Here is a 70,773-nt window from a genome sequence, read left to right on the forward strand (position 1 = left end):
TACTAATAGGAATTGTAAATTCTTTTGTGTTGGATCTGGCATTTTGGCTACTGTTCGCTGTCTTTGGCCTTTCTATCACAAAGGGAAAAAAACTGAGCAAAAATATTGCCGCTGGCCATTTCTTTAGCTCTTATGAATTTCTTTTTTCTACTTGGGTTTTGGTTTTTTTTAACAGTCTTCTCGCATTTCATTTTAATTGAGTTAATTGCATATTATTACTTTCACTGGCTTGTCCCGTTCGTCATGTCGTCTTCATTGTCACCGTTATTTTGTTAACTATCTAATTTCCAGTTTTACTTTGCTTTTCCTCATTTCTTTGGCTCTTTTCTTTTTGGCCAGCTGTGTGCATTTGTTCTGTATTGTTTGCGACGCGCTTTTGTGCTTAAATTTGCCTTTTTTCATGAATTATTATTATAATTACACTATGAAATTACCGGTTCAGGGTATTTTCTGCAAATTTAAGACTCTACTTTTTCATAAAAAGAAAATGCTTTTAAAGCGCTTTACTTGGGATTTCAAATTGTACCCAAAGCCAAGAATTCAACTTTTCATACCCATTTTCCATGTTCTGCAAAGCGTGTGAAACACGTCTCAATTGAACTTTCACAAAGAACTTTTTAAAATGAGCTTAAGATCGATTTGACTGTTATAAATAAAAACATTCTGCATATGTTTTTCGCGCATTTTCCACACTTGCGGGTGGAATGTGAAAAGAAACCCATTCGAGCGTGCTTTGCATAAGCTGATCACCAATCAGTCAGTCAATCAATCAATCAATCTATCAGTCAGACAATTAGTCAATCTATCAGTCAGTTGGTCAATCTATCAGTTAGTCAGTCTATCAGTCAATCAATATATAGAGATTAACATTTTTGGTTTTCTTGTTGAACCTTTTGCTTAAGCTTTTCCCTTTGATTGACCCAACGAAATGACCTTTGGTGAGTTTTCCTTTTGCTTTGGCTGCGCCTCTTTCTTTCTTTCCTTCTTTCATTCATTTGTCTTTCGCTTTGCCGTTCATCTAATGTTGCCCACATGTGTTGTGCAACAGCTTTGTGGCGTTCTTCTCGTTCTTGCGACTGCTTGTGGCATTCACTTGCTCACTTGCCTCGTAATTAGAGGCCGTACGCGAAGAGGAAGTAAACGTGCCTAATGATAACCTTTAGCTTGTTGCCTGCTGCTCAGCCACAGGGCGCCCAAAGATAGAGAGAGAGAGAGAGAGAGAGCCTGAACCTAAAACCAAAAGGCAGCCCAAGTATCCCCCAACCCAGCCCACAGAACATTGCCTGCCATTCCCATTGGGAGGCAAGCGTACAATTTTCTTGATTGCCGGTTACCCAGCACTGCATCATCCATCTAACTAAGTACGCGCCACTGACCAGCAGACCAACAGAACAGCGGCCAACTATGCCGACAGCAGTTTGGGATGAGTACACTCACACTCACACTCATACCCCAACTCATGCCCACACTCATACTCATTCTCGTAGTCAAACTCATATTCGATTCAGCGCAGTTTGAACTGATTGCATTTTAATTTTTAAGGCTGTACGGTATTTGTGGTGCCCAAAAATATTGTAATACGCGAATCAAGTGATCCGGATATTTCGTTCCATTAAAATCGATTGATATCGATAAGCTCCTTTTATGTTTTGTATCGCAGCGCTTGTAAGTTCGATATTTACGCGCAAGCAACAGCCGATATCGATAACAAATTCTCTCAGATAACTCGATAACTTAATCAAATCGGTTAAGATCGAGTCCCTGAGAACTAAGGCTCCATTTTTTGTTTTGTGGTCGGTTGGTTTTCATTATAACGATAACTGCCGCATCGATAAATATCGATAAATAACTGCACTGCCAGGACTTTAAAGATAAATTAAAATGGAATTTGAATTAAATATTTAAGATCTCGCTCGAGAGCTGCCTTCGCCTCATTTAGACTACATTGTATGTTCTAGTCGTGCACTCTTGTTATTTTTAGCTGTTGCATTTGCATTGATTGAGCGCTTTTGGATTTCGACTAACGCCCACCAGTTGCTGCGATGTGGTGCAAGCAACACCAACGCAATAGCCAAACACTTAGAATTCGTGGCGCCACATGTGCGAGCTGCTGCAGCTGCCGTTTCCTGTTAGCCAGCGGCGACATTTAGCAGCTGATACCAGCTACCAGTGCCAAGTGGCAAGTGGCAAGTGGAAAGTGGCAAGTGGCAAGTGGCAAGTGGCAAACACAATTACAGCCAACAGCAATTGCAACAGAAATGTGGCAGCCACATTGTCGGCTGCAAGTCAAATTAGAAGTGCGCTGCGCTTAAGCCAAGGACGCCCCAAAAATAAACTCAATTTGGGGCTATAAATAAACTGAACTGGAATCGTGAGCCGCAGTTGCAACTGGCAGAAGGCAACTAGCAACAAGGGCAACTTGCAACAAATGACGTCAAATGCGCAACGCATGCGTTTTGCGTTCTGCATTTTATCTGGCCAGGCAGATCGCTCGACTGTGTCCATGTAATTGGCTGCCCGCAATTCAAACGCATTTAATTTCCAGCTGCAGCCGGAGCCAAAGTCGGAGCTGAAGCCGGAGCCGCCACTGTGCTACAAGGGGCGGGCGTCCGAAGCTGCGACTCTCATGCAGATTGGCAATTGTACAACACGAACTGGCAGCAAAAAACAGCACAAAAAAAATCGAGCAAAAACTGCACGCCGAATACTAAATGCTCTTCCGCGAAAAGCTTTATATCACATCTATATGATATAGTGCTCCATGTGATTTTTCAGGCGCATATCGGTGCTCATAATTGGCGGGCTTTCCAATTAAAAAACTCAACCGGATGCCTCCGATATAGTTCTATATGATATGAAAGTACGATGTTGCCATGAAGCCTAGTGAAACTAATAAATGCTGAGCTTGGACAAGATCCGAGCTGTTCATACAAAAACATAATTTAAGACAGATATTGCCTCTGGTTTCTATATGATATAGATATTCGATCCAGCCGATTCGGGCACTAGGCTAACTTCCAGGCTGCATCGGATTGAATGTTATGTAGCCAGATCTTGCCTCTGGCTTCTATATGATATAGATATTCGATCCAACCGATTCTGGCAAACTTCCACGCTGCCAGCTCCTAGACTGACAAAACTAGACATGGCTGACTACATCGCATTGAATGTTTATGCTGATCAGGCCTATATATAGCTGTCTTCTGCTATGCGTTACATATTTCATGACGAAATTATGAATACCCTTTAAAAGGGCAGAAAAGCGACGCCCAGCGATGCTGGTGGCGGCTGCTGTTGCTGCTGCTTCAGCAATTGCTGCTCCTGTTGCTGTTGTTGCTGTTGTTGTTGTTGTTGCTGTCGCTTTGGTTGAGAACACGCTACACATTCCGCTGACTGTGTTTGCCACCTATTTCATACATCGTGGCTACATTTGTTGTCGCTGCTGTTGTCGTTGTCAATGTTGCTCATGTTGCTCGTGTTGCCAGTTCTTGTTGCTGCTGCTGCTGCAGCAGCAATTGGACACGGCGGCAACACGATTGCTTGAATTGGATGCGCGCGCGTCTCGCGATTCGCGCTGGCAACCTGTGAGTTAATATTGTTTGTAATAGCCACGTTCCGAGCGCTGCAATCATACTCCAGCCCCAGCGCTGCCTCGATCCAAGCATTTGGCTTTTCTTTGGCTTTTCTTTAATTCCTGTAGGGGGGCCTTATAAATACGCTCGCATAAATAATTGCGCTATGCAGGCCCAGGCACATTTGCCTGGGACAATTCCGCGCAAACAAATTGAATTGAATATGTTAATATAATTGCATGGTGCAGGGCCGCAGCAGCACTCGGTTGGCCAGCTTTAGGTGGAGGGCGTTTAAAAATTCATAAATTTAAATGCCTAAATGCTGCTTGGATATCGCAATCGGTATCGCAATCGGCATCGGTATCGGTATCGGTATTGATATTGTACTCATACTCAAATATGGCAACGCTGACAAAGACTTCCGCATGGCATTCACCATTTCCATTCACTCGAATGCAAATGAATGCTCTTGTGAATACATAACGAGTCTTTTCAATTGAGTCGTGTGTGTCGCAAGAAGTCATGAATAGCAAGTGAATTGTCAGATAATCGATACTTAAATAACATTTACTATTGAATTAATTGAATACAAAACTGGCCATTCAATTTTTTGGTATCTTAGTTTCAGAAAAACAAAATCAAGTAATTATATGATGTAAGCTCCTATAATGCTCGAGTTATGTCTGAAATGCAAAGTCTTAAAATCGATAATTATTGATCAAAATTCATATAGATAGAAATTGATCGGGCGACTCAGACGGAGAGGCAACCGGATAGAAGGAGATCGGCTCAGTTCACCATGCTGATCAAAAATATATATATATATATAGTTTTCGGAATCGAAGAATATCTTTCTTCTGCGTGTTAGACACATCTGCAAGAAACCCATCGTCTTTTGAGGCATCTCAGCTAGATAAACGCATCGATGCAATAGGGCGAAACGTTAGATGAGCAAAGCCAACTCATGGCTGATAAATGAATAATGAATAGTGAGTGCATGATTGAATAAATTGAATGCAGATAATAGCCATATGTATTTGCAATCAATTGACAGCTCCGTTTGGCCACTTGATTGATTTGTGCTGAGTGTGAGTTTGAATGAATGGTGATAATAATTTAAGTGCACACTTGAATCATTCATGCACTCGACTGAATGAATTCATTCGCGCCATTAATATGAATGAGTTGGCAACTGGCCGCAAAGGCTTTCGCTTTTCAGCTGGCTCTGGAGTCGGAGGCTGGCTTTGGGCAGGTCAATGTGCGCCCCCGCATGTTCCCAATTTGGGGGGTCAGCCGCAAAAAAATGGAAAAATAAATGAAGAAGAAGAAAAGCAATTTGCAACACGCTCGACAGAAAAGCCACAAGAATGCCACAGCTCGATTCCGACTTGGGTCTAGGGGCATTAGAATTTCCAACCGCAAATCGTCAATAAGACGACGAAGCGCACAAGTGGAACGCCGCCTCTTCTCGCCTCTTCGAGCCATTGTAATTTCCGTCGGGGCAGCTCATTAAACTCTTAACAAATGCAGGCCAATGTGGGCTCTAGCGTAGTTGGCCAGAGTTCTTATTGGTTCGCTGATTCGCCCGGGGCTCAGTTAAGCGTGTAATGGAGCCGGATGTACAAGCCGCAGAACCGAATTCTATTGCATGCCAAACGCCACCTGGCGGTCAAGAAATGTAGCTGAAACCAGTGTTGAAAATAGTTTAAAGTGAATAATAGCTAAAACATAGCAGCTAAAATCCCAATATGTGGGAAACCAAAAAAAAACAGCCGCAATTGCAGGCAGTTATTTAGTTATTTAGCTAGAAAATAGCCAACACTGCAGCTATGATAACAATTTTTTGCTGAAGACTAAAGGCTGTTAAATTTAGCAAGAAACCCGCTAAAATAGCAGGCAAAGCTGACATAACCAAAATTATATATAGGAATAGCTAAATTGGCAGCACTGTTCAACAGACGCCACCTGGCGATCAAGACACGCAACCACAACTAAACGTTGCTTCTTCCTCCTCCTCCTTACTTTCAGATGCAAACCGCAGGAAATAGCAGCAGCAGCAGCCGGCGGAGCAGCAGCAATACACAAGGAACAGCCAGAACATCAAGAATCTCTGGCGGGCTCATGCTGATCACGCTGGGATTGGCCATGCTGATGATGCTGCCCGGGCAGGCAATGGCACGCATGGCCTTCGAGAAGCTGACAGACTATGATTTCGCGGGCACCACGTACTACAGCGTGAAGAACCTGTCGCTGTACGAGTGCCAGGGCTGGTGTCGCGAGGAGGCCGACTGCCAGGCGGCGGCATTTAGCTTCGTTGTGAATCCTCTGTCGCCGTCGCAGGAAACGCACTGCCAGCTGCAGAACGATTCGTCCGCGGCCAATCCGTCGGCGGCGCCACAGCGTTCGGCGAACATGTACTACATGGTGAAGCTGCAGCTGCGCAGCGAGAATGTCTGCCATCGTCCGTGGTCGTTTGAGCGTGTGCCCAACAAGATCATCCGCGGGCTAGACAATGCTCTCATCTATACCAGCACCAAGGAGGCGTGTCTGTCGGCCTGCCTGAACGAGAAGCGCTTCATTTGCCGCTCCGTCGAATATGATTACAATAACATGAAGTGTGTGCTCAGCGACTCGGATCGGCGCAGCTCCGGGCAATTTGTCCAGCTGGTGGATGCCCAGGGCACCGACTATTTTGAGAATCTGTGCCTGAAGCCGACGCAAGCGTGCAAGAATACGCGCTCCTTTGCCAACGCCAGGATGGGCGTCTCCGAGGAGAAGGTGGCCCAGTATGTGGGCCTGCACTACTATACGGACAAGGAGCTGCAGGTGACCTCCGAGTCGGCCTGCCGCCTGGCCTGTGAGATCGAGTCCGAATTCCTGTGCCGCTCCTTCCTCTACCTGGGCCAGCCGCAGGGCGCCCAATACAATTGCCGGCTGTATCATCTGGATCATAAGACGCTGCCCGATGGCCCGTCCACCTATCTGAATCACGAGCGTCCGCTGATCGATCATGGCGAGCCCATTGGCCAGTACTTTGAGAATCAGTGCGAGAAATCAGCCGCAGCCGCTGGCACCAACAACTCGCCGCCCGGCACGCTGGACAAGATCGATACACTGCCCGTCAGCCTGGACACCATCGAGGATCCCAACTTGACCAACATGACGCGCAACGATGTCAACTGCGACAAGACGGGCACCTGCTACGACGGTAAGTCCACCAATAGCTGGAGCGAATTTCGGTATTCAATCTCTCTCTCTCTCTGCGCCCTCTTAGTCTCCGTGCACTGCAAGGACACACGCATTGCCGTCCAGGTGCGCACCAACAAGCCCTTCAATGGACGCATCTACGCCTTGGGCCGCTCGGAGACCTGCAACATTGATGTGATCAATTCGGATGCCTTCCGCCTCGATCTGACCATGATCGGACAGGATTGCAACACGCAGAGCGTGGTAAGTACACAAATGCATTTGCCTCGTTGCGAACGGAAGCATTATCTCGCTTGCTCCGCAGACTGGCGTCTACTCGAACACGGTGGTGCTGCAGCACCACAGCGTCGTGATGACCAAGGCGGACAAGATCTACAAGGTGAAGTGCACATATGATATGAGCTCCAAGAACATCACGTTCGGCATGATGCCCATACGCGATCCCGATATGATACACATCAACTCATCGCCGGAGGCGCCACCACCAAGGATTCGCATCCTGGATACACGCCAACGCGAAGTGGAAACTGTGCGCATTGGCGATCGCCTCAACTTCCGCATTGAAATACCCGAAGACAGTGAGTGCAACACTTGGCTGAGCCTGAGAGTCACTGCTAACCTTCTCACTCTCTCCTGCTTGCAGCTCCTTACGGCATCTTTGCACGCAGCTGCGTTGCCATGGCCAAGGATGCACGCACCAGCTTCAAGATCATCGACGACGATGGTTGCCCCACAGATCCCACCATTTTCCCCGGCTTCACCGCCGACGGCAATGCGCTGCAGTCCACCTATGAGGCATTCCGCTTTACCGAGAGCTACGGCGTCATCTTCCAGTGCAATGTCAAATACTGTCTGGGCCCCTGTGAACCGGCCGTCTGCGAATGGAACATGGAGTCATTCGAATCTCTGGGCAGAAGGCGTCGTCGTTCCATCGAGAGGTGAGCGTCCTAATCTCTTAAGAAAAAGCAAGAATGTGTTCTTAATTCCTCCTTCTCTTTCTCTCTTTCTCTTGCTTAGCAATAACACCAAGAGCGAGGATCATATGAACATCTCGCAGGAGATATTGGTCTTGGACTTTGGCGATGAGAAGCGTGAATTCTTCAAGGCAGATCCAAGCACAGACTTTGCCAAAGGTAAGCAGCAGCTAACTAGCCATAAAAACAATTCCCCCTCGAACATAACCACAAATACTAAAACTCGTTTCGTCTCTTTCCACCCCACCCCTCCATTTGCAGACAAGACTGTCACCATTATCGAGCCATGCCCCACGAAGACGTCGGTGCTGGCGCTGGCCGTTACCTGTGCGCTCATGATCCTGCTCTATATCTCCACATTGTTCTGCTACTACATGAAGAAATGGATGCAGCCGCACAAAATCGTAGCATAAGTTTAGGCGCACACAACACTGAAAAAAAAAAACAATAACAAAATGAAAACAGAAAAGAAAAGAAAAGGAAAACAAAAACCATACACAACACAAATTTGTCACCACCACAGACACCCACGCATTCATCCCCATACACCCACACACACAGGCACACACACAACTACTCTCTCACACGCTATGTCTATTTCTCTCGCCCATGGCACGCTTGTCAGCGCTCAGCGCTCTCTCACGAGAGAGAAACCGTTAATGAGAGCAACAGCGCAATTAATCAGGAAACGGGCTTCAGCTTCGGCATGCAATAGAAAATATCAGAAGAAGAAGAGGAACATAAAGTAGAAAGAATCCCAACAGCACACACACACACACACGGACACACTCGCACATAGAGCAGCTGCCTGACAAGCGTATATTTTTTGTTTTTTTTTTTTTTTAATTAATTACTATATATACAATTTATTTATTTATATTTATTTAGATTTAGAGCGTGAGTTAATTCCAGCAATTGGTTTGGCGATGCGTTCGCCTGCCCTAAGCCTATTTTTTTATAAACAAAAAAAAAACACGTATTTTCTAAAGTTTAGTAGACAAAGCAGAAAGCGAATAAGCGAATTGCACATTAACATTTATGCGATTATTTAATTTACAAATTTAAAATGAAAGAAAAGGATGGAAAGCAAACGCATATTGAAAACTGCGAGCGCGTACTTTCTATAAAGTTACGAAAGAGACGCACAAACGAAAGGAAATCGCAAAAGAATATGAGAGAGAGAGAGAAAGATAAATAGATTGAATAGTGAGCTTTAAGCTCAATCGATCGATCTCTTTTGTAACTTGTATAGAGACTGCGGCCGCAGATGCACATAATCACATACACACACACACACACACACATGCTCATGCAAGCCCCGCTAATTTCCCTCACACACACACACACAATAACACGCGCACACACGCACATACTCACATTTATTTAATTTAAAACGAAAAACAAAATAAAAATATTTAAAAAAAAAAATAGAACACACGAAGAAAGTTAAAAAGGCAAACATGGCAATAAACAAAAGAAAGTAAGACAGTAAAACAAATAATAAGCGATCAGATATGAAGCGAATCTAATTTCATAGTGTGTACAATGAAATTGTGCTTAATTGTATTGCATTTATTTAATTTAAATCTATTTATGATAATAAAGAATGATAATACAAACGCAACGGAGTACTCAACTAAACTGAACAATACACCATATGCTGAGATCCGCATTTTGTTTTAGAGATTTAAACCCCTCTCTGGCGGTAAAGCTTTCACAAGTAACGGTATGCATTCAGTCTATATCCCAGCCAACCCAGTCTAAACAAGTAAGAGGCTCAAGTCGAGAGCTCCCGACTAGGGGATACCCTGAACCCTCTTCTTCCAACATCAAATGCAAATATTTATACTATTCTAGAAGCTACATGTCAAGTTTGGTGACTCTAGCTCTTATTATTTACCAAAATTGCCCAAAAAACATGATATCGGTATCGATTTGTATCGATTGCTTGGAAACGGAGTAAGTTATCGAACTAAGAGCATCTACATTTCATAAATTTCACGTCTCTAGCTCTTATAGGTTCTGAGATCCTTGCGTTCATACAAACGGACGGACGGACGGCCGGACGGACGGACAGACAGACGGACATGGCTAGATCGACTTGGCTATTGATGCTGATCAAGAATATATATACTTTATGGGGTCGGAGATGCTTCCTTCTGCCTGTTACATACATTTGGATTTTGCACAAATACAATACAATATACCCAATTTTAATGGGTTCAGGGTATAAAAATAAAATTCAAGGCAACATCTTTTTTAAATGGTGTTTAATATATTTTTTAAACCAATGGTTCGTATTAAGTAAACATTAGTAATATAAAAAAAATATAGAGAAATACTTGATGAAATTAAGATATTTTTTTTATCATTTGACTCTCTGTTAGAAGTTCGATAAATTATCGAAGCAGCGATAACGATTTCCCATTTAAGGCAACTCGTCATTATTTGAGTTCTACTTGCTGTTGCTGGTGCATATGTGTGTGTGTTTGTGTATTTTAAGTTAGCCTGGTTAATTAATTAGATGAAACTCATAGACGCTACACCAGTTGGTGAGGAACTAGCCCTTGAGGCTGGTCATGCCCGCACGCATCACCTCGTCGACTAGCAGCAAATTGCTGGCAATGATAGAGCAGGAGTTAAGGATCTGCTTCTTGACAATGTAATTGTCATAGACGCCCAGGTCGGCGGGTTTCATGGGTTCGCCTGTGGCCAGATCAAGACCAACCAGTTCCGGACTGAGCCTATCCTCGACCGTTAGCTTGACAATGGTGTCCTGGGCATCATAGCCGCTGTTAATGGCCAGCGTCTTGGGTATGACCAGCAGGGCATCAGCAAAGGCCTGGACGGCTAGCCGGGCCTTGCCCTTCACCGTCTCCTTATACTTGGTCAGTTGGTTGTGGGCGCGCACCTCGAAGGCGCCGGCGCCAGGCACCAGAGCCTTATCGCCAATGGTATTATTGATGGCGCGCAGGCCATCACGAATGGCGTCCTTGATCTGGGTAATTGTGTGCTTGTTGGGACCCTTGATCAGAATTGTCACCGACAACGGATTCTTGCAGTCCTCCACGAACGTGTATTTGTTCTCGCCGAGGACATGCTCGTAAACCGAGCCAGCATAGCCCAGATGTTCCTCCTGCAGATCATCGAACGAATTCATGGCAGTGCCGCCGCAGGCGAGGGCCAGACGCTCCATATTGCGGCGCTTGGCGCGACGCAGCGCCAGAATGCCCTCCTTGGCTAGTGCGTCCAAAGAGATGGGGTCGATGCCCTTCTGATTGATCAGCACAAAGGTCTTGTCGGTGCCATCGCAAACGGAACGCTTCAGCTCGATGACCTTCTTGACGCGTTGATCAATGAACTCGCGCTCGGCACGCACAAATGCCTCACGCTCCGTGGCCGTTTTGTAGAAGAAACCAGAGTTCACTTCAGCCTTCTCGTACTCCAGCGACACGTTGGCAGTAAGGATATAGGCCTTCTCCAGACGCTTGGGCATGTCGGGATGACGAGCGCCATGGTCCATGACCAAACCACGCACCAGTTGCGTGTCCGTATCGGTCTTGTGCTGCATCTCCATCAGCTCGACCATGTGCAGATCGACGGGCTGCTTCTTGTCGCCGGCAATGGTCAGCACAGCATCAACGCACACGCCCGCCAGGAGATCGGCCAACAGCGGATGCACCTTTGTCTTCAAGCTGGTGTTGGCAATTTCCATCAGATTCTTCTTGTTAATCTCGACAGGCACCTTCACCTGGTCGAGCACTTCCAGCGCCTTGTCGCGTGCCTTCTCAAAGCCTTCCGCCATAATGCGTGGATGCAAGCCCTCCGACAAATAGATGTCGGCTTGCTTCAGCAGCTCACCAATTAGCATCACCGTGGTGGTGGTGCCATCGCCAGTGGAATCATCCTGCGCAGTGCTGGCACGTGCGATCATCGAAGCAGTCGGATGCTGGATTTGCATGTCATGCAGCAGCACATTGCCATCCTTCGTGATTTTGATGTCGCCAGCGCCGGAGACTAGCCTGCAAATCAACAATGTTCATTAATTTTGAAATGTATAAAAAACAGTTATGCGTTCAACAATTCGTGACAAAGTTAAAATACCTTCCCTAGGACATTTTCAGGATACTTTTTGCACCGATGACATTATATTATGATTTATCGATGATTAGCAGTCAATTCAATGGGGAACGTTCGAGAATGCATGCAAGACGTATGACTCCATCTCTGTCTACACACGAACATATGTTTGCAAGTGTGTGTGTATGTGTGTGTGCGCGTGTGTTTGTGTGAGCGCGTGAGACATGGCAAACCCAAAGAGCGAAAGAAATAATATTGTGCGCCTTGATTTGCAGCAGCGCAGAAAGCAAAATGTCTCTGCACATTTAACAAGCAAATCGTTAAAGCGTCGGTTTAATTTAGCACATTCTTTTAAACAAATGCAAGTTGATTTTAAACCTTGCATTTGTAGGCTACATGCGCTATTGCTATCTCAGTCGCTCGATGACGCATGCCGCTATTCGACGGTTTTAACCTCAATTGGGCAGCGGCTGCGGCAGCGCAGCTGTCGCAAAACGTTTGTTAATAATAACGCTGCGATTGTGCTAACGCTCAAATCCTTATGCACGCGCAGGAGCCGTGCTTTAAACTCAGATTTAAGTTAAGGTACTCACATTTTAACTGTGCCTTTTGGTCCCAAATTGGTGCGCATCACATCCTGCAAGCCTTTGGCGGCGCTGATGTTAATGGCCAGAGCCTGTGCAGCACGCGCAAATTCAGCCTTTGGGTTCAACAAGCTGATGGAAGCCATTTCTGTATCTCAAGTACCAACGAATACAAATTTGTTATAAATTAAATGCAAGTGCAACACACACGCCGACCAGTAGTTCGAGAAGAATAACGGAGCTATCGATGTTGCTATCGCCCCTGGTGTTTGTTACTCGCAATCGATTATGCGTGCCGCTATCGATAGGCGCAGTGCATTTGTCTTGCCAACTGATAAGAAGATAGTATGGTGCTCACATAAGAGGCAAGCCGATTGCTACTCATTTGTTTGTTCATGGTACGTTTAAAGGTTAGGATTATACAGGCTAGATGAAATGCCAGAGGAATATATCTTAGGTCAGCGTTTACTTTTTTAATTTAAATATTACTTATTATATATCTAAAAAAATATATCGCAATATCGATATAGTTGATAGCGCTGCCCTCCACCCAATGAAACTAGCAAGTGGACAGTGCCAAATAAAAACATGTTTGCTTTTCTAGTTTTCCGAAAAGACTCTAATTACATTAAATATTAAAACTTGAAGATAGATGTTATGTATGGAAAATCAAAATGTGTTTCGCGTTATTTGATCTTGTGAAATAATTTGATTCTTTAGTTTATGATTTAATTTCATTGGCAATATACATGCTGCCAAATCATAAACAAGTTTTCAAAAGACAAATGTATATGAATTTAAATATTTGTTAAGCCATTTGGCTAGCATATCAATAAGGCTCCGATAACGATAACGATAAACAAACCAATACATAGCACGCATCACTAAACGAAACCAATTCGGCGACAATTTTTTTTTTGTTGAAAGGAATTACCATAAAAATCAAATCAGTGCAGTGCTCCCGCATAGCCAGCGTGAAACGGGACGCCAAACAGATTGAAAACAAACAGTTCAAGGTGGAATAAACAAAGTCGCGTGGGGCACAATGAGTGTGTTGGCATATCCACGTAAAAACGATGAGGAAATTTTTCGTCAATGCACAAAGGATTGTGGCGTTGTGACGGCCACCGAGGACTTTCAGTATTTCGCATTATGCTGCATTTTTTGCAGCGAGAAGTTTCTCTACTTCGATGCGTTCATTGGCCACATGCAAACTGTGCACATGGAGGATGCACAGCGCAGCATTGAGGGTCCCAGCTCTGGCAATAGCTTGCCTTTCACCATGGGCCAGCCCATGTCGCTGGGCATAGCCGATGGCGATGACGAGGAGGAGGCCCGTCACGGCTATGGCAACGGTGGCATGCACCAGTTTGATGAGATCGAAGACTTGACCGATGCAGACACTGCCCTGCTGGAGCCCCAAATGGTTATCAAACAGGAGCTGCAAGAGCTCGAAAGCAGCGACAATGAGGACGAGGACGATAATCTGGCGGTGCCCGATGACAATGACAACGATGATGTCGACGACGAAACCGAAGCTATACTGCCCGAAAGCGACATACCCACAGCCAGCGCCAGGCCACGCATGAAACTGACGCAGCCACCGCCGCCATATGCAGCCAGTCGTAGTGTCCACAGATTGGCTGTTAAAAACGAGCCGCTGGCTGCCGAGGCCGATGACTCCATGGATGAATATGCCGATGGCGAGCAAAGCTATATGGACGACAACTCTGGCGAGTATCCAGACTACAGCAGCAGCAGCTACAATGCACAGAGCAGCAATCCGCTCGGCGGTGAATCCGATTTCCTGAGCTATGATGAAATGGTCGAAGAATCGCTGATTGGCGTAAGTGCACCCAACTGTTAGCTGGTCTAGCTTAACTGAGCACCAACTAAATATACCTCATTATTTGCAGCGCGATCGGGAGCTAACCATGCACATCAAGGATCGCAAGATGATCCAATTCCTGATACACTCGTACAAGCGCAATCCATTCCTCTGGGATCACAGTCACGCCCAGTTCCGGGATCGCATTAAGCGTGCACGCTTCCTTGACTGGATTGTGCTCGAGTTCAAAAACCGTTTCAATATCTCTTTGGCCAAGGATGCCATCACACGCAAATGGGATAATCTGCGCACCGTCTACAAACGCGAGTGCAATCGCATGGCCCTCGAAAAGACAAACATCAGCACGCTGTGGTACTTCAAGGAGCTGCACTTTCTCAACGAGGTCTATAGCTACAATTCAAAGATGTCCGATGCCGTTGTCAAGGTAAGTCTGTCCTCGCGTATTTCATATGCAATTCAATGCCCAAAGGCAGTGCCTATATTCTCTACTGGGAACTGACATCGGATATATATGATAAGCATAAACAAAAGTCGACCCAAGCGACTCTAATCTGTATTTGTATTATTCTCAGCACAGTGAAGCCTCCGCTAATGTATAGCGCGAATCTCAGCTCTAGCTTTTAGATTCCCCTCCCTTGGCCGTAGACCCTCTTGGCCTTATGCTTCGTTCGTTTACCTGTCTTACCACATCCAAATTTGATTTATATCCTGCCTTTTCACATATTTCTAAAATTAACATTAACAAATTCAATTCAATTCAAATATCAAATTTAACTGCCGTACTCATGCCCTATCTATTAGTATATTAAAATAGCCTGCTAAGGTAAATTTTTATCATGTGAGTTATCAGATAACAAATTGTTAAAAAGCCTGTAAAAAAAGAGAAATGGAAAGTGCAATAGCTGCTTAACAAAAAAGCGCTCTCTCTATATTTATGTATAAATAAGTTCGTCCTGGCTGACAGACTGACTGATTGATCGATGTATGTGTGATTATGTATGTATTCCTTGGTAGAACCCAATCAAACAGGAATTTCGCAGATCGAGTCCCCGTAAAAGCAAATGTTTAGCGACTTTCTATGTGTGTGCATTTGGCTTGGATTACACAAAATATTTCGATAGCACAAAAAATTGATTTCAGTTCGAAAGTGTAATAAAGCCTGCTAGCTATTAAGGATAATTTAGTAAATGATGGCATATTCTTTCCCAGGAAACATCTTATAGACGTCGCTTTTCGGCCATTTGGAATGACACGTCCACCGCCAAGCTGTTGGTCATGGTGAAGCGGTATCAGTGCTTTTACAATCGTTTCGATCCCGACTATCGCAGCAAGGAGCGTCGCGGCGAGGGCCTGCAACAGATGGCGATGGAGCTGCAGCAGTTAATTGATGTGACCACCATACAGATATCGAAGCGAATCTCGCAGTTGCGTTTCGATTATTCGAAACAGAAGATGGAGCGCCTGAATGCGGAGCGCCTGGGTCGCAAATTTATACCCAACTACATATACTACGATCAGATGAGCTTCATGGACGATGATATACCGCCATTCAAATGCCAGCATTGCGGCGAGATTGTGCAAACGCTGCGCGAACTGGACCTGCACATGCTCAGCCATCAGCCGAGCCTGGGCGGCGGCTACTATTGCAACGTGTGCAACATACAGTTCAATAATGCGGACGAGTTTGAGAATCACAAACAATTGCATTTGGGCGCCGGCAATGAGGTCAAATACAATTGTGAACTGTGCACCGCTAGCTTTCGTGAAAAGTCCAACTATGATGAGCATTTGCGTCGCCACAACGATGAGCTCTTCCTGCCGACACTGGCCCTGAATCACAGCATACTCGACAGCGCCAGCGGCGATGCTGACGTTGCTGCTGGCGTTGACACATCAGCTGCTGCTGGCTCTGGCGCCGGCGATGAGGAGGATATGTTTCCACCAGACGGGCCCAAGCCTTTCGGCTGTGAGGTATGCCATCGGACATTCGCGACGCCGGGCCATCTGAATGCGCATCGGATTGTGCATCAGGATGAGCGGGAGCGCTGCTACAAGTGCGACTATCCGCAGTGCAGCAAATCGTTTGTGTCGCGACACAGCCTATTCGATCATCTGAAGCAACATTATAGCAACGAGGAGTTCAAGTGCGATATCTGTGGCAAGATCTTCAAGTCCACCAAGAATCTGCAGAACCACAAGCAAATCCACGATAAAGTCAAGCGCTACGTCTGCCAGATATGCGGCTCGGCATTCGCCCAGGCTGCTGGCCTCTACCTGCACAAGCGTCGTCACAATCGTCCCAATGGCACCACCGGCGCCGTTGGGGGACGCTCCAGCCGCACCACGCTGTGAGCGGTCCGTACGCTATCCCTGACTCTATCATTTGCCTGAATACACACACACACACACACACACACGCACACGCACACAATCACAAACACAGAGATACGCGAACAGTTCTAAATTATTGCAATGTCCTCCAATGCCAATGTGCGGCAGCTATTTTAAAAGCCTTTTAATGTATTTAAATAATTTTATTTGTATTATTATAGAATTCGTTTACTATTAATAATTTTATTATTTTGGATTATATATATATATATAATTTTTTTTTTTATGTTAACCAATTCACATTTGTACTTAAGTTTCAAAGTATTTACAAATTGTCCGTAACTAAGCCAAGAACTTTAATAGATCTAAGACACATAAACTTTATCTTATATATATATATATATATATATACATATATATTTGGACATCTGCCGTCTCGCTCGCACGGCAGCTGGAGTGCTCGTTTTGGTGGCAATGTCAACAAAGTGAATGCAAACAATATTTTTTTCTCATGCAAAATATATACAAACTATATTTATATATATATATATATGAAACGATATGATATGAACAATTCAAAAGACATGTCCCCCAAAATGCGCAACATGGTGACTAAACAGATCTTCGACGAGGCAACGAGGCAAACACATTCCACACTAGTTAAATGATTGATAAGTGTCAAAAAACGAAAAAAAAAAAAAAAACAAGTATTTCTTAAAGTATTCTATGTACAATTATGTATGCATACAATCTATATTTATTTAAAATGCGTGTGCGAGTCGCGAAAACAAAACAAACAAAATGGAAAGAAACGAAAAAATTGTAACTGGAGTTGCGCATGCGCAGGGCCATTTAATTGAAACAATAATAACAACAACAAAATCAACAACAACAACAAGAACAACAAAATCAACAAGAACAGCAACAATAACAATAACAGTTACTAAGCTCAGCACTATTGCATTAACATAATTATAATACATCCAACTAGTTTTAGTTAACAACATAAACGACTGAATCTGAAAAAATACATTTACATACACATAAATATATATACATAAATATATAAATGTAAAAACAAAACAAAAACAAACGAAATGAAAAAAAACAAAAAACAAAAAAACATGTGGTAAATCAAAACAATTTCATAAACTGCAATTGCGGTGCATGGCCGTAGCTTATTAAACTTGCACACTCTACATAATATTTCTATTATAAACATCCGATTGTTTACCATTCAAAACTTTTGTGTACTGATCTAAGTAACCAAATGGTCTTTGTATTTTGAATAGTCTGCAATCCTTAGATGCCTCCTGCTAGGTTTCTTCGGGCTTCCCCTTTCTGATCCTCACACACACACACACACATGCATACATTTGCATATTTCGTTTTGTATATAGTTTGAGATGTGCATTTATTGAACTGCTTGCCGCAGCTGCCTCGTTATCGCTCTTATCGATATCCAACTGCAATCGATTGCATTCGCTAACGAAGAACGATTAAACAGCAACAATAGAAACACACATACACACGCAAGCAAATGCATGCACATACATGCACACATACCTAATTGTGTACTTTTATAAGAAAACAAAACAAATTCAAACCTAAGCATAAGTTCATTTAGCACAATTGACAGCAACAGCAAAGTATATGTAAATGTATGCAGCAGCTACTAGTATAATTAAGTATTTGGATTACAATTTGCTTACTCATATGCTTTAAGAACTAACTAATCCTCACACACACACACACGCACAGAGAGAGAGAGAGAGAGAGAGATGCGTTTGCATGTGTGTGTGATCAGAAACACTTGCATACATCAATTGAAATTTTATTTTGTGTTTTCTTATGACAAAACTTGCGAAATAGTTAACAGCAGCTGTAAGATATTTGAAAACGAATTGATCCAAAATTCGTCTAAGAGGCCGTAACAAAGTGCGCTTCCTAAAACTATTAAAAAGAAAAACAGAAGAAAAAAAAAACGAAACAAATATATAAAAAAAAAAAAAACATTTAACAATACAAATACATAAATATATACACATATACCTACTAGCATATTTATGTATATTATTTTAAGCAAACACAAAAACAAAAAGCAAACGGCGCATACAGAGAGATTATCATTGGCGCCAACTTCAACCACATGTGTAAATTTCAATAAAAAATATAATTAAAATTTCATTTATTTTGGAATGTGTCAACGCATATCATCATACATACATCAACCTGCAGAGCCCATAAGCTCTCCTCATTCACGGCTCGAGTGGCATTCAATACGCCTCTCTGATAGTGCAAGTACTTTCGATTTTCAACCCATCCACAGATAACCACTGATAACTATAACTAACCCAGGAACTAGTCCCCAGTAGAGCTCACTTTTAAGCATTCTTTTTATCTATGTATGTATGAATGTGATAAGCATATCAAGTGCTAGCCATAATTCGATGCCAGACAGTATTCCCTGGGGATAGGGTTAAAAATCGAAATTCTAGGCAAGCGGCAATTAAACATTCTCGAATTAAGATTCTGGAATTCAGAAAGTTTCCATTATAATATCATATAGAGGGCCAAATAAACCATAAATGCATTATTTTTCATATAACTTATATGATTAATGAGAGGAATACATTCAAAACTTTTCGCTGTTTAAAATCTGCGTTCTTCTTACGTGCAATTATCATCAGTTAATAGATTAAACTATCTGTATGCTCAAGAATCTTAAGCACCGAAAGCTAAGCAAACAAGTTTCGGCCCGTTTTTTGGCAAACTGCGTAGTTTGCGTGCAGCGTCGATAAAGCAGTTCTGGCGTAGCCAAGCAGTCCTTGAGCAATTCTCTGGACTACGATTCGCACGAGCGCGTCAGATAATTTAGATCAAAATTCGCGTTAATAATTAGCACCAGCTGTCTCACAATTAGCGAATCCAAATCTTAGTGGACTTTGATTTTGTTTTTGCAACGTTTTAATTAGCGTCAAGCAGCACGATCATATAAACGCTCGGCGGGCCCCTTGACGCAGACGCACGATGACGCGCTGTATTTGCACCCAAGATTAGAGATGCGCGCGTGCCGGCTTTGCTAACGCAGCACGATCTACACGCACGAAAAACTGATACACAATTCCTATTCATAAAACTCTTAACTCTTTCGCTTATAATTTCACTTTATAAATAATAAAATTACTTAAACCTTTACGGTTTTTTTTTTCTGAATAAAGCTACAATAATAATGAATTGTGGGAATCGTTCGTGTTGTGTTGGTGCGTGCGTGTTATGCTAACTAAAGCAAGCACGCACTCATCTCTAGACTAGATATGAGAGCGAATACGTAGAATCGCATATAGTATATGCTACCACCGCCTGACTATAAACAGCAATTTGGCTGGCGCGTGCTCGTGTCTGTTTATCAATGTGTGCGTGCATGTGAGGGGGTATTTATAGCGATACCAACGAAATTTGAAATGCCTTTGGGCGATCGATCGCTGAACTCTTCACGATTGCAGTAAATGAAAGATATTTGTTCAATTTGAGTTACTCATAGCTGGTTTGACCGGCGATAACAAATTATATTTAGCCGTCGGCTCTCATATATGTACATAACAAAACAAAAAAAAAAGAAGGTAAAATTGTTGTTTAGGTAGGTTGTTTCTCCCCTCTCTCTCTCTCTCTCTTTTCTGTCTCCTTTTCGTTTGTTCCGAGTGTTGACACGACGACACTGCATCGCTGTCCTGGCTGGAACTGGAACTAGATTAGTTCACCGTGCTCGTTCACTTTGATGATGCGCACTCGCTCCTGTCGCTTCGATAGCACCTCATCGATATTCATGATGCTGCCATCAGTATTGGCGAACAGGCCCAGATTGTCCTTGATCAGATGATCGACGGCACAGCCATCGCACTGGAGTATGACCACGCCGCTGTAGAAGGCCTCCTCGCTGATGGTCTTCGTGTTGCGCGTGTTGCACAGCTTGCACAGGTAGACGATCTCCATGTGGCGCTGCATGCGACGGAACCGCTTCAGGGTTGTCGGCGACAATGAACCCTTTGGCTTAGCCCCAGCGGCATTGCCGGTTATCTCAAACGGTTTGGCCGTAAAGCGGCAGGCGTCGAGTATGGAGCGCGGTATCGAGAGCGCCGTTGATCGTTGGGCATCCTTCAGCGATTTGTCCGCATCGGCATCGGACAACGGCACTGGCGCTGGTTGTTGGGCTGCATTGAGGATCGCGTTCTGTCCATTCTGGCGTAGATAGTTGAGGGTACGCGATGTAAAAATATTGCGCAATGCATTCATTTTACATCGGCATATTCACGATTATAATGGATACGGATGACGATATGGAGTCGGGGGGGTTTATGCTACACCAAAATACTGCCGAACTGCACGTCTGTATGATCTGGTTGTTACTAAACTGTTTTTAGCATAAACAAACGGCGCAATTTGCTCCAGCGAGAGCGACCACGAAGGCAACACTATCAAAAGCCGACTTGCGAACCAAGTGATGGCACTATCGATAGTAACGATAATTAAGTAATGCATACAGTGGTGAAAATTGTGCAGAAGTTTGGGTAATGCTTCGTTTGTATTACTCTACAAATGTCAACTACAAATAAGTCGGGTGTGGTGTCTATTCTACTTAGTTTTTTCTCAAGACTCCATTTACGGCGGTGAAACTTAACTTCATAGCGTATTTTATTAACTATAAGCAAATGTTGCCGATAGCCCAGAGGCAGCACGATTGTTGAGTGTCGTGCAGCAACGATACTACTTTACGATGAATTTCTGATCGTTTTTAACTATCGCCAATGCTTTGAGATGAGCGAATAAGAGCTGCTAACTATCGATAATGCATCATTAAAAATATCGTATTTTCGATTTGGCGGAAGCTATTGTGTATTTAAAGTGTGAAACTAAAATACCAAAACTACTATTTGCATTTGTTATATATATTTTTCAATAATTAAATCTAAATGTAATTGGAAATTAAATTGAATGTTTTGTAATCAATGAAATCCATTTAATGTTGTTGTATAATAAATTTCAAAAATAAAATTATTCTTACGTTGATGCAATCGTATTTTATGGGTGTTAACAATACAACAACAACACAACTGCAATAATTAATGAAATTGTACTTTGGAGGTTAATTTATGGTTGCACAAAACTTACAAGTTGAATTTGTTTCGCTGGATATGGGTTTCAGGAGTCTCACTATTAAAAAATAACATTAATAATAATAATCGATACATATACTGTAATATCGAAATTGCATGTAAACGATGTGCGATAAAACAACAACTCTAGCTTTCAATTGATTACGATTTCGCATGCATTAAACGGCTGCGACGTAACAAATTGGACAAAAGACGCGCGATAGTTAAGGGCACAAAGTCAAGACAAAGTGCAAGTGGGCGAATGTCGCCGCCTACATATCGATATGTATGTATGATTTCGTGTCTTGTCAGTATGAACGTGTGTATGCGTGTGTGTGTGTGCTTGTGTGTGTTTGTGCAACGCTGTGTAGAAATTAACGTAGTGTGAAGAAGTTGCAGAAACGACGACGAAAACTGAAAACTGAAATCAAAGACGCAGCAGCGCTTTTTTCAGCAGCTGCAACAACAACGACCAAAAAGACAGCAGCGGATTTGTAAGTTTTGCATACGAGTCTGAAACAACCGCAACGGGAGCGAATTTCGATTCCTGTAAACAAAAACCAAATCAGCAGCAACAAAACAAAAGGCCTGGCATTGAACAGCAGCAACGGCAGCGGAAACGTCGTTGAATCATCATGCGGAACTTGTTTTTGTTGTAAGCTGTGGTCGCAGCATAATACAAACCAGCAACAACAGCAAAGTCCACGACAGCGACGCCGTTCGTATCGAGATTCCAGCAAAGTTCGCTTAGTTATTTTTATTATTACTTTGATTTTCACTCGACTTGTGCGCATTTGCAATCAGCTTTCGGCGATAGCAGCGACGACGTCGGCAATGTAAACAAAGATTTGCGCCAGCTGCCGCTCGCGACTTGACTCCGTGGCTGTGTCTACCGTCTACCCGTCCGTTTTATCTAATCACCAAACTTAAAGTATACCCTTTTTGGCGTTTCTTTGCAGTTGAAACAAACACACGACCGATTACAGCATAAGATATGGAGGAGAAGCGCATAGCGGACTACTTTGTGGTGGCCGGCATGCCCGAGCAGCCGCAGCTGCTGCAGGAGAACATATTCAATGACTCGGGCCGGCTGCGTGCGGCCAATACAATTGAGCCCATCACGGACATTGGCGTTTTCTTTCCGCTGCTGGGCGAGCAGCTGCCCGATGGCTATGAGCTGTTGGAGCACACACCAACAGGACTGCCGGCGAATCTTAATCATGGCTCGGTACGCACCACCGAATGTTACATATACTTCCGACGCGGCAAGGATCGGCCGCCGCTAGTGGATATCGGTAAGCAAATCCAGACCAGCCAAACAAATCTTCTGAGTACATTTGTTTGTTTTTGTCATTTAGGCGTGCTTTACGATGGCCATGAACGCATCATGTCGGATGCGGAAATTGTTGCCGAAACGCCCGGCGGTCGTGTGGCCAATGTGAATAATTCGTCGGCAAAAACCTTTCTCACATATCGACGCGCCCGTCCAGACATGCCCTGCAACGAACTGGTGGTCACAGAGCTGTGCGTGATTGTCCAGAGCAAAGGGGAACGGCCGCCGCATGCCTTCTGTCTCATTTACAAGACGCTGAACAAGGGCTATGTGGGCAGCGATGTATATTTGTGCTACAAGAAGTCCATGTACCGTCCCAAGCACATTAGCTATAAGCCAGAAATATTACTGCGCTATCCCACCGTAGATCACACGGACTTTCCCCTCAAATTATGCCCGAGCGTGCCGCTCTTCTGCCTGCCCATGGGCGCCAGCCTGGAGGCCTGGCCACATGTCAATGGCACCGAAAAACGCAAACCCATCAGCCCAGTATTCAGCACTTTTGTGCTGACTGTAAGCGATGGCACCTACAAGGTCTACGGCTCGGCTCTTACCTTTTACGAGGATTACGAGTAGGCAGCGCACAAATTGATAACTGATTCCTGGCTCAAATGTTTTTTTTTTTGCTATTCCAGTGCATCGCAGCTATCTGCGGAGCAATGCGAACTGCTTGGCTGGGATGAGGAGTTTGCGTCACAGCACTCGCTGCACATGATCAAGGCCATTTGCTTGCTGTCGCACCATCCCTTTGGCGACACCTTCGATAAATGGCTTAAATACTTACACGTAAGCGACGTGAAGATCAATTAACAGATGTCCGCTAACAAGTGTCTTGTCTCCCTTAGCGCATGGTCTTGTATGGCGTCAATATACCAATACCCGTGGAGCGTTACATTATCCAGCTGCTGGACGAGGTGCCGTTCCCGGCGCCTAGCATACATCTACAGATGTCCAGCGAGTCGAATGATCGTATTCTGCTCACACAGCCAGAGGATTCGCCATTGCCGCGCAGTGGCGCCGGTTTTCACATGTTGCTCCAGAATTTAGGCACCGACAATTGCCTGCACGTACTCCTCCTTGCGCTCACCGAACAAAAGATACTCATACACTCGCTCAGGTATGTGTGTATGCACTTTATCTACTGTTTGTAAATTGTTTCGTTTAACCACGCTCTCACTTGCAGACCTGCAACGCTGACTGCCGTTGCTGAGGCGATTGTCTCGCTGTTGTTTCCGTTCAAGTGGCAATGCCCCTATATACCGTTGTGCCCGCTGGGCTTGGCCGAGGTTTTGCATGCGCCTCTGCCCTATTTGATTGGCGTCGACTCGCGCTTCTTTGATCTGTACGAGCCGCCCACAGATGTAACCTGCATTGATCTGGACACCAATAACATCAGCGTACGCATGTCTCATACGCATCTCAGCTATCAATTACTCTATTCTTTTATTTCTCTCTCTCTCTCTCTCTTCTGCAGTTGTGCGACTCGCAGCGTCATTTGACGCCAAAGCTTCTGCCCAAGCGCGCCGCACGTCTACTGAGACAGACGCTCACCGAGTTGGAGAACGCCAAGCCCATTAGCTACGATTCCACTAATAGCTTGGATCGTGACATACGGAAGCGCAAGCGTGAGGCAAGCTACCCGTCATATTATTATATTATTATATTATATTTAGTTTATTTTTATTTTATTGTTTTTTGATTTAAGCTGGTGCTAGAGCAGCGCATTCAGGAGGCATTTCTGCTCTTCATGGCGTGCATTTTGCGCGGCTATCGTGACTACTTGGTGCCTATTTCAAAGGCGCCCTCCGTGGGCGCCACGGATCCAAGTGCCTTATTTCAGCTGAAAGCTTTTCTGCGCTCGCGCGATAAGGTAAGTGCAAAGAGTTGGGTATCATGCAGACGGGCTTGGCTAAGAAATTGCGTGTAGGCAGGCTCTGTACGGCGTTCAATATGACCTTATAGATTATTGCTGCTTTCGTTTTTATTTCATTCCTAGCAGCAATCTACAAAATTCCAATCTATTTTTATCTTAAATGAAATTTCACGTTCCTCGGCTGACGTCAGCCTCAAGAAGTTCCCCAATGAGGGAAACAACAAACTGTGCAGACCTCTTGCCACTTTATGGCGTCGCAGATGATTCCTTTAATGCGATATTCGAATACCCTTAAATGCTTGCCTCATACCGCAAACATTTACACAGATTATTAATAAAACATTTTGGTTACGTTGACGACAATTTAATACACTATAATACATCAAACTTTCTTAATAATTGATTTGCCTATGCTTATTTGCCAATTTGATGCTTCAAGGAGCTTTTTTAAGCAACAGATAATTAAGCATTGCTTATAGGCATGCTGTTTACCAATTAATTAGCCATTTGCGAATGCAAATGTAGCTTAGTACTAAGGTATTATATTTTTAGATAAATCGTTTAATTAAGCTAAATAAGAAATTATAATTTTCAAGTTCAAGGTCGATAATGCTTCCACTATTTGAAACTACTTTTGTCAAGCAAGGGCATTAAGTCATCGGCCACTATTCTTTCTTGTTTTTCTCCAGATCATTTTTGTGTCTCGCCTTTCAAAAATGTTAGCTTTTAATAAAAATGCATTCCTGTTTCAATTTTTTTTATTCGTTTTTCCAGTCCGTCTGTTTACTTAATGAAATCGTTTAATAATAAAAAAAAAAAAAACTGATTATATTCAAAATGATTCATGGTTTGTGATCTCATATTTTGAATTCCAACAATAATAAAATAAATATTGTAATATGATTAACACTTAAGGCGTTTAATAGTGGAAATTGATGAATAACAAAACCTCTTCATGCACAATTTTACTAAGCGAAAACACTAAACATTTTTATATTTATATACATTACGATTTTTAATGGATTTTATGAATAACATATTCCCCTCTATCTCCCTCTCACCCTCTCTCACTCTCTCTCTCTCTCTCTCTCTGTCTCTCTCTCTCTCTCTCTCTGTCTCTCTCTCTCTCTCTCTCTCTCTCTCTCTCTCTCTTTTGATCATTTGTACAGTCGCACCAGAAATTCTTTGAGCTGCTGATGAAAACCCAGATGTTCATTAGATTCATTGAGGAGCGCAGCTTCGTGTCCGATGGAGATCATGGCCTCAGCTTCTTTGACGAGTGCGCCGAGAAGGTGACCAGCTACGATGAGACGCCTGGACAGCTGCATTTGGTCGATTGGGATACGGGCCAGAGCAGCGAGCGCACCAAGTATATCTTTCCGCCGGACAACGTATCGCTAACATCAGGCGGCTCCGCCAGTTATGTTTACAAGAATTTTACGCTGCAGCCAGAGTTGCTGCATAGCACAAGAAAGACGGCGCTGTCGCAGTTCCTGCAGCTACAGCTAAATGCGTCTCTGTCGCCCGGCTCGCCCATCGCGCGTCGTACCAAGCACGAGGTGAAGCTGTCACAGAAGATGGCCAGCCGTTGCCAGCAGCATCCGGAGGCGTGGTCTAAATATCTGCTGGCCACCTGCTATTCACTGTACTTTCTGATACTGCCCTCCATGGTAATGGATCCCCGGCATGCAGGTAAGGAGCATGACATTTTGCGCGCCGCCTATGATGTTTTGGTGCGCGCCAGCAAGCTGAAAATCACCTGCGATGAGTTCTGCTATCGCATCATGATGCAGCTGTGCGGCATACACAATCTGCCAGTGCTGGCGGTGCGACTGCACTATCTGATGAAGAGGTCGGGCCTGCAACCAAACGCCCTTACCTACGGCTTTTATAATCGCTGCGTCCTCGAATCCCAGTGGCCCAGCGACAGCACCACGCTCAGCCAGATCCGATGGAACCGCATCAAGAATGTCATCATGGGCGCTGGGCACTTTCGACGTGCCGGCAAACGTCGTACCGCCAAGGTGTGCAAGTCACTTAGCTCCTCGCATGACCACAATCTGAGCACATTGGAAACGGTGGACGGCCAGTCGCGCAGCAGCTTGGCCAGCTCCGGCGAAGGCGGCGGTGGCGGTCTGCTTGATTTTGCCGCCTTTGACAGGTTGCGCAACAAGCTGGGCAGCATTGTGCGGCAAACGGTCACGGGCGGTGCTCCGGATGTGCTGCCCACCGAGGATGTGGTGAACAGCGCTGGTCTGCTAATCAGCGGCGATTCTGCCGCCAACAGCGCCAATGGCAGTTCACCCCACACGCCGCATACGCCCACCTATGGCGGCGACGCGCAGCTGCTAAGCAAACCTCGTAAGCAAATCATGAGCATTGGCGATGGCGAAGATGATGAGGATGATGATGGGGATGGGGATGGGGAACGGGCCGAACATGAGCAACAATCGACGCCGCTGACACCGCAAAAGGGCAAGCAGGACATGCAATTTGCAAGCGGTGATTACGAGTTAGACGTGGATTTGGATGAGGAGGAACAGGAGCCAGACGAACTCGATGATCATGTGGCTAATCAGCAGGCCAGACAACGCGTCCAGAGCCCCACCAAGTGAGTTGACCTTCTCTGGAATTGTTTTTTTTTTTTTATTTTTTGTATCCATGGCTTGCAATTTTTTTCTTTTACCAGAATCTCACCACGCACGCCCGTCACCCAAAACGATCCGCTAGGCGCCTTAAACGAGGAGGACGCTACGCCCACACAGCTGCCGGAGGCACAGGCAGAAATGACAACGACAACGACAGCTCTCAATAGCAACATGTATAGCGATAAACCAATCCTTTTCAGGGGACAGCGCAGCGCCACGTTTGATGAGTCCACGCAAATTGGGAAGAGCATGCATCGATCGGAGACGATGCCAGTGGCCAGCAGCGGGGTTACCCACAGTCTGGCCAACATTGGCTCCTCCCTGAAGTTTACATTCGGGTAACTAAGTCACCAGTTGGTCCGAGAGTTGAATGCAAAAACAAAAAAAAAAAAAAAAAAAACAGCAGGCGACATGTTTTATTATCTTTCGTGTGTCATTCACCAATCGAATTTCAATCCACATATATTTCACACACATTCCACACACACACACACACACACACACACACACACACACACACCCATACGAACGCAGTTAAACTGCTATTTTTCTTTTTTCCTTCAGAGATTTTTTTCTAGATATTATTTTTATTTGTTTATTTTTGCCTCTTGTATTTTTACACATGAAAACTCTCTCTGAAAATCGCTCCAATTCGTTTCTGTGCAACTTTTTTTTTTACCGTAGACGTTATTCACCCGCACGATTGTCCCTTAAGAAAGACTTGAAATTGCCCGCCAATATAATAGAAAATATATCAAGCATAAGGTAAGTCAGACAGAAAAAAGCTCCTAAAACCTACACACTCTTACACACACACACACGCACACACACACACACTGTGCATATGCTGCGGGGCATACGAACAAGTTACTTTCCACGCAGACTTCACTTTGGTAAACCACCGCAATAGGTGGTTTTTCTTGTCTGTGAAATATTTATAACAGTTATAAATGGAATTTTCTGAGAAGCTTCATTTATAAATGCAATTAATACTCCAAAGTAATGATTATTATATGTAATGCTTGACTTGTCTCAATAGGCTCTATCACTTTCATAAAGTTTCACACAGAAAATTATACAATACAAGTTGTTCTAATGCTTGTATAGTAGTAATTTTTATTTTCGTTTGGCTTTAATTGATATCAATTTCACAAGTTTTTAAAAAATTTGAATTAATTTGAAAAACAAACTCAAGTAATTTTAATCAAAATTGCGATAGTCGAAATGTTTTATTGCAAGTCCAAAATACGTTTTTTTTTTTTTTTCATAAAAGCCAGCTCCAGGCAATTAATTATTGTCGATTACAAATTGTTTATCTGATTGGTCTGTTTGGAAATGTGTTGATTGTCGCGCAGCATTTGATTTAATACACACACAAAACAATTGAAACCACTTATGTTCCACTTTAGTTCCACATTTGATCAGTGGCAGCGGTACACGCTTCGGTTTTTGGGTTCTCCTTTAACTCAACTTGATCTTCGACGTTGTCGGCGTTGTTGTTGTTGTTGTTGGTGGCGGGCAATTCAAGGTTTGACATAAGCCACACACACACACACACACGCACGCACGCACGCACACACACACACACACACGCACGCACGCACGCACACACACACACACACACACACACACACACACGCACACGCGCACACACACACACACACACACACACACACACACACACACACACACACTCACATTGATCGTTAACAATTTGCATATTCCATAGCATAATAGGAAAATACAAACTTAACATCCACACAAAACCCAGTTTTGTCATAACCCACAACAGCACCCAAAACTCGCTCTCTTTCTCTGTCTTTCTCTCTCGCTCGCTCACTTACTCTCACCCTCTTTCTCACCACTCACCTTCCCTGCGCACCTGTACATTTAAGCAGCGCAGCAGCAAACGATTCTATTTAATTATTGACTTATTTTATAACGAAACTCGAGGCTTTTAAAAAATTCACAAGTGTGTGAAAAAGGAAGAACTACTTATGTTCTGTCAATATATATTTCTATTGAACAAATTTGGGAAATCGGGAATGGAAAAATCCACCTACAGAATAGAGAACAAAACTTTTGTTTGGTATTATTTTGTTTTATATCTGATCTGAAAAAAACTATCTGATAATCTACTCGGGATCGTTAGCTGCTTATGTTGCTATTGCTGTTGTTATTGTCGTTGTTGTTGTTGATGTTGTTGGCACTTCTCTAGCTAACCCTCCTGTATATTGTGTGTTTGTGTAAAAGCCGTTCAACTTAATAATGGCAAATATTAACCAAAGCTCATCTTACTTTTGCTCTCTAACAGTCCCAGCTTGACGAGCAAGAAATCCAATGAGCTGATCCAGGGCAGCCTGAGCAGCATTAAGTATGCGGCCAATTCGCTGACGCGCAAATTTGATGAGATCAAGGGCGCCATATCAGCCAATTCGACACCGGTGAAGACAAATAATGGCCATCAGCAGCATCATCACCATCATCATCATCACCATCATCATCTGCAGCACCATCATCATCATCAGCATCATCACCAGCAGGAGGCGACTGCAGGCGGCGAAGAGCATGACACAGCCAGCGGTGCCGATGAGGGCAAACTGCGTCGTGTCTCTAGCGATCTAGATCCTTGGGGCAGGCTGAGCGAGTCTCGCAAGTCAAGCTACAACAATTTGGTACCGCTTGGCGAGAACAGCTCCAATGCGGCAATGCATATGTACGCCTTTCCCGCGCTGCCCGACAATCTTTACAGCCCCATAACTGAGGTAAGCGAGTCTATCCAATTCCGAACCGAAACTGACCATTATTGCGCTTTGCGACAGGGCGCGGATCCGGAATGCGATGTGCTGATACAGTTGACGACATGCTCGCAGTGTCACAACTGTTCGGTGCTGGTCTATGATGAGGAGATCATGAGCGGCTGGTCGGCGGAGGATTCCAATTTGAATACCACATGCCATGCGTGCTATAAGCTGACGGTGCCTTTTCTCAGCGTTCAGATCACGCGCCTGGAGGCTGCCGAGACAGAAAACAACAGCGAGGGCGTGGCTCCCAACAAGTCTAGCTTGACGGTGCCGTATCTGAATCCGCTAGTGCTGCGCAAAGAGCTGGAGAATATACTCACCCAAGAGGGTGACTTGTCGCTTATCAAGTCCAACTTTGTCGAGGAGCATCCAATCATTTACTGGAATCTGTTGTGGCTTATGGAGCGCATCGAGTGCAAGACGCATCTGCCCGAACTGTGCCTGCCGCCAACGGTGAGTACAAACCAAATTGCAAGGTGTTATAGCTCATGTGATTGATTCATTTCTTTTGCAGAGCGATGAGGAGCAACTGGATCCTCTGACTAAGGTCAAGACCGTGCACATACAGTGCCTGTGGGATAATCTAAATTTGCATAGCGAAACCAGCGGTTCGCCCATGTATATACTCTATCGGGAGACGCAGCCAACAAGTCCATTGATTAAGGCTCTGCTCACCGATCAGGCGCAGCTCAGCATGAAGTGAGACATAAATATATATTAATATATTTTATATTCGTCCGTCTGCTTCCCTATAAAAATCATATGACAGATTCTTCCAATATAAATATATGATAGAGTACCTGACAAGATGTTGCTCATATGCAGGGTTGGTAACTGCGACTCGAAAATAATAGCTGAATCTGTTCAAAAATAGTTTTTTAGGCAAGAGCTGTTGGTCAATATAGGAACACCCGCAAAAGCAATTGCGTGTACAACTATGTGACTATGGATATATTATAATATTTGTATATTGAACTCATTGTCTTTATTCAACTAATTCATTATGATTTCTATTGTTGCAGTGTCATTCAACAAATCATTTCGGCGATAAGGTGCAACGATATGGCAACGCCGCTGAAGCGTTTGGCCAATGAACGGCACAAGCTGAAGAGCAGCGGGGTGGAGCGTTCGCATTCATTCTATCGGGATATACTCTTTTTGGCGCTAACGGCCATTGGCCGGGCCAATGTGGACCTGGCCACATTCCATCGCGAATATGCGGCCGTATTCGATAAGCTAACGGAACGCGAGTGCAATATGTATTATCGCAATCAGGACCTGCCTCCATCGGCATCCACAATCTTTTGTCGGGCATACTTCAAGCCCCTGCTGCTGCCCTGACGTGCGCTCGATGTAGACCAGGATCGGGATCAGGGTGTCTAGTGTGGATGGGCAAAATGTGAAACCCTAAAAGACATGGCGACCAAAAACAAACAACAAGAAAACGCTTAACAGAACCACATCAATTGACAAACATACTAAAAACAAACAAAAAAAAAAACAAAAATTTTGACTTGTAAATGACTTAAACTTAAATCTTAAGTACTTAAATTTTTTTGTTTTTTTTTTTTTTTAATTCTTTTTTTATTTGAATTGAGCATTTTTGTTTTTGCTTAGCACACTCTCTCTCCCTCTCTCTTTCGCTCGCTCGCACAACGCAGAGCTCATACACACTCACACACACACACTCACAACACTTCTAAATGACTGGTTTCTAAGACAATACACATACCCACACACACACACACACACACACGCATCAGACGATTTATTGACATACCTATAGATATACTTTTTTAGATTCGACTTCCTGCAACAAATTGACCCTCAACGTATTTGCCTTATTATATATAATATAACGGTACATACATATATTTATGTGTGATCCGTCTGTAGAATTAGTTTGTATGGATGTCCTATGTATGTATGCATGTATGTCTGTCTATGTATGTAGTATATCAACATTTCAAATCGCATCGCCTTCAAATTGTGATTTTTATTTCAGAAATATATAATTTCATCGAGCTGCGATCGATTAATCGATTAACGATCGAATGTAGATAGCGCGTGAAATGAACTATGTCTCGAAAACCAACGATTGGTGGTGGGGGCGGGTAGGGGGGGTTTGGGTAAACTGGGATAGGGTTCGGGTGGGGTCTGGGACTCGGGTTATACGGATTGAACTGGGAGCGAAACCTTCGGAACCAACAGACGACAACAACAACAACGATTACGATAGCAATAAAAAAAAAAAAAATCAGACAGCTTATGTCAAATTTAATTAAAATCGCGATTTTTAAAGATCACCCGTTCATATACAGCCACACTCACACACACAAGCACACACCAACAACGATAGTAAAATTTTAAAGAATTAAACACAAAACTAACAATAATAAACTCATGTTTCTTTTCAACAATCTTTTGTGTCGGTCTTTTTAAGTAAATGTATATTTAATATTTAAATTAATTTAAAACAAAATGCAAAAATAATAAATAATAAAAAAAAATGATAGAAAAATAGTTGTCTGAGGGTTTGCCAAGGACTAAATAATTTTACGCAGAGTAAATCAAGAAATCAGATCTTAACTGGAAGTAACTTAAACACATTTTAAAAAGTTGCTACTGCTGTTCCACCATTCCTAATATATATTTTTTTCCGGATCTTGTGATCTATACTCAGATTTGGAAATCTCTAACTCCCATTATCTCTGAGATAGGTGCGTTTAAATTAAAGGCACGAATAGATGATATAACCTTGCGGAAAAGAGAAGAAATTAACTTATCAAGTGGAAAGTTTAAAAGTCATGAATATGAAATTCTTAGATAAGATAAAGCATGAATGATTCCGGATCAAAAACTTAACAATAATGATTTTGCACCTTTGACAGTCTTGTGGTATCATTATACAAAATCATAAAGCCCCCTTTACACATCGGTGGGATTCAGGGTATACGAATACGCATTTCCACCGCCACGGGAGGGAAATGAGTGAGTAACTGATATGCTAACTGTCTCTTCAGTTTGTATTCTATTATAGAATTGGATAACTGATTATTCCTGTGTGATGTAGTACTAGGATATCAATTCAAATTGTTTTAATAACACAGGCTATATATCCTGCAATTTGACAAGTATTTCAATAACTTTCATGATTTGAATATAAATAATAAACAAAATTTATTTGTTGTAGAAATACATATATATATATCGAGAAAAAAAAAACACTATTTGTATATCTATGTACCTTCTGGAGCACGCATCCGTACGATTATAGAACCATCCAAGTGAATTGATATTGCGTTACTTGGACAGCTCGCACGGCAAGTACAGTAAAAACTAGGGCTAGACGAATTTAGATACTAGGCAAAGGGTGTGACAAAGAAAGATATATTTAATGTTTTAGAGAGTAGAGACGAGCTACGTTTAATCGGAGAGCAGAACAACATCGTCGGTCATTGGCGCCGGTGAGGGATTCTTCCTGCTGGTCGTCTCGTTGTGCTTGCGCAGATACTGGCTAATGAGCGCATTCTTGGTGGGCGCATGGAACTGCTGATCCCGTGGCACAGACATGAGCAGTGTGCCACGTTTCTTGGTGGTCGCCGCGGGTGAAGCAGTGCCAGCTGTGGCTGTGTTGCCTGCTGTGCCTGTGATTGCGCCTGTTGTGGACGTTCTGGGCGCAGACTCCTCGCGCTTGCTAACATCGGATTTGGGCGTGCTGCAAGCCTCCGCTGCCTCTGCGGGCGGCGTGGCCTCGCGCAAAGATGTGTCCGTCTTACTGATCCTGGGCGTGAGTGTGTAGCTCCATTGGTTCTGCAGGGTCAGCTCGTCCAGATTGAACTTGTGTAGCATTTCTGCATTGACCACCCAGCAAAGTCGCTTTTTGGGCTTTTTCGACTTCTTGGCTTCGGTGCCAGTGCCCAGCTCGACGGGCTTCCAGCTGGCCAACTCGTCGAACTTTTCGCGCAGCAGAGTCTTGGGCGGCAGCAGTGTTTGCGACTCCTGCGGAATCTGCGTCTTCAAGTACTCCAGATACTCGGAGATAAGGAAGGCCTTCGCATTGCTGTTGCCGTGTATAAGACGCACAAGCTGCTGCAACAGTTGTTCGTCCAGCTGCATTGTGCTTGGCTTGGCCTTGACCTCCTCGGGCGGCTCTTCCTCGCGAACGGACTCTGGTGGCGGCTCCAGCGTGAGCGGCTGCAGCTGCCAGCAGCCGTACATGTCAATGGTCTGGATGAAGACGGCCGGGCACAGCTCCGATTTGTTGCCGCTCTCATCTATCCACACGGGGCCCAGGAGGCGTGGCTTGATCTTCTTGGTCTGTTTCTTCATTTCCTGTGCAAACTCCTGTTGCAGCACCTGTAGCTTGGCTTTCTGTGCCTCACGTGTGTTGCCATCCTCGAGCTCGCCATCGTTTTGCAACTCCTCGTCGCTGAGATGGCCATGGGGAACAAACCATTCGTTGTATTCCTCTTCAGACTCCTCCTCAGACTCGCGCTCCTTTTCATCCTCGCTGGCGCTCAGCGATTCGCCCGGCTCCTCCTCCTCCCACTCGCAATCGGAGTCCACCTCGTAGTCGAAATGATTCTGCAGCAAAAATATAAATATGTCTGTGGTTAGGGCACAGCTTTGGCAAATTCCCTTATAACATACCTTATCCTGGCCCAGTGGACGGCGCGCACTGATCACCTGGCTGCGCTTGCGCCAGGTGCCGTAGTAGGGCGGACGACGATTGTCCGCAAAGTGCAAATACTTGGCACGCGTCCAGGGCAGCTGCTTGGGCCGCTCCTCCACAATGGGCGTGCCCGCATTGGCCAGATCATCTGCAAGCAGCAGATTATGTTAACATGAGATGTTTCCGAAAGAGCCAAAAACTGTGCACTTACCAATCACCTGGACATCATCGTCATCCTCCTCATCCTTGGCACTTCTCTGCAGCCGGGCATCACGTTTGCTGGCCAGCGGCTTGTGCTTGCCCAGGCTCAGTTCGCTCAGATAGAGCTGGGCGCGTGTGGGACGCTTGGCGCGTCCAATGCTACTGTTGAGTTCCTCCTCCTCTTCATCTGGCACGAGGAACAGGCTGTCTAGCTGTTGGCGGGTGTCGGCGCCGAGTGTGGCGCGTATGACGGGCGCCAGGATCATGTCGTCCTTGACCTGAAAGGGACGAAAGGCGAGCTGCTGGCTGCTGCTGTGACTGGGGCCGCTGTCGCAGCTGTTCTGCTCGTGCTCCAGCGAGCCACCGTTGGATTGCTTCGGCTGTTTGGGTACAAAGAATTTAGTGAAGGATGCGGCGGCGCGTTTCTTCTTCTCTTCGGCTTCCTCCTTTTCTTGCTCCTTGCGGCGGCGCTCCTCGTCCTTCTTGCGCTGCACCTCCTCCTTGGCCTCGTTGCGTTTGCGCTTCTCCTCGTGCTCGACCTGCCGCTTTCGTTCCTTTTCTTCGCGCTCTTTGCGCTTCAGTTCCTCCTTGTCCTCGCGCTCCTTGCGTCGCTGCTCCTCCTTAACGTCGCGCTCTGCCTTCTTTTGCTGCTCGCGCTGCTCTTTCTCCAGCTGCTTGAGGCGACGCTCCTCTTGCAGCTTGCGCTCCTTCTCTTCGCGCGCCTTGCGTCGTTGCTCCATTAGCTTCTGCTGCTTGGGCGTCAAGTTCTGCAGCTTCTCCGGCTTCTTTGGCACAAGGGCAGCGGCGCTAGCGCTCGAGCCGGCTGACTTGTGCTCCTCATCCTCCTCCTCCCCCTCCTCGTCCCTCTCTTTTTCCGGTGACGTTTTGTTCAGCGTGTCTGTGTCTACGTCCATGTCCAGATCGGTGCTGGACTGCTCGGCGACGGCATTTTCTTCGGGCTTCAGGTCACTGTCGCTGCTGTCCGGGACCATCACTTCCGAGTCGACATCCATGATGGATTCTTTATCTGATTTCGATTCATCTTTTGCCATTGACTCCGTTTCGGACGTGGGCTTCACATCGGCCTTGGCCGGCACATTCGGTTTAGACTTGACTTCCTTGCATTTCACGGTCGTTTCGGACTCCAGATCAGTCTTGGCTTTGACAATCGTCTTGGCCTTTCCGTTCGACTTGGCCTCCACATTCAATTTGGTCTGGACAGGCGTTTTGACCTTGGCTGTGATCTTTGGCGATGCTTTGGACTTGGCCACAGTCACCTTGGGTCGCTTTTGCGGATTAAGACTATTAGCAATGACCTCAATATCATCGCTGGAGTCGCTCGGCTCGGCGGCTGGCGGGGTCTTTACCGACTTCTCCGCCTTCTTCAGGGACTTGCGGCGCTTGCCGCGTTTGTTGCTCAGCGGCAGCTTGATTTGAATGGGCGCCGGATGACTGGCGCTCTCTGCGCTCTTCTCCTTCACCCTTTTCTCCTTGGCATGGTCATCAGCAGCTTGATCTTGGACATTTCCGACTACGTCGTCGTCGTCGTCGTCGACATCATCGTCGTCGTCCAGCTCAATGACTTCTTCGGGCATTGGTTCTGTCGTTTTGGGTTTCTTGCTAGACGTAATACCTGACACGCCCAGCTCACCCAGATTCTCTTTGCTGTTGGAGCGGCGCAGCTGCTCCGCCTCCGGTTCCTCGTCGCAGCCATAGGACAGCTTGCGCTTGCGCGGCTCACGCTCCAACTGCTCCTCCTCCACAACGCTGGACGCTGATGCTGTTGGAGATGTTGTTGCTGTCGCCGTTGGGGAGGCAGCGGGCGCAGCCTTTGCCACGGGCGTTATCAGCTTAAAAGGCAGACGCGTCTGCACGAATTTCTTGCCACTGCTGCCGTTGTCATTGCCATTGCGGTCCGCCGATTTAGTTGCATTTGCATCTTTTGCACGCGTCGTGTTTGGAGTTTTAACAATGCCGGCAGGCATCTTATTACACTTGTTCGCAGTGTTTATGTAAATGTTTATATATGTAAATTGCAAATACAGTTTGCTTTTTTTCCACCTATCGTTTATCTTGCTAGCGCGCTACACACAAACACACGCACAACAGTTGTGGCAAAAGCGCGCCAAGAACAAAATATGCCCAGATGTTTTTTTCAGAGTTGCTGTGAACGGCCGTTTCGATGGTTAAGCGTCAGCAATAGTTTGCAATGGTTGGCAACGCAACACCTAAACAATAATAAATGGTTCTGTAGATGGCGCTTTACGTTGATTTCTCTCATTCGTCAACCGTTATTATTTTGAAAAACAACGGAAACTAACTAATTTCCCAGCTGCAGTTGCCAATACTTATTTATAATATATCTACAGTATTCAGATACAAATGCAAATGCTTCAAATTTGAATTCTGCACAAGTTGTGAAAACTTTCAAAATTGTATTTGTTAAATTAATATTTATTTATGAAAATATGGTTGAATAGTTAATATATATGGTGATCGCTTGATAAACTTGTACAAATAAACATGAAAGATGCCATTTGAAAAGATTTCAGGAAGTTATTCGAAAGGTCAAACTGTTTTCGTTTAAAACAAGTTAGTCAAAAATTGAAATTTCCCTAAAGGAATTCAAATGGAACGCCTTTAAATCATTAAAGCGTTTGTTAATATTTGATTAAATGTGGCACAGATTGCAATTTTGAGGCAAATCGCACGCCAATAAACATAATAAATGCAATAAATTATGCACACCTGATCAGGTTCCGTGCCTTATTTAATTTAATTGAAAGCGTGCACAATTTCTGCAATTGCATTTATTCGGATGTAGCTTAATAAACTTTTGCAGCAATAAACAAGTTTTTTACATTGTTTACGCTGTTTAATGTGGCATTTTTACTAATCCCGGATAAGTGCAATTCACTTGCGGCCACAATGTGCACAAGCTGCCCCCGTCACCCGCCCCCTGCCACACCCTTTGCCTTGACAGCGGCAGCGGATCTCGTTGACATGGTGACTGAATGCTCGATGTGCTCAGCCGGGTCTTGAGCTGCAGTAACATTTATTTAATTACAATGTGTCTCAATACGCAGTTACGCAGCGTGACAACTACCCTAACACCCCCCCTCCCCCCTCCCCACTCCACCGTGCTTAAGCAAAATATGTTGTAAATTGCAACCGATGCACAAGTGTATCCTCCCACTGCCACTGCCCGCATCCTCCCCCTCGCCGTCCGCCCCAGCGAATGATGCTCATCATTGTCATCGCCTGCTGCTTGGCTTTAACCCATTTAACTTACGCTCAAATCTTAAATCTAATATTGACATGTGTAACAGAAACGGCCGCCCGTTGCGGTCGCTGTTGCGGTTGCGGGCTCTGACTAGGGCGGCGGGGGGGGGGGGGGGCGGTAGCGGGAGCGGGTGGTTGGCATTAGATACGCACTTTGGTTGGGCAGCCCTGATTTGGCAGTTTGCTCGACATCGACTCCTTTAATAATGATAATAATAATAATTTTGCCTTGATGCTGACTCCGTTGGGATTTGGCTGGGAAAGCGTTTGGCGCGCGCGTTTGGCGAGCGTAAAATGAAAATTCGGTCATGCATGTGAACGGAACCGGAGCTGCGGGGATTGCCCTATGTGGGTAATAGAAAATCTATTAGCGCGCACAAAGCGCAGCAACTCTCTGGAGAGCGAGCGGCAGTGGGGGGGTGGACAGACACACGCACACACACGCACACACACACACCATAGACGCTCACGCACACATACTTACATTCATTCATTCGTCCTTTTGATGACACGCAAAGCAATGCAAATGCGTAAGTGCAAGCGAGAGCGCGCCCGAAATTAGAGACCTGTTGGCGTGAAGCGTGCATGACAAACGACTGACAGACTGGCAGACAGGCAGACAGACATATGACATACATACAATCTTGCAAGAAATGCGCATGGATGTGTGTGTGTGTGTGCGGTTTAGCGATATTTGCACAGTGTGCGTATGTGTGTGGCCAAATTTTGCGCATATCGATAGTGTTTTTTTTTATCCCATCTAAAATGAGTTTAGCTTGACACGATCGAAGGACTTGCGAGTGGCTGAGTTTAGACGATTTCGCAATTTGGTTTTAACAAAGTTACTAGACCAAGTAATCGAGCCTTTGAGCACGGCATCACAACAAATGTTGCAGTATCTTAAGTATGACGACTTATTTGTATCATTGTGAATGTGAAATGAAAGCTTCAAGAAGTAGGATATCTTTCCGGATAGTTTTGATGTTTTAAAAGGAGATATTCCTCCGGAAAAAGTCAGATCTGGCCACACTGTTGCAGATTATTTTATAATTATCGATAGTTTACAATCGATCACACATTTATCTGATCAGCTTCAAATATATTTACAAAGATCTGCATTAAAAATTGTGAAAAGAAAGTTTTGAAAAGTTCACGCTACGCGCGAAAAGTGGGTGGACAATGGTTGGAAAATGGGCGGGTTTGAGTCCAACCCTTTGTTTGTAATTTTAATCGATCTCAAAACTTGCTTTCTCTAATGTATGTAATATTTAAGATGTGTGTGTCACGGCTGAATCGATGAATTTAAATTCACCAACGTGTGGGAAAAAGGTGGAACCTATTTAAGTTTTCAGTTTTAAGCATATAGGCATATAAGTTTTATATTTGAATTGGAAAGATTTTCTGCTTTTCAGAATATAAAATAATGATTTGTTATTTTGATGATGATAAAAATATGCAAAAATCGAAATATTTTTGAGCTTAACTCGAAATCGCGGCATTCAAATAATTACAATCTACACCAAATTAAATGTTATCATAAATGCTAATTGGGCTTTAATTATTTTGAAAGATTTAACAACTAATGCGCCACTGTGACAGCTCAAGACTTGGTTCTTGGATCCTGCTGCTGATTACCCAACCACACCACAACACACCCTGCCCCCCCTCCTCATACCACCCCATCCCACCCCATTATGCCACGTAACGCCCTGCTCTAGTCTTCAATCGCAGCGAGTATTGTATTTAAGTAATTGGAGGGTAAAATGTGTTTCCAATTTGTTGTACTGTATGTGTGAGTGTGTGTGTGGTGGCAACATTTTTCGCAGTACTGTGGACTTACTGCCACACAGTAACAAACAAGAAGAGCGGCAACTGCAAGATTGAAAAAAGTATTGAATTACATTTATACAACATTTGGTTGAATAGCTTTTGCGAGGAAGCCCCCTCCCCTCCCCCTCCCCCTCACCACGCTCCCTAATGCTGGCCCGTGCGCTGCGGTTTGTGTTTCCTTTTGTTCAGCGAGTTCGCCGTGGCGGGTCGTGGGTGGGTTTTTGGGTGGCCGCACTTGCCAGTGTCTATCTGTCTGCCAGTCTGCCAGTCTCTCTGTCAGTCAGTCTGTCAGTCTGTCTGTCTGTCTGTCCCGCTGTATATTTGTGGCTTCCATGGTGTGTCTAGGTACGTCAGCGGCGACGTTGAACGTTGAAAGCTATTGGCATTTCCCGCAGGAATCGCCATGAAAATTCATTAGTTGCCTTACTTTTCGTTGGATATGCTATTAGTAAGTCGCACATACGCATCCATATATGAATTTAGCTTATATATATATATATTTGTATTTCTATACAATTACTCATCTATATGAACGCACGCATGCATGCGTTTAGTGTGTGTCCATTCAGGGCTCGCTTTTGGGATTTTTATTTTTCCGTTTCTGGGACCGGGTCTGGACTCTCTTTATTATGCCGTTTGAGCCAGGAGACAGATACGCATTAAAATTGTAACAGGCAAATGGGAATGGTAAAAGGTAAAATGCTAAAGGGAAGTTCGCCAGGTACACAAGAGAGTCTCAGTAGAAAGCCAGAGAGAGGGAGAGAGAGAAAGAGAGAGCTATATAGTGTGTGAGAGAGAGAGAGAGAGAGAGATACATGGGTTGACACACTTGCCACAGACGCAACTGGCAAACGTCCTTAGCACAATGCAGCCTTTGTCTGGCCTTACCGGATATTTCGTAGAAAACGCATTTCCCACACTTTTCACTCTGTCTGTCAGTTGCCCACGCTTTGATCTGTCGACCTGTCGATCGACAGCCATAAATAGCTGTCAAAATCAATTCCCTTCGCCTCCGTCTCCGTCTTCTACTTCTTCTTCGTCTTGCTCTTCTTCGACTGCTGCCTCACGCTGCTGTAAGCTTCATTGCAACAAATTGGCTTGATTCACATTTTGATGCCATGATCGGGCAGTTTCCAACAGCTTCCGATCTTCTGGCTCAAAGTTCAACAAGTCATGCTCATAAATTGCCATGTGCCTAGCCAGCCAGCGATGAAAGTTGTTTGCTCCGTATGCCCCCGCGTCACGATCTCTGCCACGCCCCTTCGAGCTTGCCACAAAGTGTAGCACAGTTTTAGGGTACACTCACTTTTGTAGCCTGATTTAGATATTCATCGATAACCGACTAAAGGCAACGAATATTAAGTATAGATGTTAGTATTAGCCCAAGAAAATACTTCGCGTTGGCAAGGATCTCTTGAATAGGAAATAGATTTGGTTCAAAACATGACTCGCTATGTATTATTATATATAATAAATTAGCTCATATTTTCATTTGAGTTTTCCTTAAATTACAATTTATAGTAAAACCCAAAAAATAAATAATTTATATCCCAAAAACTTGTGATTGATCTCGATCGATTTCTTATTCATTTCGATGTAAGTTTGCACTGTAAGCTTTAGGATAATGATAAATGATATGATAAAACTTATTTCTAGTTTAGTTTGAAACACAATCCATCCGCGGATTGTATTCTATACAAGCTCTGACATAGTTATTCCTAATTTCATATTTACAATTTTAGAGACTTGGCTTGAGTTACGTTAAACTTGTAAGAAGTGAGATTTTTGAAAATGGATAAAAAGGGTATATTGTATTTGTGCAAAATCCAAATGTATGTAACAGGCAGAAGGAAGCATCTCCGACCCCATAAAGTATGTATATTCTTGATCAGCATCAATAGCCGAGTCGATCTAGCCATGTCCGTCCGTCCGTCTGTCCGTCCGTCCGTCTGTATGAACGCAAGGATCTCAGAACCTATAAGAGCTAGAGATCTGAAAGATCTTAGATGTAGGTCCTCCTAGTTCCCGCGCAGATCGAGTTTGTTTCCGACAATCAATAACTTACTCTGTTTCCAAGCAATCGATAAAAATCGATATCGATATCCTGTTTTTTGGTAAATAATTAGAGCTAGAGTCACCAAACTTGACATGTAGCTTCTACAATAGAATATATATATGCATTTGATGTTGGAAGAAGAGGGTTCAGGGTATCCCCTAGTTGGGAGCTCCCGACTAGAACCTCTTACTTGTTTTTTTTTTAATACGCTGTGAGATCACTTTCGACTGGAACAGCAGCTCTCCAGTCGGGCCTTTAACTACATTAGAACCCAATTAGTTAAGCGTAATATTTTTTCTTATTTCGGCAACTTCCTTCGGCTTTGAATTGGCCTTTGGGCGGCAACTATCAAAACAAACTGCATTATAAAATGTGCTCTAAATAGAGACAAAGGCGAGAGATGCGTAACGAAATTTGTTTTGATTTCTATTTGAGAATTGTTTTACCCAAATAGACAGAGAATTGCCCGAGCAATTGCTGTGCATGAAATTAATATGCTACAGAGAGAAGGAGCCGAGACAATAATAGAGAGGCTCACTCTGAAGCCGACGCAGAGTCTCAGACTGAGCCGGAGTCGGAGTCGAAGTCGTGTGTTCAATAAGGACGGGGGTTGGCAAAGGCCACAGGAAGTCAAAGTGTCAGATCGAGCCAGGCGGAAATGCGGCTAATTTGCGCCCCTCCTTTGGTTCCTGCGCCGGCTACTGTTCCTGTGCCTGTCCTGCCTTTTTTGGTTGCTCAGCTTGCCGTCCATAGTTGTTGTTATTGTCATTTTGTTGTTGTTGTCTTTTGGGCCCTGTGCGAAATTATTAATTTACGAGCTGTCAACAGTTATTGTTTGACGGGCCCGTGTTTACATCCAGCGGGCCGAAGGTTTCCTATCGTTAATACCTTTGACAAATTTAGTTTCCATTCATTCTGTGCCCCCTGCTTAATACCTTTGTACCGTCTGCTATTGCCCCTGCTCCGGCCCTTGCCCCTGCCTCTGCCCCTGCCCAGGCCGCTGTCTGTTCTTCGGGGCAGCGGTGACGAGCATCATCAAGCAATTATTCTCGATTAGCCAATATCATGATGTCGACGTTTTCTCTCCACATCACGATCGCTGACCATCTCTATCGCTGTCTATCTATCACCAGTGATATTCCAGTCCACTGTCCTCTGTCCCCTCTTCCCTGCCCCCTCCATACTCTGTTCTACGCAATTAACACGATGACTTGGTCAATTTTTGGGCGGAGCGCGACTTAAATTAGCGGCTCGATCGACAACGATCACCTGCGATCGGTGCGATCATTAGCGCGCTAATTAAATCAAGTGTTGAAAGTTTCCAACTCCGTCATTGTTTGGACAATGGCTGAGCAATTAGCTTGGGCCAATGCTCCAACACGCCGCGGATCACTGCAAAGAGCCGGCCAGGCCGACTATATCATATAGATATATATCATTTAAACAGCTACCAAAAATGATAGCTGCTAGATATACCAGTCATAGTTAAGATAATATAGTGCATACACATTGGAGAAGCACTGCAAAATAGCGAAAAAATTGCAGTTAAGATATAAGATAAGCCCAGCTTCGAGCCCAAGCTAACTAATTCTAAGAACTATCCACAACTTGTAAAGATTGCAACACTCAGATTATTATAAAATCAATGTTTTTAAAAAGCTTTGAAAATGATTTTAAAACTGATCGGACGGTAAACAAATATAACTTTCATCCAAGCGGTTTCCGCCAATTTACCACTGTTGCGAGTGGAATTTCGCAAATCGTATTCATTATATTCTTATGTAGAACTCTGAAAATCAGTTTGAAGCAAATCGGACTAAACTTAAAGCCCCAACAAAGTCTTAGAATCGCACTTCTGACCGAGGATGCCTTGATTCTGCGTATGATACTAATATTGAAAATGTACGGCAAATCAAAGTTTCAACCAAGACTTGGGCCTAAATCTAAAGCACCACAGACAATCATTTATTTTCTTATATTTTGTCGTTTAATCGGTTAACATCATCAATTCCAGCGAAGAAAATTGCGAGTTGCAAAATATTGGCACATTTAATAGTATTATCATTAAAACTTTCAATCAAGGAGCTGCAGAGATATGCAATATTGATATTGAATTTGGAATTTCGTGACAGGCAGTATCAGATTTGGCATCCTTTCAGGTAATGCGCCTCGAGAGATCAGGACTGGATTCTAATCTGGTGGATATAAGCCATTTGGCGTTGTGTTAAGGCTGCGATGATCGGTGCTTAGCGCTTATCGCATTAAGCCCGGACTAATCCACCGGTTGCCCTGCGGCTTTTCCAGCGATCTTAGCATGTTTGGACCTGCGGCTGATAAAGAGCACAAAGCACAAAGGCAACGATGTCGACAGCTAGTTGGGATGACAACAGGCAGGAGGATGCATTTGATGACGATGCGGCTGCGGCTGCGGCTGCGGCTGAAGATGTTGATGATGGGCCTCTTAAGCCGCTGGGCAAACAACTAAAATGCCAAAGACAAATATGCCCTGAGACGGCTGGAGATGCTGCTCAGGGCAGAGGCTGCTGCTGATACTCGGGCTCGGGCTCTGGCTGATTCGGTGGCACAGGTGCCACTTGCTCCAACTGGTGGCAGCGGAATCACGGGCCAGGCAACCACTTGCCATAGTCAATGGTTGTCGTCAATTGTTTGGCATTGTTTTTTACCGACTCGACTCGGCTCGACTCGACTCGAATCGACTCGGTGACTTGTCGGCCACTCGACGCGCCGCAATTGTCCTTGTTTTTCTCGTGTAGACACACATACACACAACCACAGCGCCACTCTAGAGCTCCTCGAGTGCTTCTCTAAATCTAAATGAGCAATTCATGTTGTTGGCAACCCTACTTGAGAGCATGCTCGCTCACTCGCTCACTCGCTCTCGCCTTCTGCCAGGCTCTCAGCCGCTGCCGCCGTGGCTGCCACTCGGCGTGCTCTCGTTTCTATAACACATCCTTTATGTGCCCTCTGCTCCTGCCACTGGTGCAGCTCCTGCTTCTCCTTTGTACCGACTGGGCGTGTTATTGTCGCAAGCGCTGCCTTTGTGCTCGGCGCGCATTGAGCTCGCAGCCAGCTCGTCATCATGATGCTTATTATTATTATTATTTTATATTTTTATTGTACTTGTATTTTTTTAATAATAAACTGACTTGACTTTTGTTGTTGCACTCGCACTCGCACTTGCACACATGCGTACAAAAAAAGTCAGTCATTATTATTTACACTCGACCTCACCAGCAGCCACCCACCCATCGTAATGCCGCCCACATTTATGATAGCCCATTGCAAAGTTCACCGTGGGACAGCTAACATTATTTTCGCTCATAATTTTGCAGTTAATGTGCACTGATCACATATAATTATTTTATTTATGCTAAACGTAAGAGTTGTCTTGAGAAAAATACAAAAATTGTAAGTCTTCTTAAGCCGCGAGTCGAGTTTACTGAAAAGTGCACAAATTGCAGAAACCCTGGCTCGAAGCCAAGCTTGAGGTATGTGAAAAACCAGGCTCACGAATCGAACCTTCAGAGAACGCTTGTTATTTTGATTTTATTTGAATTCATTTAAGATAATTCACATATTTAATACAAGGAACTTTAACTGTTTTATACAATTCATATTAAATCAATATTAAATAATGCGTTTTGCAAGTCTCAAATTAAATATAATTTTTTATTAAAAACTAGAGTATTAAAAAAATTGAATTTAGAAAAGATATCTTAAAAGTAAAAATGGCCAAACACATTGCAAATACAAAAATCGGTTTTTATATAAACAACTAATTATTTATTTTTTTTTAATATTTGGGTATTTATTTTATAAATTAATTAGAAATTAGAAATCCGTCAAGCTTGTTTTCAAATATAAATTGTGTAAAATTTCAATTAAAATCAATCAAATGTTTAGTTTTGTTAAAACATTATAAATAAATAATACATAAAACTATTCATTTAGGTATTATATATATACATATATAAAATATGAATAGTTTGTAAATAATGCAAATGATATACTACGGCATGTTGTTTGTTTTTTTCTTTTAACTTCATGATCTATGATTATTCGTTTTTATTAAATAAATATTTGCAATTTTGTCGGGTTTTTGTGCCTTTGAGTATTTCGCTCTTCATTTGATGCCCGAGATTAACATTTTGGCTAATTTGATGGGCCACTTTTTGGCTATTTGCATCCATTGTGCGTTGTGTGTGACTTGAATGTCCTTATTCCTGTACTCATACACACACACACAGACACACACACAGAGTGCAACCGGGTGCGGTTTTTACACTCCAAATATTCAATTACGCCACGGGCGGTCGCTGTTTACGGGCTTGAGTACGGGTCTTGGTACTCGTTATTGCCTGCCGTTAGACCCGTAACGCCCGGCTCGGCCCTGCCCGGCCCGATACAAATACACTACAAAACACTAGACTACACACACACAGAGAGACACACACACATATACCCTCTCGTACCGCTCGCTGGCTCTGTTGACACTTGAGCTCAGGCGGTGGTATTTAATATGCGGCTCAACATTCTTTTCATTTCGTTGCGTTTCGAAAATCTTTTATTTTTCATTTTTTTTTTCGAGGCAACAACAAATGAAATAAAATACAACAAAAAACAAGAAGTAAATGGAAAAGGCTGCGAAAATGAAAATCGCCCGCCAACAACGTCAAGTGTCAAAGGCGGCGCGGGGCGGAGCGGCGGCGAGTTCTTCATTCGCTTAGAGTCGGCTTTTGATGATGTGATTTGGTGTCCAACAAGGGAGAGGAACCAGGCTGACTCCGAGACTGAGTGCGAGGCTGAGGGGCGGCAGAGGGTGAGGGATGCGCTCAGGTAGGGCCAGCTCTCTGATCTCAGCTCTCGGTGTGATAAGGCAAAGTGCGCAGCAAACTTCCTGCTGATTGCTTAATTGACAAAGAGCATATGCGATGCATGAATGAATAAACGAGTATGAATACGAATACAAACACACTCACACGCACACGCACACACTCATACAGTCGCACACTCATGTGGGCCTGTCATTGTTGGTGGCCATAAGCTGCTGTTGCCGCTGCGGAACTGGAGCTGTTTGGTCAGCTCTGGGCTGTCTGGAGCACGCATGGGCGTCCAAAACGCTGAAAATGCATTAAGCAAGCGACACGAGGAGTCAAATTCAAGCGGCTCCACCTTTGGCTTGACCGGCAGCCGCTGCCGCTGCCACTGCTGCTGCTGCTGCTGCTGCGCCAAAGATTAAAATCTAAAAACTGTCAATTAGAGCACACATTTTTCCTCATCAAAACTCAAGTAACATGGAGACGGGCCCGGGCCCGGGCCCGGGCACGGTCCCAGGGCGAGGTTAAGCTGCGTCCGTCAATGTGACGCTGACGGCAATGGCGTCCCACGTTGCACGTTGCCACATCGCACAACGCACAGCCCCCCGCCCCGCCCCTCGGCGCCCCCGCCTACCACGAGCCAACGCCTGCCCCAGCCAGCCTGCGCCCGCCTCTGGACCACACTAAATCGCTGGACGTCGGTCGTCAGGCATTTGGAATACACATTGACATATTTCTTTTATTATACTCGTTCACAAAGTGAAAAAAAAGCATATTGGATTACGTACACTCAAACATTTTTTTCTCTCTAAATTTATTGAGCAACAATAAAAAAAGATCAACAATTTGAAGTTAGACGTAAATATGTGGAATATAGTTGTCAACGTTCGGAAAGTTTTATTGCATTTAGAAATCACAAGCAATATTGAAGTTCGAAAATTGTCTAAAATTAAAAAAGAAAAAATTTTTTTTTTGTAATTCATTTTTCTCCAAATGTTCTGAAATTACAAAAAAATGAATGCATTTTTTTTGACATGGAAATAAGAGACTGTCGCAAGTTTTGAAACTTTTCTAAAATTTAGAAAATCAAAAGATACATATATTATTTTTATGAATTCAATATTTTAAAATTTTTTGAAAATTTTCTTCAATTCTTAAGGCGAAAGACTTTAAATTTGGGGCGTGGTAAAATGGCGTAAATTCATATCTTAAAGAGCTTGGCAGAAGGACTGCTAGGGTGTTACGGGACTGCAGACGAGTATTACGCAGTCGGTTATACCCGAGTGCAACTTACTCGCTTGGTTTTCATTATATGTATGTATAATTCGGCTTGCTGTTGTTTCGCTCTTGCGCTATGTTGTGCTTCTTTTGTTGCTGCCTACTTGACTCGCATTCGTATATTTTAATTCACTTCCAGTTGACTGTTGCGGCGCAGGTTTTGAATTACATTGCACCCACCCAGGTCCGAAAAGGCGAGCGAGCTGCAAAGAGCACATGCACAATACAAGTAAATACACATTTATTTAGTTCGATCTGCCAGCAAGCCCAACAATCAGCCAACCAGCCCGGCGACCCAACAACCAACCAACCAACCGACCAAACAACCAACCAACGTCAACGCCAACATCTTCGTCTTGGCCGTCGTCTTGCGCTTGCTCTGCGTCTGGGCGGGTAGACAACGAGAGGAAGAGCTTAAAAATAATACCTTGGCCGCTTATGTTGGCGTTTTGCTCGGCCATAGCTCCACCAACATTATTACAAGGCCCCTGCCCGAACTGAACCCCCAGTCCGAGCAGCACCAGCTAAACCCCACCCCATTGACAAGTATCTGTATCTGTAGCAATGTATTTGTATCTATAGTTGGCCCTGCCCGTTGTCACCAGATACCCGTGGTGCAGCACCGGGAACAGTGCATCGTCTGGCTGGACGCCAAGTGTAAAGCTGCAAGTGCTTGAGGTTTCTTGCAAAAACAACATTAAGATTGTGCTGAGGCAACCAGGTTGCCAGGTGGCCAGCCATGCAGGTAGGCAGGTAGGTAGGCACGGTTTGTGAGCCAAGCTAATTGGACGCTTAGTTTGCGTGCGGATCGTGAATTAGGACCCAGAATCAGGCAATCGCCAAGAAAATGGTGGCTGCGCAGGACATCCAATTGATGAAGTTTATAAATAAAATGCAGCTAGAAGTTGAACGAAATATAATATGCTGAATACATATATAAGCCGCTGTAGATATACGCCTACTAATAGCTTTAAGGCTGCTGCAAATCTCCTGCAGGATGCTTGCTCTCTAGGGTAACAATGCTGATAGTCATGCATGACTGTCTTGATGACTGGTCTTTAAGGCTGTCAGCAATGATATTTTTCAGCGCCTTATTGGTTCCCACAGGTCCCTTTTTTTGGGACATATTTCGTACCATAAGTTGCTATTCTGATATTGTCATTAAGCTTTGAGTTTACTCTGATTAGTTTCTGTTTAAATTTCCTCGCTTTTACTTTTGGTTTCTTTATTGTTATCCCTGAAAGCATTGAAAAGGCGTGAAAAGGGTATAATGTTTTTGTGCCGATGTATGTTGTAGGCCGTGGGAAACTTCTTCGAACCCATAGAGCATATATGTATATTTTGATCAATAGCCGAGGCGATCTTTACCATGTCCATCTGCTTTTTTGTCCGTACGATTTCAGAACCTATAAGAGCTAGAGTATTGAACACGTAGTGTTCCTAGTGTCTGCGTAGTATAATTTAGTTTCCGATAACCGATAACTAAATCCGTTTTCGATAAATCGATAAATATGAATGTGAATGTTTTGAGCATGTTTATTAGGTTTTACAAGCTAGACATAGTACATAAGTAGCTATGGTACTATATACAGATCAAGTATCTTTCATCTGATGGCAACCGACGCTCCCCCTCCCCCCCCCCCCCCCCCCCCCCCCCCTAGAGCAAGCTGCATTTGGTGGTTGGTAGAAGAAAGTTCAGGGTATCGCCTAGTCGGGCACTCCCGTTTAGAGTATACCCTGACTTGTAAACCATGATGATTAAGTTTAACAGCTAGGTGTATTTACACCTCTATAGGTGTTTTGTATCATTTCATGGGCTTAAATCAGCTTACAACAAAGCCTTCTTGTCACATTTTGCGGGCTAAACAAAAATTTCCACATTTTGAACAATTTGAGTTGCCAATTATCTAAAATGTGGCAAACAATATGGCTCAAAGAAAACTTCCTGTTGGCCTTCATTAGCCAAGTGCATTTTTTTTTTAAATTTAATCGAACTTTAGACTGTAAACAGTTTATTACGCAGTCGGGAACGCAGACTAGCTTGTAGCACTAAATCATGACCGCGATACGGACCTTTCGACTTTAAAAGCTTCTGTGTGCTGTCGTTTGGGTGCTAAGAGATCGATAATTTTCGATCGATTGGGTTCACTTGCGATCATATTACGCTTTGAAGTCAAATCCTAATGGACCAATAGAGAACAATGGCGAACCGCTACCTAATTGGACTTCCCTTTCTCGTTGGCTCACTCTCTCTTTCCCTCAGTTCGCTTTGAATTCCAAGTCTCTGACAATCAACAACTCGATCACAAAGTTTTGCTCGCTAGATTAACTGATCTTTCTTATTATTTTGTATGCCTGCTGATAGTTCCAATTTCTCTTGCGCCTCCGGTAACTAACTGACTGCCTGGATCGAGCCTGAGCCTGGCCTGGGCCTGCAAGCTGTCAATCAAGCGATCGGCTTTCAAAAATGCACTCAACTCATCTGCCCAGTGCCCATTGTTTAGATGTTTTGTGTGTTGTGTTGTGTTGTTTTGTTGTTGTTTTGTTATGATGCCGACACGATCGTTATGGTCGATAGTCGACCAGGCCCAGTCGGATGGGCGACTGTTTAATAGATGTGTCGAGCCATTTGGCTATTGGCATTGTTTGGGCATGGAGGTATATACAAGCCTTGCATTGACATTTCTCACTTGGGCGCGATAAGCAATCTCTAGAGAGACTCGAATACGAAACGCGTCATCAAAAAGGCCATCAAAATGGGGCAAACATTTCAATTAGGCAATATCTGGTAATTCAATATGCTCAGTCCTCCTCCCTTACATGCTCTCGTTTCACCTGGGTTTTCTGTTATGTAAAATGGCGAATAGATTGCCTTTGATAGGTATTTGCCACGAGCAGAGCAATCGATGTCATTTGTAAGAGTAAATATATGTCCTATGATGCTAATGTGATATAATATATTTGTCGTTGAACATGCCTCGAGGCTGGTATATTAATCGACAGCATTCATCGATAACAGTCATCGTTTACATTGCTGTTTAGCCAAAATGTACAGTGGCTTCACTTACAAGAATTAAATAAAGAGTTATTGGTATCAGCAACTACTTTCATACCACTGACATCTATTAACTGCAAATACAGAAACCGATAACAAGCATCGATAAAAGTTATCGATTGAATAGTCTTTGCTTGAAGCGTTTTCTATTAATAGAGAGTAATCGGGAACATTTCATTGTATTTGCCTAGTGCAAAAGTATTCGATAGTAAAAAGCAAATATGTACCATAGCATGTTTCCTTCTTATACCCTGAACCCATTAAAAATGGGTAAGCAGGGTATATTGTATTTGTGCAAAACGCAAATGTATGTAACAGGCAGAAGGAAGTATCTCCGACCCCATAAAGTATATATATTCTTGATCAGCATCCATAGCCGAGTCGATCTAACGGACGAACATGGATCTGTCCGTCCGTCCGTATGTATGTACGCAAAGATCTCAGAATCTATAAGAGCTGGAGTTTTTTCCGATAATCGATAACTTACTCCGTTTCCAGGCAATCGATAAAAATCGATATCGATATCCTGTTTTTGAGCAATTTTTGTAAATATTAAGAGCTAGAGTCACCAAACATGATATGTTGCTTCTAGAATATTATATATATGTCAAGTATCTTTCATGTTATACCTATCGCCACCTCCCCGCTGACACCGCAGAGCTATAAATCAAGTTAATAACTGAACTTATATTGCCAACCAATTTAAGCCACAATTTAAATGCAATTGACTCTTTGAGAATACACAAATATTCTATGGTATAATAAGATTACTGTACAAAAATTTTATTAAGATCGGTTAGGAAAAAAGCCAAGTTATATGTAACTGCGCAATTGGATGGGCAACAAGAGGGTTAAGGGTATTCCCTAGTCGGGAGCTTCCGACTAGAACCTCTTACTTGTTTTTGATTGGACTAAGTCGTTAATTTAAACAAATTTGGTCATTGTCATAGAGCAGTTTAAATCGTTTTCAATCGTGTGTAGTTGCAGAGTTGCATGTTATCGATATATTTATCGTTCAATATAATTTATATATATCGTTAAATGCTAATTGTGTTGCAGCTTAATAAGTCATAACGAATGCTTCAATAAGATGAAAGAAACGGCTGCCTTGATCTTCAAAGATGCCTCGAAATGCTGACATATGGATAAAACAAGCTCCATCACCATTAACTGCACCCCAACCTAAGTCTTACCCCTTGGCAAATACAGTTTAATTTTTTTGTTGTTGTTATATGTAAGGCTAATGCCAGCGCCTAGCAACCGATTGCCAAATCCAAGTTTGTGCAACGCCTCGCCTCTTGAATTATGTAGTTACCCCGATCTAATCAGCCGACAAACCTGGAATTGTGTGGACCGCTTGTTGCCCCGGGCTGCCGCAGCGCCTAATTGAGCATATGCCAATTAGCATAACGCACAGAGTACATGTGGGCGAGAAAGAGAGGGCTAGCTAGTGCGGGCCAGAGTATGTGGAGTAAGGGTGCATTAAGAGAGCTGGCAACTGGTTACGGATTGGGCGCATGGGAGCATGGCCCATGGACATGGACAATACCCACTAGGACTCGGGCATTATCAACGTCATTATCGACATGCACAAAGAACAAAACCAAAAAAAATGCTCATTTGCGTTTCGCTGGCCTGTTCCTGGCTGGTTGCCGGTCGCCGGTTGCTGGTTGCTGGCTGTTCACTGGACTTTAAACTACCCCTGCGGGCGGGCTGATCTCCCAACTCGTCGCCGACGTAGTCGACGCTGACGCTGACGCTGACGTTGATGTCCTCGCCTGATTATAGCTTCGACTCTGACTGCTTGACTACCGACTCTCGACTCCCAACTACCGACTACCGGGCTTGGGCTTTCCACATTTCTCTGTGTGCTCTGTATGGAGTTGTTTATAAATACGTTGATGTTGTTGCTGTTGTTGCTGTTGTTGCTGTTGTTGCTGCCGCTGGGTGCCCTCTCCTGTATTTAATTAATTTAAAAGCGTGTGGATAATACCCTGGCATTCGCAATGAAAAGTCAAATGAATTGAAAACTCAAAATGTTAATGCTCAAAAGCAAACATAATAATAACAGCAACAGCAACAGCAACAACAACAACAACAACAAATGAATACTACTCATAATGACAGGAAGCCATCGAGGACAGCGCCTCGGATCTGGCTCGAGTTGTCCAGCTGCCTCGCCCTGTTGTTTTAATCAGCAAATTACAAAAATTAAATCATCAACAACAACAACAACAACAACAACAAAATGTATTAAAACAATAAACAACAGTTTAGCTTCGTTTAATATAAACAACAACAACAACAAAAACACTGCAAAAAACAATACAAGCATATTTAGCTAGCTTCAGCGCACCGAAAACCAAATACCCTTAAAGCTTAAAATTTGAGTAATTATTTCCGTGACAGCTAAATGAAATAATTATTCGAGCCGTAGTGGATTATTGAAGCCTGTTTTTCTGGAGAATAAACTTTTACATCAATAAACCTTATTTTTAGCCAAACATTAAGTTCTAAGCTATGTATTTGATATGTTGTTCCGATATTGTAAAGATTTGGTCAGGCTTTAATCTTAAGTTAACTAATAAGAAATCAATTTTGTGTAGACATTCTTAAAACCAATAAGGTATTTCTACTAACTGGAAGCTTAGTTCAAGGCTCTTTCTTTCTTCGCTTTAGAAAATCAAAAAGATAATTTTTGTTGTTTTAGAAACAAATTTATCTATATATTAAAAAACTCTTCATTTTTTATTCAAGGCGCCTTTTTGTGAGAATTGTGTGTATCTTGCTTTCCTTTACAACAATGCTAATAATAATTTATTCTAATAAAAAGTAAAACAAACTGAAAATTTCATTAAAAATAAATATTTATATATAAATATTAGAATGTATAAAAAACGAAGCAAGAAGACGCGACGTTTAATAAAAGCTGATATATAGCTTCAAGGATCAAAGAGGATCATAAGAGGATTGTCATTATTGAGAAGACATGATATACATATGAAATGTAATGTAATTTAGCTCGAACTTTGTTTAACTGAAAAACAAAGATTAGTTTCACACAAGAACTCAATTTTCTATAATTTAATATTATAGTTGCTCGGATGCAGTTGTTTCCGACTTTTGAATCTACATTTTTGGGTTCAGAGATGCGTCACACATTTCATAAAATTCGTATAATAGCTCACAGTGTGTAAAATAAACTGGTATGTTGTTTGTTTTGTTGATTTGGTGTTGTCTTTGGGCGCTGGCTACGAGTATATAGAAATAATAAGGAATGCATTTAACGATTTAACGGATATAATTACTTAGCATATATCTGAAGCCACTTTTAATTGGCGCACTCGTAAGTAGCTTAGACGGAGATTTCGATCTAGACCTTAAGCCAAACTCGTAAATCGAACCTGTTCACAATTGCGACAGCTTTGGATGACATTTTCACTCAGCTTAAAGCATCAAAACATGTTCATCCATGGACAAAAACAAGCTCCAAGCGTTAATTGAGGCATTTGCTTGGGAATATGACCTCGACTCTTAGATATATTCCAGCCGTATATACGTAAATATACCTGAACATACAAAGAATCTAGCTATGGCCAAATATACTCAGACTATACTGATTCTGAGCCTTAAAAGTTTTGATAGATTATATAAAACGTGAAGCTATTTGCATGCCACAAAATCTGAAAACTTTTAGCATAAGTCTTTCCTTTATTCTCGGACAATTTGCCTGAATTCACAAAGTAATATAAGTACTTGTTATTGTCGATTCTATACAATAGAAAAATCTATGATCTTTCGGAGAAATATCAAGTTATGATTCCTACACAATTTTAAAAGAAAGTAAAAGAAACTAGTGAGAAATTGCAGATTGTTGTTAAATGATGTACTTTTATCTTTCAATATCCATTAACTTCTTGGAACGCAAAGGCTCGCCCATTTTTGTAAACGAAATGTACAAGTTAAAGATATATTGGGTTTGTTCAAATTAGAAATATTGCTGACGCTTAACGCGATTGCAATAAATCGGCAATTAAACAGAGATATATTTAAATTCAGCTTTTGAATAGGCCTCTGAAGCTTAAATCTGTGAATTTAATTGCTCTTCAAACTAGGCTCTCTGATTGCCAACATCCAGTGCTGTCCAGTGCTGTGCTGCAGTGCTGCAGTGCTGCCCATTCACAGCAAATTCCAGCCCTGTTGTCTGGGGATTGTGCTTTCATCTACTTGCATCAATGCAATTTCAATGGAATTATGCATAACGCAGAGTTTAATGGGAGAGTACCCAAGAAAAGTAGCCCTGGTAACTGCATGACATGCAGCTACAACTACAAAACATAGATACGCATGCATATACAGATACAGATACAGCCACAGATACAGATACAGATACAGAGCTATATAGCAGTACATTGGAAAATAGTCGTAGATATTACTGCCAGGGCTGTGGATTCCGATAGCCCATTGATATCAACGCTTGTTCGTTAGTTAGTTCGTTATCTGTTGGCTGGCCATGGAACAAGCAGCCCCCCCCCCCCCCCCCCCCCCCCACACACACACACACACACACACACACGCTCGTAACCAACCACCGATCCCTGTGGCAGTCGGAGGGCTGCCAGTTTTATGTATAATATTTTGGGCAATGGTTAGAAGTGTGGGGAGTTGGGGTGTGGGGTGAGGGGTGTGGGGTAACGGTTGCTTATGTACGTGCAAAGACACAGACGAGCGAGTTTTTGGCTCGGGTGTTGCAGGTTCGGGCTTAGGTTCGGGTTTGGGTTAGGTGGATCTGGTGCTTGATTGGCGTTGCTTTCGTAAATGAAAAGAAAAATTGCCAGCAAATGAAGAAAAACGAAAGAAAAAAAAACGAAGGGAATAAAATGAAGAAAGAACGAAAGAAAAAAGTGAACACATGCCAAAGAAAAATTCTTGAAAATAAGAAAAAAAAAATACAAATAAAATAAATAATGTGAGCACGAAAGAGAAAAGAACACGTACAAATATCCTTGGTTAGGGCGGCCAGCCCAATATAAAAGCAAAGGCAACAACAACAACAAGAACAACAGCCAAGTTGAAGAAGAAATTTGTGACTTTGAAGTGCGAGGTGAAATGTTGGCTGTTGCTCGTGCCATGGCTATGGTTAGGCGTGTGCGCCCCTTCGTTCGTGTAGCTGGTGACGGGGGGGTTGGTCTGGCTTGCTTGTGGATAAGCGATATGCGGGCAGGGCCAGGGCACAACATTAATGTAAGCAACGCAAAGGCTATATGTGTGTGAACAGCATGCGGCTCATATGTTTGTCCTGCTCGCACGCGCGCTTCGCAGACCGCAACAACAACTGCAATGGCGACAATTTAACGGTTGCGTCGACGTCGACGCTGTCGCTGTCGCTACGTCGCCGTCAACATAACTGGCAACGCCCTACAGCTGTGCAAGCGAGATGCCAGATGGCCGCTGAACGAGCAGCGAGCAGTGCTCGCATGTGGAATCATGTGGAACCCATGTGGATGGCAGCACTGGGAACAGTTTACATTGACGCTTTTGGCTGCTGTCTTTTGTTATTGTTTTTCTGTTGCTGTTGTTGTTGGTGTTTTTTTTTCCGCCCGTCTGGCCGTCAGTCTGTTGGCATGTCAGCTCATTTTCTTTGTTGTGCGTGTGTTAAAAACTGAAATTTATGCAATGCCAACTCAACAACGAAGCCAGATTCAAACAAAAATGACAACAACAAAAAATATAAAAAATAATGCAGAAAAGCAGAAGAAAACAACTGCATTATTTATCGCATTTATCGACGAGTCATTTAAATATGTATTTAAAAAACAAAATGCCAGCCTCTTTGTTGTTGTTGTTGTTGTAAATGTAGCAGAGCAGTCGCCATCAAATAAATATTTCAAACTGAAATCTCACGCTTTATATGCATACTTATGTTGTGGCCATTTTTTCAATACAAGTAGCACATTCCAAAAGTTTAATGCTTCCTTTTGTGGCTGCCACTTACACACACACACACACACACACACACACACACACACACACACACACACACACACACACACACGCACACACATAGATTGAATGGGCATTTTTGATACTAATTAATCAAATTAAGCTGAGCCTTTTGTTGTGCGTCTTTGCGGACTGAAGTCGAATACAAAAACCTTATAGAGAGACTTGTTTATCAACTCTTGCGGCTTTTTGCCTTCATCAGCTGTGAAGACAAGCAATATTCTAATATAAAACGATGTGTATTTGCATAGATAATTCCTTACGAGAAATATTCTAGGCAATATTTGCATTTGTTTCGATTACAAATTTGGTAAACTTCAATGCGCTTTTCACACACATTTGTCACATTTGTCTCGCAATCTATATAAGCTCATCGATTGACCTCTTGTTTTGCTCCTTGATCTCCTGCCAAATTAATCAGGCTAAATGACAAACAGCTCAAACAGTTAAACGTTTCAATCAAAGACAATGCCTCTCCGGCTGACCATATTTTGTATTATTTTCTGCTGCCTCTTTCTTTGTTTTTTGCCAAAGTTTTCCAATGCCCGAACAATGCCAACAATGTGACAATTAATCAGTTTGAAATTTCACCAAGCCACTTGTTCAACTGGAGACGCCTTTTGGCATTGGTTTTGCCAGCCCAAAAGTGTGGGCGGGGAGTGAAGGGAGAGCGGGGAGGGGGGGGGGGGTTGCTTACGTGCTGCAAATCATAATAAACACACACGCCGCACATTATCAGCAAAGTGCAGCAAGTCCATTAGCAGAAGCCAAAAATTAAGTTGATAAATAAAACGGCCAAAAGGCAGCCCAGCGTGAAAGATGAAAGCCGAGCTGATCTATGCAGAGCAGCAGCAGGGACAGGAGCAGGAGCAGGAGCAGGAGCAGGAGCAGCGGCTGCCACTTCCGCACGTGTCGTCAGTCAAATCGGCGAGCGCCAGCAGACAACCACCAGCAACAACAACAACAACAACAACAACAACCACCAGCAACAACAACAGCAAGGGCAAACAAACTTGAAAAATGTGAATCATAGCCGAAACATGAATGCTCTGCCCTTGAAACGAAATAACGATATCATAAAAAGTAATATAAATCCACATATATATATATATAAGGGAAAGTGAAATGTATTCAAAATTTCATCTGGAGTCCAGAGTCTAAAATGTGAATTTACTCTGCTTAATAAATGAATGTCAAAGTTCAAATAAAAATTCGAATTTCCAGCAAATAATTATTTTTAGTTGTAGACACTTTATATTTAATTAAATAAGTAAATTGATGGTAAATTATTATAATTGTTCCAAGATAATCAAATGAATAAACTAACAAAATTTGAACTATAGAAATTATCTTCAGTTTTATAAAATCAAGCTAAAATACTTTTAATAATAAAGCAATAAACAAATATTACAAATATGCAAAGTTATGTAGAAATAAGCAATTTATTTATAATATATTACATTGTGTTTTTTTTTTTGTTGGGGTTTTTTCACAACGAAAAAGTACCAAAGCACTTTAAAGTCATGCTATTTCTAAGAAGTGAGCTTTAATCTGATATTGTTAAAAGAAAAATAAAATACGCGAAGAACTAAGCCTAGAAACCGGAGACCAAATCGGAAATCGGAGTACACTCTGTCTATATCTCATTTGCTATTATTATTATTATTTGTATTATTTATTTTAATATTTCATTTTGTTAGGGCATTGGCTAAACAATTGTAGCTCAAGCTTTTCTCGGCAACAAGTACATATCGAGAACAAAACAAGTAAAAGGTTCGAGTCGGGAGCTCCCGACTAGGGGATACCCTGAACCCTCTTCTTCCAACATCAAATGCATATATATATTCTATTTTAGAAGCTAAATGTCAAGTTTGGTGACTCTAGCTCTAATTATTTACCAAAAAACAGGATATCGATATCGATTTTTATCGATTGCTTGGAAACGGAGTAAGTTATCGATTATCGGAAACAAACTCGATCTGTGCGGGAACTAGGAGCACCTACATCTAAAATTTCGGAATCTTGAATAGATGCCAGATATACCAGCTACCAGCTACCAGCTGTACTATGTGCCTGCCAACTAACTATATCTTTTCCATATCCAAATTCCATATCCATATTCGAATGGAAGAAGAGTTTGAATACATATTAAATATATATGTCTAATGCAAGACTCATGTGCATATGCCTGCCACTCACATATCGATAATGCTAATGCTCTTTCAAATGGATACTCTTTCGGTTATATTTGTACCAACTGCAGCACGAATGAGGCATGCCCCGAATCGGATGATACCCTTACAGCGACGCCCACGAATAGCGCAAATCAAAATAATGAGAAGGGCGTGTGCCTGAGAGTTTGGCACTGGAAACTGAATATGGTTTCGGTTTAGATGACTTTTTTTTTTTTGTTATTTTCATCTATCTTCCCTTTTTTTGGCGGGGGGGTTATGCGCCGTTCAAAAGGCACAACGAAGTCGTCGCCCGTTGCAGATTAAAAACAATTTCTGGCACTGCTAGCATCTCAATTTGCAGGCTTCCTATGGCAATTCGTGGCCGGGGCCCGGCGACAGTACCGGGCCGCAATGCACTCGACGAAGCCTCATAAATACCGAATTAGTTGGTAATTCTATAAGCAACACGCGTCCATTGATGGATTGGCTGCCAGTTGCTGTTGTTGGCTCGGCTGCGTGTGTGCCCCAGCTCCCTCTCCCTCTGCCCTCTCTCGTGAATGTGGGCGCGTGCTAGATAAATAAAAAGGCACCAGCACGAGAGAGCCAAATTGTATCTGTGAGATACAAATCGCATTGGCAGATTGCTCGCTGTCGATTTGTGGCGCGTGGCACGCGAGGGCGCCGCAGGGAGTCGCCACAATTAGCCGCAAATGGCAAATGAATTTTCATTTTTAATTATCATAATTAATAGAAAGATGAAAGCTGACCAGAAAGGCAAAGCTATTTTATGTCTATCAAGATAATTTCCAGCCAGGGATTAGACACACACGCACACACACGCACACACACGCACACACATTGCAGTCAGTTCATTAAAATAAAAACACATTCGCGCAAAAATCTTATTAAAATAAAAGAGAACAAAACGAGGCGAGGCGTGGCAACTCTGACTCTCTGGCGGACTCTTTATGAGCTAAATTAATGGTTTATGATGATGATGGCCGCCGGACTCGCTGACGCGCGGCTCGCCCTGCCTCACAGCGTTTGGGTCCAGTTGAGGTTCGAGCGGGTTCGCGAATCGAATGATCGCAACTGGTTGCGGGAGGGGCATGGGGAAGGGGATGTGGAAGGGGGAGGGTAAGGAACAGGGTAAGGGGACCTGAGCGCGAACTGGATCAAGCGGCGTTCCACAGTTCGTACGATCAAAAAATGTGTCTTCTTTTCTAAATGCTAAACCATATGCTCAAGAGATACAGATACTGTATCTAAGCTAGAAATCAAACATAGCATACATATTGTAGACATGGACATTGTATTGTAAACAGGACTAATTGCAGAAATAGCTCCTTCAGGACTGCAAGTCGAATAGAAATTGACGTTGGTTCGGTTCACGGTTCGAACCAGTTCCCTGCTCTTAAGATCGATTATTGAAGCTAGATTTCTTTAGCCTGGAATTTCGATTTTCCTTCTTAAGCACTTCCGCTCGAAATGTTATGGAAACAATTCAGCTCATTAATTTACAGTTGTCCAGGTGGAAAAAATCTCAATATGTTGAAGTTCTACACTTCGATATGAGTTAAAGGAAAGGATATGTGAATGATATAAGACGCATAGAGGAACACATGTTTCGATCTTCGGTCATAAATAATGTTATAGATTTATGTAGCTTTAGGAAAATAAGAAATACATTGCCTAGAATGTTGGCTTGAGCTAAGGTTGACGCCTTTTCGTCAGTTCCTTAGATATAGTATACTTAGATATTGGTATACATTTTGTTCAGGGAACATGGGTAGAATGTTGCCAGACACTCTTGAAGTGCAATATCAGCTAAGCCAAGGAAAGAACGAAATTGGAACAAGTTGAATGTTGTTCATATTTTAGTTATTGTTAAAATGTTAACTGTTTTTACAGATCTGTGCGGAAAGTTTCGATTAGCTAGGACCAAACTTGACTAATTATTTGATTAACATCTGAGTTATTCTATAAAGAATAATTCGTATAATATTATTAATACGTAGCTCTCTCCAACTAGCTAAGGAACTTGTTATTGTTGGGAGGAAATTTAAATTATATAAGTTCATAATAGTATTAATATTATATTGACCCATTTCCCATTTGTGTAAATAAGCTGTTGTTGTAAATATATAAAAAAAAAGAATTGCATGTTGTTTTTATATATATATATTATTCATCTGATCATATTTTTGTGAACTTTTTACAATTATTTTAGTTTATAATTAAAAAAAAAGAATTAACCAGTTTGCTTAAATATTAGCACACATATATATATATATATACATATAAACATACATATATATACATATATTTATACATATACATATATGCATGCATATGCATGACTGTATACATATATATATGTACTTGAATGTGCCTATACATACACATATATATGCATATAGCATATACATAATTATACCCACTTAAGTATTATTAACTAATTTTTCATGATTTTCCATTTTGTTTTTCGACTTTGCTTAATATGTAGTTCAAAAAAAAAATGCACTTATATTTAATTAGTTTCTAAATGTTTTTGTTGTTTCTATTTATAGCGCAATATCGTTCAAGTGTGTGTGTGTATGTTGTTTGCTTGTGTGTGTCCGTGTGTGTGCATGTATTTAAGCATGCATTTGTATATGCATGTGTGTGTGTGTGTTTTTCAAACAAAATAGATACGCTTAAATTACAATTAAATTGAACTTAGAACTAAACAAAAAAATTAAATTAATACAAAAAAAAAATTGTCTCTAATCTTATATATGTTTGGATTGTATGTATATATGTATGTGTGTATGTATGTGTGAGTTAGAAACTGTTTTTAATATATTTTATTAAATTTTTATAAACGATTTTGTTTTTTGTTTTTTTCCTTTTAGCATACTATATCATGAACATATACACACACATATATATAATATATATATATATATATATATATATACATATGTACACACAGCATATATATGTACATACACATATACAAATACATATATATATGTAACGTCTTATACTCTATATATATATATATATGTATATATATAGATTTTTTTTTTTTTAGTATTTTCAAAAGATTTTCGTTTTTAATTTATATAATTTTTGTTTATAGTTTTGTACATGTTTAAAATTATTTATTATTATAAATATTGTTTTGCGTTTGCTTCGTTTTGGGTTGTGGCATGTTTTTTTTATATATATATCCATATATATGTGCATATACAAATACATATAGACATATGTACATATATTTGTATATATACATATATATAATAATAAAATAAAATTCACTATATAATATATATGTGTTATATAGCTACCGTTATTCCGATTTAGTTGCTTAACTTCTAATACTTTTGCTTTGCTTTGAAAGTCTGAAATGTGAATTCATTTAAAGGGTGTGTGTTCGATTTTGTTTTGTTTATAATAATGTTCACTATACATGCATATATATATATATATATATATATGTATATATATGTATATATGTGTTATATAAAGACGACATGAAATGATGCTTTGAACTTTTTAACTTGATGTCACAATGAAATACCTTTCAGTAAATATATATATATATATATATATATATATATATATATATATATATTATATATTTCATTTTCTTTCGATAATTTTTTTCATTTTTTTTTTGTCTTTTTTTTCGTTAGTTTTTGTTAGCTATGAAATAATGTTTTTGTTTCAAGAACAGTAAATTAGTTTAGTTTTGATACATATATATGTATATATATATATACATACATACATATATATATATATATATATAATAAAACTTGTGTTTTTCTTGCTATTTATGATATGAAAAGCTGGCTACGTGGGGCTGTCGCACAGAAGATATTAAAAATATAAATGAAAATGAAGTTAAAACATATTTTCAGAGTTTACCCCAGCCGAGAAGCCAGCATATATATGCGCAGAACCACGCCCTCGCCCTCGCCCTTGCCCTTGCCTCCTTCCGCGAAATTGTCTATAAATATTGCAACTTCTTTCTATTTCGCTCACTTACAAATAATCGCATATCAATTACGAGTTTCAACAAATCTTTGTTAAATGTTTTAAGTTTTTTTTTTGTTTTGTTTTGTTTTGCTTTTTGTTTTTCGTTTTTACTTAGTTTATCACTCATTTACTTCGTTGATCCTGGCGGCTTAAGTTATTATGTATATACACACATATATATATATATAATAATATACATACACATATATATATATATATGTACTGAGTGCATCAATTTAACACACACACATAGTAATATTTTAATGCATAAGTGTAAAAAAAAAATATTATTAACTATATCAAAAAAAAAAAAAAAGAAAAAATATATGTATATATAAATTTGTTTAAATTTGTCCCTCATAGTTGTATATATGAGAGAATGCAGCGCCCGTTTTTGGTGAGGGGAAGAGTGTGGGGTGGAGGGAGGGGAGAGAAGAAGATATGTATATGAGGAATCAACTAGCCATAGGCGGCATGCTCATGCTCATGCTCATGCTCCTGTGCCATATCCTGATGCTGATCCTGCTGATGCTGCTGCTGCTGTTGCTGCTGTTGCTGCTGCTGCTGCTGCTGCTCCTGCTGCTCCTGCTGTTGCTGCTGTTGCTGCTGTTGCTGCTGGTATGGCTGCAGCTGCAACTGGGGCTGTGGCTGTGGCTGTGGCTGTGGCGAGCGTCCGCTGCTGGCGCTGCTGCCGCCACTGCCGCCGGAGCTGCTGCAGTACTGGAACAGCAGATTCTACACCATGTTCGCATACTTATCCTGCGGCGACATGTAGTCGAGGCTATTCTGGGAGAAGGCCTGCGCCGAAACGGTGCCCGTGAACGATGGCGACGGCGACAGGCCAAAGTTGGAGGCCGTGTAGCCCGAGTGGCCCATGTTGTAGTTAACCTGGTTCTGATTGCTAAAGTACTCCATCTGGGAGTAGTAGCTGGGCGCCTGGGCATAGTTGTTCGGATATTGCTGGTACTGGTTGTGCCAGAAGTTGTACGAGTCGTGGTTCGACATGTACGCCGAGTGGGCCGAATGGTGCGCCGATGCCGACTGCGCGGACTGTGCGGCATGCGCCGCTGCCGCCGCCGACTGTGGCGACATGGGCGTTATGGGCGGAGAGGGCGTGGTAATGCTGCTGCTGCTATCCATGGGCGTTATATTGCCGCCCGGCTGCAGCAGCCGCGGATTGCTGGCCGCTGCCGTGCCATAGATGCTGTGATGATGATGCGCACCGGCACCAATATCGCCGCCCGCATCCTTGAGCGTGTCGTAGGGCGAGCGCAGTGCATCGCCGGAAACGCCCACGCCCACACCGACGCCAACACCGACGCCGATGCCAACGCCAGAGCCATTGCCGCCCACGCCTCCGCTGCCATAGCCGCCGCCCAGATGCTCCTTCTTGCACACAATGCTCACCGGACTGACCGATGTGGCCGGCGTCGGCAACAGCGGCGAGGAGTTCTGATGCGCTGCGGTTACGTTCAATGCCGCCGCCGCGGCCGCTGCCGAGATGTGCGCATGCGAGCTGCCAGCACCGCCCCCGCCGCCGCCTCCTCCGCCGTGGCTGCCGCTGCTGCTGCTGGGCGTTGAGCCACCGCCGTTGTTATTGTTGTTGTTATTGGCACCACCGGCGCCAGCGTTGAGGAAGGAACTGTGATGTGACTTGATGGACTGCGCCGCCGCAACGGCCGCGGCACTGGCAGCGGCTGCTGCCGAGCTGCTTGGGTTGCCGCTGCCGTTGCTGGAGCCGCTTTGGCCGGCTCCACTCTGCTTCTGGTTCGATTTGTTACCGCTGTTGTTGTTGCTGTTGTTGTTGCTGCTGGAGCTGTTGTTGTTGTTGCTGCTGCTGTTGTTATTATTGTTATTACGTCCACCATTGGCGGAGCTGTTGCAGCTGCCGCTGCCGCCGCTGGTGTTCTTCGAGCTGCTCAAACTGTTTGACTGCTGCTGCTGTTGCAGCTGCTGGCGGCACTTGGCACGTCGATTCTTGAACCACACCTGCAATAGGCAAAACAAAAACAAAGTTCAATAAATAACATGCAATTATTTTGCAATCGCTTATAAGAATTAATTGCGTTTAATCAATGATAATTAAATATTAAATAAATATTGTATATCACAAGAACAAACTACTCCAATCTTGAACCATTATCCAGCAAGAATTCTATTGAAATTTGTAGAATAAGATCGAAATACGCTCTTTTGTGACCCGAATATCATTGAATATTTTTTAATCGACCGACTTATTATTATAGGAATGGATTAGATAGTTCTTTGATCCTTAATACATATGATATAGGCATTGATATTCCAACTTATCTATTATATATATAAAATTGAATTTAAAAAATCGATCGACCTTTAAGCATAGGATCGAAATAAAATTTTCTTTGAGCCAAATGTTATAAGAATAGATTACTTTATTCTTTGGCCCTTCATTCATAAACATACGTATGTATACATATATTCCAGCTAATCTTTTAAATCGAAATGTGGAAAATCGATCGACGAACGAGAATAAGATCGAGCTCCTCTTACACATCTATCTCAACTTATCTAGCACGAATTAAATTGAAATTTCGATCAACTGTTGATAAGAATCAATTACTTTACTCTCTGATCCTAAATACATGTGTATATATATTCTATGTTATTGCTGAAAATCGATCGACTAATTAGAATATATCGAACTACTTTGTTCTCTGAACTTAAATATATTTCCCAAACCTAGCCTCATTATAATTTATTATATAGTGGGGTACATTCATCTTTTGTCATCATCGAACTCCTACAGTTCTTGAGTATCGTAATAGACTTTATAAGTCTTAATTTCGCTATATAATCGATCGAATTCGTATCTAATATAAACATATTTAACAGTTGGAGGATCTTGTTTCTCATAGTCCTGCCAGTTTTTTACACCTGAAACAATAATCAATAGGTTTGTGGTTCTGTTTAAACTAAGTTAAAAATATTTTTGAAGCTTTTGCATGGCAACAAAAATCGATAGCTCAAGTATCAAATTGTCACGTGTAAGGCGACAAGTATTTGTTTAGTCAAGTGTGTGCGTGTGTCTCTCTCTCTCTCTCTCTCTCTCTCTCTCTCTCTCTCTGTGTGTTGGCAGCGGCTGCAATTTTCCCACATCAATTAGTTTTCTGGGCTGGCAATGAATAAATTATACGAGTGGCGCCGAGGGGGAGTGGCAGAGTGGCAGACGCACAACTCAAAACAACAAGTGCAAAAAGTCACGCGCTGCGCCGCCGGGCCCAAAAAGGAAGGAAAAAGTTACATCAACAGCCGACGGCGACGACGACGGTCGAGAGTCGAGAGTCCGAAAATTGACTCGATTATGTTTGTACGTCCGCCCCTTTTTTAGCTGGCTGGCCGCCCACGGAAGCAACCACATGCCGCCGCCCGAAGACAACAATAAACAGCCCATAAAGCGGCACATTCGAGCGCAAGGAATTCACTTAGCCTTGTTTGTTATGCTTAAGGGGCTGCAAACAATCCGCTAAGTGCAGGCATCGCAACCGAAGCAGTACCCAACCCCAAGATCAACTCAATCCCCCCTCTCCACTCTCTACGCTCTACTCTCCACTCTGCACCCTCCACCCTCCACCCTCCACCCTCCACCCTCTTCCAGCCCAGCCTCGGAAATGTTGTTTCAGTGATTTGTTGTTTGGGGTTGGTGTTGCTTGCTAATGGCTTGTGCTTTGGTAAACAGCAGAATTTATTATCGTACCGACATAACCACTGGCCCATACCCCCCCTGTTGCACCCCAGCACTACCGCATCCACGCATCCATCCACGCCCCGCAAAAGAGCTTGATGGCATATTTCCCAAAGTTAACACTTGCCACGCGGCGGCTGTGGCCACTCGAGCGTTTCATTGCAGTCGTAACGCAACATGGATGGGCGTCTGTAAAGGAGGGGGGGGGGGGGGGGGGGGGGGACAGAGAGAAGCGTGGTGTGGGGGGGGTTTGAGAGCTTTGCCCTGATTCAGCTTGAAAGGGGCGTGCTGCGAGCTACGCACTTGACGAAAAATGAGCATTAAACAAGGCGTATCAAATTTCATTATTTGTCAGCACCACACAGGGCCACCCCACGCGCCCCCCTCAGCCCACTGAACAGCTCAGCTTGTGCCTGCTTGAAATTCAATTTCAATTTTCAATTGAATTTTGCATTTTGGAAAATCTGCTTTGTGATTTGACTTTGACGTACATTACATAGCATTTCTTTCTTCTTTCCCATCTACTTTTCTAATTTTTTTGTTTTTGGTTTAGGTTTTCTCCTTTGAAATCGTTTAATGAGCTGCATCAATTTTATAATATGTATTGGGCCTGGGAATTTTTGCAAGTTTTAGCAAAAAAATTGAAGGAAAATGCAAAAAGAGTCGAAGTGAATTTTAAAAATGAAATCTTAAACGCAAACGATTCGATTGTGGCTCTAATGAACTTTGGCCAACATCAAAGCAATTCTCATTTTCTCTCTGCGGCGATTCCACAATTATAATGTTAATGAAGATGATTTGAATAGCTTGATTTTCATTGATGTTGATTTCAGCGCATCTGAAACGAGCCCTGAATAGCAGCAATTGAGACTTGTTCGAGTGGATAATGCGACAGTTGATACACGAACGATATAGCTCTGGAAACTGCGAGCTAAGATATCTAGCAACAACTTTGTTAAGTAAGAGCTATTTGTTATATCTTTCATAAAAAAGTTATCTTTAATCAAATTGTAGTCCTGAATTAAGTTTTCGACGAATCAGATGTAAAACTCTGCTCAAAAAGAAACTTTTTATAACTTTAACACTTAGCCAAGCTCCAAATGCAGATCTTGCTATATACCAAAAAAAAAAAAAAAGCATAGACTTGGAAGAAGTTAAAGAAGAAGATAATGTGGCATTCATTATTATGTTATATGTTCCAATTGAAAGTCCTATTATATCAGAACTTATTGATTTCCAGTTCCTAACTCAATTTTCACTTTCCCCATCTTATTATATAACTGTGTAATTTTTTGCATTTACCAATGCAAAATTATGCACGACTTTGCATAATAAATAAATCAATGCCCACTCGTAAAATTCAATTCTGTTCATTTTTTTTTTTCAACCTTTAGATGCAGATCTAAAAGGAATATGAGTATGTATTATGTGCGGGCTATGGAGGAGAAAAAAGCGACTGAAAATGTTAATCCGCAATGGGAAAATTAATTTTATAAAACAGCTGTGTGCGTTACACACACACACACACACACACACACACACACACACGGACTCACACCCATGGCAAACTTTTCGAGTCGTCCTGTGCCACATCCTGTGCCCGTTGCATTGCGCTATCATGCGGCAGCGGCAGTGACAACGAGACAAATCCTTTTATAACAGCGAACAACAGCAACAACAACAGCAAGTCGAAGAAGAAGAGCAAGCGAGCAGGAAAAATGAAAGGGGGGGAAAATGGGAAACTGCCTAGCAAAGAGTTACGAGCTACGCCTGGGATCGGGTCACGATTTTGACTATTTGGTGCTGGGTAATCCCCTCGCACGCTCTCTCTCCCTCTCCCTCTCCCGCTCGCGCTCTCGACTAGGTGCCTGGATCAGCTAAAATGGCTGCCTTTTGTTGTTGCTGCTGTTGTTGTTGTTGTTGTTGTTGTTGTTGCTGTCAAGCAACCGCGAAACTCCGTCGGCTGCTGCTTCAACCCCCGACGGTGAAAAATCGAACAGCTGAAACGGAGGTGACAATGGCCATGGCTGTGAAGGGGGTTGCGGGGGTAGGCAAGCAAGCTCCTGCTTGTGATTTATGATTGCGATGGCAGCCCTCAGCGGCCGCTCACTCTGCACCCTGCAGCCCGCACCCCGCAGCCCGCACTCCCTTGCCCTGTGCGCAGCGGCGAATGAAAACATTAGGGCGTAAATGTTTGCTCTGTTCTGGTGCAGATAAGCTGCGTAAAATTATTACGTTATTTGTATTGGTTGCAATCAGACGGCCACCCCGCACCCCGTACACCGCACAGCAACCGACCCACCCCCTCGGGCGACTACTGTGCGGTGCCATAAAGATGCCTATCATTCAATTAATATTTGCCAGGGCAAATGCGGCACAGTCGTTAATTTTTGCCATTTGTGAAAAATTATTATTTATGTGCGACGCCTCGACGTGGGCCGCTTCTGGTTGTGCCTCCGACTGTGCCACTGACTGTGGTAGGTGGAGCCATGGTGTGGGCCAAGCCAAGTCGTGGCCACTGCCTCAAGCCAACTAGTTTTGCCCGCCGGACCGCCTGGCCTGGCCTGCTAATTGAGTTGCTTGGCTTCCTTGGGCTTCCAGACAGTTGCATGCAACACTCGATTTTCATGACGACGTCGCTGCTGTTGCTCTTGTTGCCACTTTTGCCTTTGCGTTTCCACTGTTCGCTTGTTTTGGGGGCTTTTACGGCTTTTCTAGTTGCGGCTGTAATTCAATAAGCGTCGCGTTTGTAGGTGTTGCCTCACATCCCCCCTCCCTACCCACTGCCACAGTGGGGCAAACCGGGCAAGAAGTGCTCATTTTTTCACATTTTTGAAGCAGCGTGATAATAGCTAAAAGACGATTGAAATATGGTTTGTAAGCCCGCGAATTGAACTGAAGCCAGCCCGTATGGAACGTTTAGTTCAAATATTATCCGGCTTTGCACAGGTCACGCTATGAACATCAACAGTTGCAGACGGAATTATCAAGCTTTGATCATCTATCAGCCAATCCGTCAGTCAGTCAGTCAGTCAGGACAATATATTTATAGATCGCTTAGAATTGTTGCCAATTTATTTATTGACTAATTTTGAGCATCGAAAATGCACATTAGCCCACTGTGCGAGCTGAGCATAATAGAACCTAACAACTAGATACACATATGTTAAAAACAGTAACAGGATGACTTACAAAGCAAAAGAAAAAAAAAAAAAGTAGTAGAATG

At 43.0% G+C, this 70,773-nt stretch overlaps 7 protein-coding genes across 11 annotated transcripts in view; 3 read left to right on the forward strand and 4 right to left on the reverse strand.

Annotated features, from left to right (window-relative positions):
* Positions 1–5,717: 5,717 nt before the first annotated feature.
* Positions 5,718–8,540, forward strand: LOC115767230. Its single transcript, XM_030711429.1, has 6 exons — positions 5,718–6,780; positions 6,847–7,022; positions 7,084–7,357; positions 7,423–7,717; positions 7,797–7,912; positions 8,015–8,540. The coding sequence occupies exons 1-6, from the start codon at positions 5,718–5,720 to the stop codon at positions 8,164–8,166; spliced, it is 2,076 nt and encodes a 691-aa protein (XP_030567289.1). The 3' UTR covers positions 8,167–8,540.
* Positions 8,541–10,018: 1,478 nt separating this feature from the next.
* Positions 10,019–12,644, reverse strand: LOC115767220 (T-complex protein 1 subunit zeta). The gene is made up of 2 exons (XM_030711417.1): positions 12,427–12,644; positions 10,019–11,775 (listed from the first exon to the last, which is right to left on the reverse strand). Exons 1-2 carry the CDS (start codon positions 12,561–12,563, stop codon positions 10,314–10,316), a joined length of 1,599 nt encoding a protein of 532 aa, XP_030567277.1. The 5' UTR covers positions 12,564–12,644; the 3' UTR covers positions 10,019–10,313.
* Positions 12,645–13,219: 575 nt separating this feature from the next.
* On the forward strand, positions 13,220–16,790 carry LOC115767250. The gene is made up of 3 exons (XM_030711456.1): positions 13,220–14,263; positions 14,334–14,690; positions 15,476–16,790. The coding sequence occupies exons 1-3, from the start codon at positions 13,463–13,465 to the stop codon at positions 16,616–16,618; spliced, it is 2,301 nt and encodes a 766-aa protein (XP_030567316.1). The 5' UTR covers positions 13,220–13,462; the 3' UTR covers positions 16,619–16,790.
* A 3,352-nt stretch (positions 16,791–20,142) lies between these two features.
* On the reverse strand, positions 20,143–21,077 carry LOC115767187 (mitochondrial protein import protein ZIM17). The gene has a single exon (XM_030711378.1). It carries the CDS (start codon positions 20,888–20,890, stop codon positions 20,345–20,347), a length of 546 nt encoding a protein of 181 aa, XP_030567238.1. The 5' UTR covers positions 20,891–21,077; the 3' UTR covers positions 20,143–20,344.
* Positions 21,078–21,946: 869 nt separating this feature from the next.
* LOC115767183 (DENN domain-containing protein Crag) lies at positions 21,947–32,504 on the forward strand. 3 transcript variants are annotated; one of them, XM_030711374.1, is made up of 15 exons: positions 21,947–22,036; positions 22,710–23,045; positions 23,109–23,655; positions 23,719–23,869; positions 23,929–24,200; positions 24,267–24,480; positions 24,558–24,713; positions 24,789–24,953; positions 26,126–27,567; positions 27,646–27,942; positions 28,289–28,369; positions 29,919–30,369; positions 30,427–30,861; positions 30,923–31,107; positions 31,431–32,504. In XM_030711374.1, the coding sequence occupies exons 2-15, from the start codon at positions 22,745–22,747 to the stop codon at positions 31,747–31,749; spliced, it is 5,016 nt and encodes a 1,671-aa protein (XP_030567234.1). In that variant the 5' UTR covers positions 21,947–22,036; positions 22,710–22,744; the 3' UTR covers positions 31,750–32,504. The 3 variants fall into 3 exon arrangements, with proteins under 3 accessions (XP_030567234.1, XP_030567233.1, XP_030567235.1); XM_030711373.1 differs by lacking the exon at positions 21,947–22,036 and adding an exon at positions 22,086–22,244; XM_030711375.1 differs by lacking the exons at positions 21,947–22,036; positions 28,289–28,369 and adding an exon at positions 22,086–22,244.
* A 1,111-nt stretch (positions 32,505–33,615) lies between these two features.
* On the reverse strand, positions 33,616–37,291 carry LOC115767195 (chromatin assembly factor 1 subunit A). The gene is made up of 3 exons (XM_030711386.1): positions 35,295–37,291; positions 35,062–35,231; positions 33,616–34,995 (listed from the first exon to the last, which is right to left on the reverse strand). The coding sequence occupies exons 1-3, from the start codon at positions 37,267–37,269 to the stop codon at positions 33,835–33,837; spliced, it is 3,306 nt and encodes a 1,101-aa protein (XP_030567246.1). The 5' UTR covers positions 37,270–37,291; the 3' UTR covers positions 33,616–33,834.
* A 27,270-nt stretch (positions 37,292–64,561) lies between these two features.
* Positions 64,562–70,773, reverse strand: part of LOC115767233 (homeotic protein ocelliless) — an 11,814-nt gene continuing 5,602 nt past the window's right edge. For all 3 annotated transcript variants that reach the window (XM_030711434.1, XM_030711433.1, XM_030711431.1), the window contains exon 3: positions 64,562–65,815. In XM_030711434.1, coding sequence (XP_030567294.1) covers positions 64,562–65,815 — 1,254 coding nt within the window. The remainder of the gene's footprint in view (positions 65,816–70,773) is intronic.

The sequence above is a fragment of the Drosophila novamexicana genome, unplaced genomic scaffold (assembly GCF_003285875.2).
Source record: "Drosophila novamexicana strain 15010-1031.04,08,12 unplaced genomic scaffold, DnovRS2.1 tig00001353-arrow-arrow-pilon, whole genome shotgun sequence".
Classification (NCBI taxonomy): domain Eukaryota; kingdom Metazoa; phylum Arthropoda; class Insecta; order Diptera; family Drosophilidae; genus Drosophila; species Drosophila novamexicana.

Bases quoted from the DNA above. Each gene is read 5' to 3' on its own strand.
- LOC115767230 (XM_030711429.1), top strand. From the start codon at position 5,718: ATGCTGATGATGCTGCCCGGGCAGGCAATGGCACGCATGGCCTTCGAG. The intron at 7,358-7,422 runs GTGAGTGCAACA...TCCTGCTTGCAG, and splicing joins CATTGAAATACCCGAAGACA to CTCCTTACGGCATCTTTGCA. The intron at 7,913-8,014 runs GTAAGCAGCAGC...CTCCATTTGCAG, and splicing joins AAGCACAGACTTTGCCAAAG to ACAAGACTGTCACCATTATC.
- LOC115767220 (XM_030711417.1), bottom strand. From the start codon at position 12,563: ATGGCTTCCATCAGCTTGTTGAACCCAAAGGCTGAATTTGCGCGTGCT. The intron at 11,776-12,426 runs GTGAGTACCTTA...GTTGATTTGCAG, and splicing joins CCAAAAGGCACAGTTAAAAT to GCTAGTCTCCGGCGCTGGCG.
- LOC115767250 (XM_030711456.1), top strand. From the start codon at position 13,463: ATGAGTGTGTTGGCATATCCACGTAAAAACGATGAGGAAATTTTTCGT. The intron at 14,264-14,333 runs GTAAGTGCACCC...CATTATTTGCAG, and splicing joins TCGAAGAATCGCTGATTGGC to CGCGATCGGGAGCTAACCAT. The intron at 14,691-15,475 runs GTAAGTCTGTCC...ATTCTTTCCCAG, and splicing joins TGTCCGATGCCGTTGTCAAG to GAAACATCTTATAGACGTCG.
- LOC115767187 (XM_030711378.1), bottom strand. From the start codon at position 20,890: ATGAATGCATTGCGCAATATTTTTACATCGCGTACCCTCAACTATCTA.
- LOC115767183 (XM_030711374.1), top strand. From the start codon at position 22,745: ATGGAGGAGAAGCGCATAGCGGACTACTTTGTGGTGGCCGGCATGCCC. The intron at 24,954-26,125 runs GTAAGTGCAAAG...TCATTTGTACAG, and splicing joins TTCTGCGCTCGCGCGATAAG to TCGCACCAGAAATTCTTTGA. The intron at 28,370-29,918 runs GTAAGTCAGACA...GCTCTCTAACAG, and splicing joins GAAAATATATCAAGCATAAG to TCCCAGCTTGACGAGCAAGA.
- LOC115767195 (XM_030711386.1), bottom strand. From the start codon at position 37,269: ATGCCTGCCGGCATTGTTAAAACTCCAAACACGACGCGTGCAAAAGAT. The intron at 35,232-35,294 runs GTAAGTGCACAG...TGCTGCTTGCAG, and splicing joins CGATGATGTCCAGGTGATTG to ATGATCTGGCCAATGCGGGC. The intron at 34,996-35,061 runs GTATGTTATAAG...TTTTTGCTGCAG, and splicing joins GTCCACTGGGCCAGGATAAG to AATCATTTCGACTACGAGGT.